This window comes from Thalassophryne amazonica, chromosome 11, assembly GCF_902500255.1.
Source record: "Thalassophryne amazonica chromosome 11, fThaAma1.1, whole genome shotgun sequence".
Classification (NCBI taxonomy): domain Eukaryota; kingdom Metazoa; phylum Chordata; class Actinopteri; order Batrachoidiformes; family Batrachoididae; genus Thalassophryne; species Thalassophryne amazonica.
This window is the reverse complement of record NC_047113.1, coordinates 12,695,664-12,757,207: the sequence shown is the minus strand read 5'-3', so window position 1 is coordinate 12,757,207 and position 61,544 is coordinate 12,695,664. Positions and strand designations below refer to the sequence as shown.

Below are 61,544 nucleotides of genomic sequence, written 5' to 3'. Positions count from 1 at the left end.
TATTTGCACAAAAGCAAAAACGTTTTTGACTTTGAACATTAAATATCTTGTCTTTGTGGCGTATTCAATTGAATATAGGTTGAAGAGGATTTGCAAATCATTGTATTCTGTTTTTATTTACATTTTACACAACGTCCCAACTTCATTGGAATTGTGGTTGTATTACACGTCATAGTGTAGTAGACCAATCACGATTGCTGTACAATTTATTCTAAATTTGTATAGCAATTTTTAACTATGGAAACACGAAAATGAGAACATGATCAATTTGACAAAAGTAAATTGAACTGCCCATTTATGTCAGACGCTGCTCTCTAGGCATTCAAATATTCTATAAAAATCTATAAAACATTCTTTTTTAGCATTTCATGTTCTCCATAATCATGACATCCATTTAAAGCCCAAGTGCATAATCTTGTTCAGGAAACTGGCTGACTGTCATGGGCTTGTTGGATTCCAAGAATATGTTTTTGTCCAATCATTTTATATAAAAAATTTTGACAAAAAATGTCTGCATTGAGCGTCAAAACATTTTTTCTGTCACAAAGGTTAAAATACCTTTGGTCATTGTCCAGGATAATGAGGCAAAAATGGACAGAAAACATGCTTGAGATCAAATTTTTACATTAACTTATCTCAGTTTTCACCATACAAGTGTCACTTGTCAAGTATCTGTACATGTACTTATTATCTGTACAATATTTATTGCCACCCAGTAAAATACGTATAGTACTGCGAAATTGAATGGTATGTTCCAGCTGTCACTGAATTAAATATTTGTTGCATTGAAAGAATGTAAAAACATTCATTATTTGTTTTATATAATGGCTAAAATAGATCCTTGTCATTTGATATTTTATTAATTTATAAACAACAAAAAAGGGACTCACATTTTGGTGTTCCACTGCTGCTAAAGTCCAACACAAACTTTAAATAGGAGTCCAGATTGTGACATGGAGTCCGGTGATGCTGTGCACTTTTTACTTCCACAAAAAAAAAAAAAAAAAGACTTTGCGTAGTTCCTCAGTCCAGCGAAAAATCACGGCAGCTTTTCATTCTAACAACTCTTCATGGTGGAGTTCCTCAGTCCAGCGAAAAATCATGTCAGCTTTTCAGTTTTTCATCCGAACAGCTCTTCATGCCTCCAGACGGCTAGCTCGGCTTTTGATGTGACGCTTCTGAAGCGTCTAAAAAGTGACACGTCTCATTGACAGTCATGCTTTTTAGACCGATTCCTGACACCTCCAATGCGGCTGACGCCTCCAGTTTGAAAGGCCCATTACAGCGGAGTGGATTTGTGTGTGGTTATGTTAAAAGAATTAGCACAGTCAATTAGCTTCTTCAAATCGTTGTCCATCAGCAAAACAAACTCCGGCATATTTAGCTAAACGCTGCCCGCACTAGTGGGGAGGGTTTGCAGCGTGCAGGTACCAAATGTATGGAACCCAATTGGCACACTACATGCAATGCAACACAAATGGGATGAATAATCCATGTCGCGTGACATACAAAGCACCAATCAAATGACAAGGATCCACTCAGCCATTATATAAAATGCATTCTAATCCAATTACGTTTTTTTCCGCAAATCTGATAGGTTAATCGTGTGAGATTTCAGACCATAAAATTTCACATGGATGGTGAAAAAATATTAAACCTGTTTCACATTTGATGTATTACTCCCTGCCCTGTCCATGCGCTGCTACGCAGATGTAAATAATGGCGCTGCCAGCTGAGAGCAAGAGAAACTGTCAGAGCGACGCTGCCAAAATGGATTAATTTAAGACACCATACAAAAGTATTGATGTGGATTCTGCTCACAGAATTTCCAGTTTGGGATGAAGATGCTGTTGGTACGGTAAGATCTGACGAGCCAACCACACCCTTTGTCTGCAAAACAGTTTGACCCTCTCAGGCCCAAGGGCATTTTTTGGACAGTTTACTTCCATCCATCCATCCATCCATCCATCCATCCATTTTCTTCCGCTTTATCCGGACTCGGGTCGCGGGGGCAGCAGCTCAAGCAAAGCTGCCCAGACCTCCCGATCCACACACACCTCCCCCAGCTCCTCCAGGGGGAACCCCAAGGCGTTCCCAAGCCAGCCGAGAGATGTAATCCTTCCAGCGTGTCCTGGGTCTTCCCCGGGGCCTCCTCCCAATGGGACGTGCCCGGAACACCTCTCCAGCGAGGCGTCCAGGGGGCATCCGGAAAAGATGACTGAGCCACCTCAACTGACTCCTTTCGACGTGGAGGAGCAGCGGCTCAACTCCGAGCTCCTCCCGAGTGACCGAGCTCCTCACCCTATCTCTAAGGGAGCGCCCAGCCACCCTGCGGAGGAAACTCATCTCGGCCGCTTGTACCCGCGATCTCGTTCTTTCGGTCATGAGCCAAATCTCATGACCATAGGTGAGGATCGGAACGTAGATCGATCGGTAAATCGAGAGCCTTGCCCCCCTACTCAGCTCTCTCTTCACCACGACGGTCCGATACAGCGACCGCATCACTGCAGACGCTGCACCGATCTGTCTATCGATCTCACGCTCCATCCATCCCTCACTCGTGAACAAGACCCTGAGAAACTTAAACTCCTCCACTTGAGGCAAGGACACTCCACTGACCTGAAGAGGGCAAGCACCTTTTTCCGGTCGAGAACCATGGCCTCGGATTTGGAGGTGCTGATTTTCATCCCGGATGCCTCACACTCGGCTGCAAACCGCCCCAGTGCACGCTGAAGGTCCTGATTTGACGAAGCCAACAGAACCACATCGTCCGCAAACAGCAGAGACGAGATTCTGTGGTTCCCAAACCAGACCCCCTCTACACCCTGGCTGTGCCTAGAAATTCTGTCCATAAAAATAATGAACAGAACCAGTGACAAAGGGCAGCCCTGGCGGAGGCCAACGTGCACTGGAAACAGGTTTGACTTACTACCGCAGGGGTAGGCAACCTGTTCCAGAAAGAGCCATGAGGGTGCAGGTTTTCTTTGCAGCACTGACTCCACCAGGTGATTTCACTGATTAACTGATTCCATCTGCTCAAAGTGATATTAATCAGTAAAATCACCTGGTGGAGTCAGTGGCTGCAAAGAAAACCTGCACCCTCATGGCTCTTTCTGGAACAGGTTGCCTACCCCTGTACTACCGGCAATGCGAACCAAGCTCCTGCTGCGGTCGTACAGGGACCGGATAGCCCTTAGCAAAGGACCCCGGACCCCATACTCCCGGAGCACTCCCCACAGGGTGCCCCGAGGGACACGGTCGAACGCCTTCTCCAGATCCACAAAACACATGTGGACTGGTTGAGCAAACTCCCATGAACCCTCGAGCACCCGATGGAGTGTGTAGAGCTGGTCCAGTGTGCTGCAACCAGGACGAAAACCACACTGCTCCTCCTGAATCCGAGGTTCGACCATCGGTCGAATTCTCCTCTCCAGTACTCTGGAATAGACCTTACCGGGGAGGCTGAGGAGTGTGATCCCCCTACAGTTGGAACACACCCTCTGGTCCCCCTTCTTAAACAGAGGGACCACCACCCCAGTATGCCAGTCCAGAGGAACTGTCCCCGATCGCCACGCGATGTTGCAGAGGCGTGTCAGCCAAGACAGTCCCACAACATCCAGAGACTTAAGGTACTCAGGACGGATTTCATCCACCCCAGGAGCCTTGCCACCGAGGAGCTTTCTAACCACCTCGGTGACTTCTGCCTGGATAATGGATGAGTCCGCCTCTGGGTCCCCAGTCTCTGCCTCCTCTTCGGAAGACGTGACGATGGGAATGAGGAGATCCTCGAAGTACTCCTTCCACCGCCCAACAACATCCCCAGTCAGGGTTAAACAGCTCCCCCCCTGCACCGTAAAACAGTGCCGGGGAGAGCTGCTTCCGCCTCTTGAGGCATCGTACGGTTTGCCAGAATCTCTTCGAGGCCGACCGATAGTCCTCCTCCATAGCCTCCCCGAACTCCTCCCAGACCTGAGTTTTTGCCTCTGCGACCGCACGGGCTGCGGCATGCTTGGCCTGCCGGTACCTGTCAGCTGCCTCTGGGGTCCCACCTACCAACAAAGGTAAGTAGGACTCCTTCTTCAGCTTGACGGCATCCCTTACTTCCAGTGTCCACCACCGGGTTTGGGATTGCCCGCCGCGACAGGCACCAGAGACCTTGTGACCACAGCTACGAGCAGCCGCATCAACCAATGGAGGTGGAGAACATGGTCCACTCGGACTCCATGTCTCCAACCTCCCCCGGGATCTGGGAGAAGCTCTCCCGGAGGTGGGAGGTGAAGACCTCCCTGACAGAGGGTTCCGCCAGTCGTTCCCAGCGGACCCTCATGATATGTTTGGGCCTGCCAGGTCTGACCCGGCTTCCTCCCCTCCCAGCGGATCACAACTCACCCCAGGGGTGGTGATCGGTCGACCAGCTCTGCCCCCTCCTTTACTCGAGTGTCTTCCTGAGACACGTGGCCGAAGGTTAGATGATATGACTACAAAGTCGATCATCGACCTCCGGTTCAGGGTGTCCTGGTGCCACGTGCACTTATGGACACCCTTGTGCTCGAACATGGTGTTCGTGATGGACAAACTGTGACTAGCACAGAAGTCCAACAACTGAACACCACTCGCGTTCAGATCAGGGAGGCCATACTTCCCGATCACCCCCCTCCAGGTCTCACTGTCGCCACCCACGTGGCCGTTGAAATCCCCCAGGAGAACAATGGAGTCCCCAGTCGGAGCGCTATCTAGTACCCCTCCCAGGGACTCCAGGAAGGCCGGGTACTCTGCACTGCCGCTCGACCTGTAGGCCGAGACAACGGTGAGAAACCTGTCCCCGACCCGAAGGCGTAGGGACGCGACCCTCTCGTTCACCAGAGTGAACTCCAACACATGGCGACTGAGCTGGGGAGCAATAAGCAATGCAACACCCAGCTCTCCGTCTCTCCCCGTGGGCAACACCAGAAAAATGAAGCGTCCAGCCCCTCTCCAGGAGTTGGGTACCAGAGCCCATGCTGTGCGTGGAGGTGAGCCCGACTATCTCTTGTCGGTATCTCTCAACCTCCCGCACAAGCTCAGGCTCCTTGCCCCCCCAGTGAGGTGACATTCCACATCCCAACAGCCAGGGGCTGTGAGCATGTACCGGGCCGCCGGGCCACCCGCCCTTGACCGCCACCCAATCCTCTCTGCACCCGACCCCCATGGCCCCCTCTGCAGGTGGTGAACCCACAGGAGGGCGGGCCCACGTTGCTCCTTTGGGCTGAGCCCGGCCGGGCCTCATGGGCTAAGGCCCGACCACCAGGTGCTCGCACGCGAGCCCCAACCCCAGGCCTGGCTCCAGGGTGGGACCCCGGCTCCACCATACCGGGCGACGTCTCGGTCCTTGATCTTTCACTGGTCATGGAGGTTCTGAGCTTCCCTTAGTCTGACCTGTCATCTAGGACCTGTTTGCCTTGAGAGACCCTACAGGGAGCACAAAGCCCCCAACAACATAGCTCCTAGGATCATCCGGGTACGCAAACTCCCCCACCATGATAAGGTGGCAGCTAGAGGGGGAGGGACAGTTTACTTGCCTGGCATAAATGTTTTATTATTGCTGATAACAGTCTCCCTGCATCCCACAATCAAGTTTATGTCTCTTTTTTTCAGGACAACCTGGTCTTTTCATAATATACGAGGGCTGTGATAAAAGTATCAGACCTATTATTTTTTTCAAAAAGCATATGGATTTGAATCACGTTGTGATTACATCAGACATGCTTGAACCCTTGTGGTGCATGCGAGAGTTTTTTCACGCCTGTCGGTTACGTCATTCGCCTGGGGGCAGTCTTGAGTGAGGAGTGTCCCAACCCTCTCGTCGATTTTTTTCATTGTTTTAGGAATGGCTCAGAGACCTGTGCTTTTGTTTGATAAAAAATTTTTTCAAAAACTGTAAGGCACAACTGAGTGGACACCATTCGACGGCGATCTGCGCTCTGAGGCGTCGTCGTCTCGCTGTTTCAACCTGAAAACTTCCACATTTCAGCCTCTGTTCACCCAGTAAGTCATCAGAGAACAGAGAACTTTCGGAAGAGCTCGGGATCAGCAGTTTATTCGGACATTCCACTGTTAAAGGAGATTTTGTAATGAAAGAACGTGCGGGCAGAGTCGCATGTCGGGCCGGACCCGACCCGCGAGGGTTCGCGGACAGGAAAACACCTCCGTGTTGGAAACCTTAACGGACAAGTTGGGACATGCCCAGCTGTTAAACAATTTCTCAGATACTCACTTGCTGAAAGCCATCAAAAGCCGCCTGAATTTTACAAATGGTTTTCAACACGGAGGTGTTTTTCATGTCGCGGCGCAGACGGATTTGTTACGTCGTCACGGATCCGACTCGGCAAATTCGTCCGCACATTCTTTCATTACAAAATCTCCTTTAACAGTGGAATGTCCAGGTAAACTCCTGATGCCGGCTTCTTCTGAAACTTCTCTGTTCTCTGACGATGACCTGGGTGAACAGAGCCTTAAATTAGGATGTTTTCAGCTCGAAACAGCCAGACGGACGCCACCTCCGACCACGCTGCGCCGATCCCTTTGTGGCTGTCCTTAAAGCGAAAGAAACTCCACAATCTCTCATCAGCCGTTAAACTTTTCACCAAAAAACCAGCTGACCCTGAACCATCCCTTAGTTATGCTGCTATAGACGTAGACTGCTGGGGTGTTCCCATGATGCACTGTTTCTTTCTCTTTTTGCTCTGTATGCACCACTCTGCATTTAATCATTAGTGATCGATCTGTGCTCCCCTCCACAGCATGTCTTTTTCCTGGTTCTCTCCCTCAGCCCCAACCAGTCCCAGCAGAAGACTGCCCCTCCCTGAGCCTGGTTCTGCTGGAGGTTTCTTCCTGTTAAAAGGGAGTTTTCCTTCCCACTGTAGCCAAGTGCTTGCTCACAGGGGGTCGTTTTGACCGTTGGGGTTTTACATAATTATTGTATGGCCTTGCCTTACAATATAAAGCGCCTTGGGGCAACTGTTTGTTGTGATTTGGCGTTATAAAAAAAAAATTGATTGATTGATTGATTGAATTTCTCGAATAGTGTCCACTCGGATATCCCTCACAGGTCCTGAAAAAATTTTGATAAAGCAACGCGCGCCGTCTCCAGCGGCTTCTCAGACAAAGAGATTCCGACGGGCGGGGTGGAGCACTCCTCACTCAAGGCCTGCCCACAGGCGAATGACGTCACCGACATGCGTGAAAAAACTCACACATGCGCATGAAGGTTCAAGCATGTCTGGTGTAATCGCACGTGATTCAAATCCATATAGTTTTTTTTTTTTTTTAAATAAAACTGCCGGTTAGTTTTATCACAGACCTCGTATATGCTTTTGTTGTGTTTTATAAGTATAATAAAGGTTTACAATCACAAATAACAAGTGGAAAATAATTTTCCACATACATTTATTCAAAACGCACAGCAAACTATAATAAACACTGTTTTGACACTTTATAAAGGTAATTTGAGGTCTTGTGTGAAGACTGTACAACAAAAAAGTTCAAACAATAAACACAAATGCACATTTTGAACAATATATACAAAATGGTCTATGCGTTTATGCTCTAGTCTGAGGAGCGGCCCCTCTCCCTCACCCCATTGATATGGTAAACAGTGCTTTACGCCAGCGGGAGAGAGCCACAGAGTAATCCAGTAACATTCAAATGCAAACTAGTGGACCAGTCCTGATAGTTACACACTCTTTGTTTGAGCACGTGAGATTGTCATGCCAGGCTCTCTGTCTGCTTTCACTTTCGCTGTGCGTAATGGTGCAGGGTGCATTGGAGGAGATAGGGGGCTATTCAAATGGGCCAACTAGTAAGATATCACTGCTGAAAATGATCTTTGGTTCATCACGTGAGGTAAATCTGCCCTACGATTGGATTTTGGAAAACCAATGTGACGGTGAACCAATTCCGATTGGAGACTCACATTCCGCACGTCATCACACAGCTTTTCTGAGGAGTACAAGGTGGACAGTGGATTGAAAGTCTGCGGAGTTAACTGTTCAGCAAAAAAAAAGTAAGTTTCTATCTCATATCATTAAAAAATTATTTATAATTTAGTAAAGCTTGGTCCCAGCCATCGTATACAACGACGCCGGCCCCAGAGGGTTAATCAAACTATATAATTATGTGGATTAAGATGTGGCCTTCAGTGGTGGACACGGATCTGTGCAAACCTTGGAATTTGATTAGAATGGGAATAACCCCCGTGTGTATAATGATTTGCGGGCGTTAATACTGGATTACAGTCGCAAATAGCCGTTTTACTATAATACTCAATTTGCGACCGTAAAATCGTCAGACACAACAGGGTTATTCCCTAAATAGATTAAACAGTATATAATACTGTAGTCACATCAGAATTTTTTTTTTTACAAATCTTTTTCTAATTCTTTAATAATTTGGCTATGTACAATGTACGAGGTCTATTAGAAAAGTATCCGACCTTATTATTTTTTCAAATCCATATAGTTTTTGAAAAAATAAAAGGTCGGTTTCTTTTCTAATAGACCTCGTATAATTGAATGTTTTATGCACCATCCATATCCACCAAATTACTGAAGGTGCTTAAAGAATTAGGAAAATAGGAAAACACGGGTTGTCATCAAATGCACGTAATAAATTAATGAGCACTCCCCCAGGGTGGGGACATTGATATTCCTGATGAGGAATACATTTCCTACAAAGCCATACCAGTTTTAGGTTACCCCCACCATTGTTGCATGAAAATGAAAAATTAGGCATATTCAATACATGTCCCATGGCCTACTGGACAAATAATCATGAAGGAAGTCACTGCTGCCTGGAAAGCTCTTTGAAGTTGAAGCAAAAGAACACAACATGTAAACTTGGAACAAATCTTATATTATAATCCAGAACATGAATTCACTTACTCACTGCATAATGAAACTACATATTTAAAACTAACTGTCACTGAAAAACGCCTATTTTGGGGGTATTTTCAAGGTTTAACCCTCTGGGGTTAAACCTTCACTGTCTGTCACAGTGGGCATGCACCTAAGATGAAAATTTCAGACCCCTCCATGATTTCTAAGTTGGAGAACTTGCAAAACCGCAGGGTGTTCTTAATACTTATTTTCCTCACTGTACTTGTAGTATTATTGTGTTTTTGGCACCACATGTGGTAATTTCAATAAATCGTTGATATCAAAAATGTTGGTGTATCAGTACTTATCCATGATTGTATATGAAAGATTATTATTACTGTTATTGTTGTTGTATCTGAAGTATGGTGCAATATTAAAATATGCAACATTGCTTTTTGACACTGATGGCCACTTGGGGGCGACAACAGTATAACTTCTCTTTTCCAAACCCACGCGCACGTTGATACATTGTTTCTTATATAGTTGATGATAATCCCGCAGCTATTTTGGTTGTTAAGATGAAAGTCTTTTGTTATTAAACATGCTTATTTTGTGTCGTTTATGGTTCTTACTCCACAAGTATTAAAACAAATAACCAAAATTTATTAAAAACAAAAGAAAATTACCGTAAATATTTATTTCAATAACTATAATATTTATAATAATATTTTAACAACACAAAGCAAAAATGATGACAGACGATCATGACGTTTCCGTAGGGGGGCTGCTCATTGGTCCAGAAATATGGAATCAGATGACGTCGTAGTTCCGTGTTGTAGTGCGTGAGAAAAGGTAACTTTTGGTCATTGCTGCTGGAGGCAGACACACATACAAACGGCTGGGCGCTGACGAAGAATCCACCATCCTTTCGGTAAGCAGATTCATTCACGAGTTTAGCCTCATTACTGCCGTTTTCCATTGACAGGGTTGTGATTAGAGTAATATTTTGTTCTTGTGGTTTAAATTCTAAGTATTTTATCAGCTCTTCCTGGAGTCGTTTCCTCATTTTTCAGTGATATTTTGGCGGTATGAGCTGCGCGCGTGGTGGCGCTTTATCTGCATCGTTATCATTCATTGTTGTTGTCAAAAATAAATGATAAACAAAACACTTTTTGTTTGTAAAGACCCCCCCCCCCCATTCGGATAAATGAGTAGTTTGTTTTAATTTTTTTTTTTTAAACACTGCTCATCTTTTTATCATTTTATAATTTAAAAAGTCGTGACTACCCTCAAATGTTAATGTTTACAGATTGAAAGCGCCCATAACAAGACAAAAAGGTAACACCCGAGAATTCTGGGATTTCCTGGTATGCAATTGTACTTTTACTTAGTGCAATTAGCTATAAATAAAACCAAAATGGCTACTTTATATGCTGTTACTAGAAGCCTGGATAAACACATCACATGCAGGCTGTTTCTCTAGAATTAAAGGTTTGTAGGTGCAGTCCACGGTGTTATTGTTGGAGCCGCTGGTATTATCTGCTGATACATTCATGCCTACTGTGACCTTAACACCTAAAGCTAACCAGAACCTTCACAGGTCTGTATCAGTGCTGCAGGTACACGGTCACCTGCACTTGAGTGATATACCCGACTATATTGTTTGGGGGAAAGCGTTTGAGCCCACTCAGGTCTGGGAGCATGCACTGGCAGCATGCATCACCACATCCGCCACACTACGGAATTGTCTTAAGTCCTGGATAGAATCCAAAGACAACCTGTTCCAGCCCCATCTCTTGATGTGTCATTGATCTGCCACAGTCATTGATCTGCCACAGTCTGGTGAAATGCGGGCTTTTCCTGTTGCTGGTGTCCTCAGTGCTGAGGCACCTGCTTCCTATATCGTGCCCAGAGAAACACTCCAAAAATGATGCAGCTGATGTTCTCTCAGAATGCAAGTGAAACCACCTTGGTATTTTCAAGAATTTGATCCCTGCACTGGCACGCAATCTTGATTGCCAATCTGTAAACTTGCTGTAAACTGTGCGGTTGCACACCAGTGCGCAAAGAAAATTATGAAATGTTCAAAACAGGTTACGATGAGTTTACCCATTGCGTGACACTGCAGGGATCAAATTTGTGCAAGTGTCAAGGTGGTTTTTCAAGAGTACCATCTAATGACACACATGGCAGTGCAGAGCCAAAATTTATGTAAGTGTCAAGGTTGCTTGATACTGTTCTTCATGTGTCTTTGAAAGTAGGCATTTGTTTGGCACAAAGTCATTCCTTTGGTATCAAAGGAGTCTCCGATAAGGCCTTGTACAGACATCCAGTCACCACCTGAAGTCACTGGTTAGCATCTAAGTCACACAGCCGTACAGTAAGGCAGGAAGCATCAACACCCAAAACACTTGGACTGTCATTCTCCTGCAAGGTCCTGTACCATAGTCAAACTTCAGAAGCACGTGTGGCTCTGCAGTAACTTGGGTGTTGCTAACTTTTAATGTCTTAGAATAGATCTACCTGTTGTTTCCCACTGCATCATGTTTGTCTGCTTTTTGGTATAGGCGTTTGTGTAGTTTCTCATATTTGTCAGAATAATTGTACAACATGCTCTGCTGAAAACCTCACGCTATCCTGATAAAATCAGACTATTCCTGTCCTGCTGTTACTTCACGCAATGCATGGTCGCTGCTGCTGTTTTATGTTTGGTCGTCGGTAAATCTGGTTGATGCATTACCAAGTGGAAGTGACGTACCACTGTCTTAATCCATATGGGGTTTTTTTCTACAATATCAAGCTTTGCTTTTAAATTAAAGTCTGTCATATCAGGAAAAAAACTCATGTCCTGGCATAAAATGTGAATAAATTTTATCTTGTGGGTGGGTGGGTAGCTTAAATGTGAATGGAAGGCCACTAGTTTAATCTCCAAACAGAGAGAATGAGTTGATAGGGGAAGGTTGGTTGTTTTTTGTTTTTTAAAGTGGCATTTGCCCCACCGGTATTGCATTTACTGATGTACCCTTGAGCAAGAACCTTAATCCTTACCTGCTCCAGTGGTAGGTGAGGATTATCACATCAGCAGTTGGTCTGTGCTGCTTCTAGGTGTGAATGTATGCAAACAGGGTGTTCCTGTTGTAACCTCCCTGTATAAATACTGTATGGGTTTCATAGTGATTAAAAAAAAAACAATTAAAAGAAAATGCATCATCACAATTTAGTCCAGGTAACTTCCCTCCCCACTACCCGCTTCATTATATGAAAGTTGTTCTGTGTTGTCATTTAAAACTTGTAGTATTTTCTGCAAACTAAAATGTAAAATTCTACAGACACCTGACCTCTGCCTCACATTTGTGTTTGATTTCTGGAATACGTCTGGAAAAATTTCTTCATGATACAGATGTGTATGACGTAGAATCAGGCTACAGTTCATTTTTCAGTGAATCAGAACAGTGACTCACTCACTTGTGTACGGTGTGTCTGTGCGTAACTCAGGGGTCTGTTGTATCTCAGACAGCTCATCTTGACAAATCCTATAAGAAGAAACTGCTTTCCTATCACACTTTTTCAGTTTTCTGTTTCTGCTAATCAACACTGAACTAGGTCCAACATGACAGCTGTAAGCTTTATTTATTTATAACAATATGAAGTTGCCTTCCTTTTTTCCGGTGCACAGCTGTTTTTTTTGTTTTTGTTTTTTTTAACTGCACTTGTAGAGGAATAACTCCTTTTTATGATAGTGTCATTAATTTTATCTCCAGCAGCCTCCGTACCAGCACTGCATGCTCACCAGCACGTTTGCCCTCAAGTAGCCTTTTCCCTAACCCCACCCCATGGGGTGAGCTTTAAGAGTAAGGGCATTGGTTCTCTCTAGCCAGATCCTCTTCAGTATAAATGACAGGGTTGTGATCACAGGATGTGTTTGTATGTGTGTGCGCACATGCCATTTTTGTCTCATGTCAATCAAAATTGTAATTAAAGTTTTGGATGGGCCTCAGATGATTTTCAGCATCCTTAATTTTGGGAATAGCTGGTTTTAAGCAAGTCGAGGGATCAACAAGGATATTTTCAAATCACTGAAAATTAGAGGTGGGCGGATCGATCCTAATATCGATACCAACGCTGGTATTGATATTGAACGCTGCACTGTGTCACACAACACGGAGCAGCGCACCCTTGTATTGTGGTTTGTCAGCCCTCTACCTCAGGAGATTTTAAGTTGTGTTGAGCGATATTTTTTTCAGTATCGGTATTGGTATCTATCGGTGATACTGGGCCTGTATTTACTTGGTATTGGATCAATACCAAAATTCTCGGTATCGCCCACCTCTACTGAAAATCTCTTGGAGTTAGTTTAGAGCAATCGTTAAGGAATAGAAATTGGATGGTCAGAAGGTCGATGAAAACCGAGTGAGTATACAAGAAGAGAACGAGTGAGGGAAACTAAGATATGTGTGATGACCTTCTGTGGTGGTGACTGAGGAAACTGTGCATAGCGCAGCTTCAGTCTGTTCCTTCACCTGTCACAGCATCATGGCAAAGTGGAGGAGAAAAGGCTTTTGTTAACAGGAGGGGTGGGGGGGTTAAATCTAGGCTTGATTTTCCAAGAGTTTTCTGGTAAAATGTGGCTGAGATTTTCTTTTGGAAACAAAAATAGTCCTTGTCTGTGCCTCTCTTCCTTGAGACTGTGACTGGTGACAGAACAAACAGTTATGCACAGTCTCTCCAATCACAGCCACTGAAGCTTGTAACTCCATTATCATAGGCGACTTGGTGGCTTCCCTCACAAGTCTCTTTTGTGCACTCTCTCGTAGTGTTTGAGGTTCTGCTGCAGTACTGTTCATATGTTAATTGACTTAAATGAGCACCCAGAAAAAATATCCAGTGACCATTTAGTGTGTCAGTGTCTGCGTGTTTATGCAGTCCTTTAATTTGTGTTCTTTAGAGGTTAATGTGAGCTAAAGTACATATTGTTTTTGCATTGGTTAGCACTGTTGCCTCGCAGCGAGAAGGTCGTGGGATCAATTGCCACCTGTGGCCTTTCTGTGTGAAGTTTGCATGTTCTCCCCGTGTTTGCGTGTGCTCCGGCTTTCTCCCACATCAAAAAGACATGCAGGTTAGGCAGATTGGAAACTTTAAATTGTCCGTAGGTGTTGGTGTGAATGAGTTTGTTCGACTATATGTGGTCCTGTGACAGACTAGCGTCCTGTCCAGGGTGTACCCTGCCTCGCGCCCTGTGACTGCTGAGATAGGCTCCAGCACCCCCCCCCGCTCCCCAGATTTTGTTGTTTAGTTCCTATTTGGCCACCAGGTGGCAGCCTACAGCCAAATTGGCTTGCCACACTGCACTCAAACTTACAGAGGCCCCTTTACCCTGTTACGGGAGCAAATTCAGCAAGTTTCATGAAAATTGGAGGAAGTTACCAACTTACCATATTTGGCCTCTTTGTGAAGTGGTCCAAAAAACGGTTAAACAGAGTCAGTACCAAAACCAGTGACAAAACTCTCTTTACCACTGAAACTCGAGATGCTGAGTGAGAATATGAGCCATATTTCATCACTTTTGACTTGGGGCGCGTTGGGAAATCACTGTGCGAAAAAGTGGTAATTTCGCATTTTGGCGGCAAAACACACCCCATACTTGTGCGCCCAAAGTCAGCCGCCAAAACTTTCATCGACATCAAAGTAAGAGGTCCTAATCTATCATCACAAGCATAAAAGACCTTGGCTGCTAAGGGTGCAGGCCACACTGCCCCTGTGAAAATGTGCACAATTACAAAAAATAGCGATTTGCAGTACCACCTATGGGCTGCATCCTGAGTCAGCCAACAAAATGTTCATGTTTTTGGATTCCATACCCGATAGACTAACACAAATGAAAATAAATTTGGCTCACACAGGGTGCATGGAAATATGAGCATTTGAAAACCTTACTTTTGAGATTTTTGCCATTTTGGCTTATTTTGAACCCAAATTTCCAGGACCCCTAAAAAAACAAAACAAAAAACAAATCAATAAAAAAAAGCCAGACCTTATCAAGGATTTAAAAAATATGTTTTTGTTAGTTTCAAACATATGTCTACCCATAAAAAAATTAGGGACAAATCTGAAGGGGTTATGAATGACCACCTGCCTGACTCTTATTAAAAACTGACTCTTAAGCATGATTCCAGGATTTTATTTATTTTTTTACATTAACGGATTTGATGTCGTGCAAATGTGAAAGAGTGCAATGATTCACGTTTTCTCATGCCACAGTACATGTTGTTTGTCATGAAGTAAAGTGGGATTAGATAATTTGTTAGTACTGACTATCAGTTTTTATCAGCAGGCTATCAACTGGTTAGTTCTTCCGTGTCCATGAGATATGAAGTGTTAAGTTGCTGACTGCTTTCATTCAGGAACTGCTGTTTTGTCACGTTGCATTTTTATAAGAGGAATGTGCTTCCAGGCCAAGTGGTGTAACCATGCAACTTCCTCTTTCACCCATGTAACTATTTGAACCAACATGTCCTGTTGTTACCCATCTGTTTGTCTGACTGTCATCTGTCGTGTCCATCCTATGGACTGTGTTTTGAAAGAAGTCATTTTCTAATGATGAAAGACTTTGATACAATTCATATCACATACTTAAGTCATTGTCAATACCAGCACATCATAAAAATCTGTTCTGAGCACCACTTTGTTTGTTCTTTTCCCCTCAGCAGAACAGTATGGGTCTGCAGCCAGATTCTGTCATCCAGAACCTCCTCCTCTTTCCATTGCACCTTCTGGTGTGGCTGTACTCCCTCTTGTCCTTCTTTCCCTGGTACTTCATAACCAGCGCTGGACAGAGGAAGGCTCATGCCAAACGGATCAAGGCCCGGTCCACATCGGGCCATCCAGAGGGGCCTTATCGTTCCGTGGACCATTTTGAATCCCTGGCCACAGAGGACTTCCCTGGCAAGGACACATTGGATAAGCTTTTCAAATTCGCTGTCCAGCGGTTTGGTGATGAGCATTGTCTGGGCACCCGGGAGGTACTGAGTGAAGAGAATGAGATCCAACCAAGTGGAAAAATATTTAAAAAGGTAAGGATGTTTCTGCTTTCTTTATCTTTAACCTAAGTGGGTGAGTGAGGACTGTAATATTTAATGTCTTATTATCTCTGTTTCCTGCCAGCTGATCCTTGGGGAGTACAGCTGGCTGTCTTACAATGAGTTGGACACTGTTGTCACTAACTTTGGCAGTGGCTTAGCAGCACTCGGGCAGCAGCCAAAAAAAACTCTGGCCATCTTCTGTGAGACCAGAGCAGAGTGGATGATTACTGCCCAGACCTGCTTCAGGCACAATTTTCCATGTGAGCATTGCGTATTATGTATTTTAATGTGTGTGTGTGTGTGTGTGTGTGTGTGTGTGTGTGTGTGTGTGTGTGTGTGTGTGTGTGTGTGTGTGTGTGTGACTAAAGTGAAGCACAGTACTGGCTGCTACATTTGACTTCCTATCCATCAATTATTTTTGCACTCGCTGTAGTGGTGACATTCTACGCCACACTGGGAGAGGAAGCCATTGCTTTTGGATTGAATGAGACTGCGGTTACTCATGTCATCACCAGTGTGGAACTGCTGGAAACCAAGCTGAAAGTGAGTCCTGTGCCACATACAGAGAACTGTTCAGCTCTTGTCTGTTTATGCAAGTACACCTCAAAGTCATAAGATGTACAGGAAATGCGATGTTTTATGTTAGTCCGTAGGTATGAATCAATCAATCAATTTTTTTATATAGCGCCAAATCACAACAAACAGTTGCCCCAAGGCGCTTTATATTGTAAGGCAAGGCCATACAATAATTATGTAAAACCCCAACGGTCAAAACGACCCCCTGTGAGCAAACACTTGGCTACAGTGGGAAGGAAAAACTCCCTTTTAACAGGAAGAAACCTCCAGCAGAACCAGGCTCAGGGAGGGGCAGTCTTCTGCTGGACTGGTTGGGGCTGAGGGAGAGAACCAGGAAAAAGACATGCTGTGGAGGGGAGCAGAGATCGATCACTAATGATTAAATGCAGAGTGGTGCATACAGAGCAAAAAGAGAAAGAAAACAGTGCATCATGGGAACCCCCCAGCAGTCTACGTCTATAGCAGCATAACTAAGGGATGGTTCAGGGTCACCTGATCCAGCCCTAACTATAAGCTTTAGCAAAAAGGAAAGTTTTAAGCCTAATCTTAAAAGTAGAGAGGGTGTCTGTCTCCCTGATCTGAATTGGGAGCTGGTTCCACAGGAGAGGAGCCTGAAAGCTGAAGGCTCTGCCTCCCATTCTACTCTTACAAACCCTAGGAACTACAAGTAAGCCTGCAGTCTGAGAGCGAAGCGCTCTATTGGGGTGATATGGTACTACGAGGTCCCTAAGATAAGATGGACCTGATTATTCAAAACCTTATAAGTAAGAAGAAGAATTTTAAATTCTATTCTAGAATTAACAGGAAGCCAATGAAGAGAGGCCAATATGAGTGAGATATGCTCTCTCCTTCTAGTCCCCGTCAGTACTCTAGCTGCAGCATTTTGAATTAACTGAAGGCTTTTTAGGGAACTTTTAGGACAACCTGATAATAATGAATTACAATAGTCCAGCCTAGAGGAAATAAATGCATGAATTAGTTTTTCAGCATCACTCTGAGACAAGACCTTTCTGATTTTAGAGATATTGCGTAAATGCAAAAAAGCAGTCCTACATATTTGTTTAATATGCGCTTTGAATGACATATCCTGATCAAAAATGACTCCAAGATTTCTCACAGTATTACTAGAGGTCAGGGTAATGCCATCCAGAGTAAGGATCTGGTTAGACACCATGTTTCTAAGATTTGTGGGGCCAAGTACAATAACTTCAGTTTTATCTGAGTTTAAAAGCAGGAAATTAGAGGTCATCCATGTCTTTATGTCTGTAAGACAATCCTGCAGTTTAGCTAATTGGTGTGTGGCCTCTGGCTTCATGGATAGATAAAGCTGGGTATCATCTGCGTAACAATGAAAATTTAAGCAATACCGTCTAATAATACTGCCTAAGGGAAGCATGTATAAAGTGAATAAAATTGGTCCTAGCACAGAACCTTGAGGAACTCCATAATTAACTTTAGTCTGTGAAGAAGATTCCCCATTTACATGAACAAATTGTAATCTATTAGACAAATATGATTCAAACAGGTATGGCGATGGGCCTGTCACCATGGGGAGGGCTCCTGTGAAGGGACTAACTCCTTAAATCAAACTTCTACTAACCTTTTTGGTGGGAAAAATACACTTGTCATATAAAAAGCAATGCTTCCATGAGGAATTGAATTTGGGATATTTGATCCCTGGTCTCTCATCGTAACTGTTATTTTACATGCACTTTCACAGAATCCAATAAGGAAGTTGTAGCATTAAGTACGCAACTCCATAGTGACATTGGCCTCCTGTTTATGCAAAATAAGGTCAGTGGCTATGGCAACTTAAAATACATTCCAGACTTTCACTTCGGCCCCCTTTACACAGGATGGCAGCAGTTGTGAGTCTGACGTGTAACTTAAAATGCACCTGATCTGCAGAGGTGACGCGAAAACACCTTTCTGTGTAACTGCTTCAGTAGCCCTTGTGCTGTGTTGTTGTGTCACATGGAGTTTAATTTAATTTTAATTTAACCTTTATTTAAAGCGGTTTGTTCCATTGAGGTCGAGATCTCTTTTGCAAGGGAGACCTGGGCGATTGTAAAGTTTCCAATTCACCTAACCTGCATGTCTTTAAATGTGGGAGGAAACCGGAGCACCCGGAGGAAACCCACACAAATACGGGGAGAACATGTAAAGGCCACAGGTGGGAGTCGATCCCATGACCTTCTTGCTGTGAGGCAACAGTGCTAACCACTAAGCCACCATGCTGCCCAAAGCGCAGGGCTGTGAAAACTTGGCGGATCCCAAGAATTCTACGGATTTCATCATGGGAGGGTTAGTGTTGTACTCTGTAATCATGATCGTCACTGAGTTTTTAAAATGCCTATTGCAAAGCGTTTTGTTTGTTTGTTTGTTTGTTTTTTTATGACATCGTGCAAGTTTTATAAGTCTGTGGATACTGATCTGTATAACGGTTACAAATCAGTATCCGTGGAACTCCGGAGTGAAATGTTTCGCTCAAAGCGTGGCTGTTACGACAGTTGTCATAAAGTGGGACTGGTTGGTTGCTACGCCGACGCGGTGTGGCTGTTAAATGTAGCATGTGGACATCAGATACTGTTAGAGCTGTCAACTTTTTAAAAGAACTTTGTGGCATGTCTGTGTCACAGAGTGACGTTGGACAGAGGGAAGATGGCGAGAAATACGGTTTGAAAAAGTTTAATAAGAACTCAAGAATCCATCGTGGAATGGAGCTGGCTTGAATTAAACACACCCAAAAGTTAAATGAAACTGGAAAAGCTTACTTGTGCCTTCAAGAAATATGGTAAGAATTTTTCTCTCTCTGGAAAATAAACATTGTGCTGTTGAAACAGATTTTCAGACAAGCTTATGTGACTCTTTTTTTTTTTTTTTTTTTTTTTTCTTTTTATTAATGTGGACTTTCTTTCATTGCGGGGAAAAAGACATTGTGGCTTTGAATGGATTTACAGGAATTTACATGTGACTTTTTACTATAAGGTATGTTATTAATAGTTTACCATGAGTTTCAAAATATTCTACAAGCTTTAGCTATGGTTTTTGAAATGCTTTAACAGTCTTTTCAGTCTTTGTGAAGGTAGTTTAACTGTTCTGAGTTAATGCATAATTTTGTTTACGATTTAAAGGAAAATCATTCCACGACCTACTTCCATGTCATATTCTGTTATTTCAACATTATCATTGACATTTCAAATGAAAGGTTGAATCTAGGATCATTTAAATAATGCACAGCTTTTGAGATTTTTTTTTTCTTCCAGGAGATGTTGAAAATGTATCATTAGATACAAAATTAATTTGGTTTCTGGGGTCCCTTGGGCCCTAGACCCCAGCTCCCCCTGCAAATTTTCCCCGGATGTCACAATTTTCATTTTACAGCCCTGAAAGTGAGTTTGTGCTCTACAGATGACACCACATTTCCAGAGGTGGAAAACTCTGGTTTCAGAAAGTAAAAGTCCAACCAAATATTTGTTCATTCTACCTAAGAAACCAGCTGATTGTAATTTGTTCTCTCCAGTAATTATCTCATCCACCTACCTGAAGATGTGAACTAACAAAAATGAGAGAAATATTAAATTAAAATTAAAAATTTAAATTTTTCACGCTTGTCAGCTTGGAGTGATCTTGTGCAAGTGCATGCATGTTTCCCTGTCTTTCACAGGCGGCATCTGCAGAAAAATATCACTGGACAAATAATGCCTTTCACTGGACTTTCTATGGCTGAAAAACAGTTGACAGCCAGGAAAAATAAAAACGGATTTTTTTTTTATTTTTTTTTAAACCATTGCAGTGACTGTTGTCCTCCTCAGAAAACTCACTTTTTTTTGCTTTCTTCACACTGTTTTCTGAGATTCAAACTCTGGATTATACAGGTCATGGAAAAAAGGACAAAACCGTGGTGAGCCCACAATGAACTTAATAAGAGTGAATTTAGCCCAAGGCCTGGTTTCACAAAGCAGTTTAATCTTGTTTAGTCAACTAAAGTCACTTGGTTAACTAATTTATTGACATTCGTCATTGCACAAAGCACTTAGTCGGCTCAAGTTTCACGTTAGCCAACTGAAGTGTTTAGTCTGGTACAGAGGAGGCTAATCTTATTTTATTTGACAAAACTTCAGTGTCTTACCTCAAAAAGGCGGCTATCATGTACCACCAATGTGAAATGGAAATTAGACGGTTAATGTTGGGTGACTAACCTTAGTCAACTAAGTAAGCTTAGTAGACTAAAAGATTAGACTGCTTTATGAAACTCATTATGAGACCGTTACAGACTACATAACTCACCAGACATTATACAACACAATGGGTGTTTGATGGCTCTTTTAGAGTGCACAAATTCCCAGACAGCTCAGATTACCAGGCTGTATCTTAAGTTTCAGTGCAAATCAAAGTATTTATATCATCAAATATTTGCACATTTGTAACACTGAAAAAACATAATTTTTACTTTAACTTAGATTATGTGTAAAAGGGTGAAAAATTATTTCAAGCTAATAATTTAATGCATGGATCAAGTAGGCAGTTGTTAGTGTAACCGTATAATTAGAAAAAAACATGAATGGGGAAAACTCATCACAACAGAACTGTAACAAGTCCTATACATAAATGCCATTTGATTGTATCTGACCAATACTGTATTCATTGCAGTGTCCTTTTTTGTTTTTTCCTCCTCCAGCATGTGCTTCCACAGATACCCAAACTGAGGCATGTCATCTGTGTGGACCAAAAGAAATTGAGCACGGAAGGATACCCAGCATGGCTGTCCCTCCACAGCATGCAGTCTATACAAGAACTGGGAGTGCTGCCTGAAAACTGTCTGTATTATTTTGCCTACCCATGGGCGTACGGTTTAAAAAAAAAAAAAAAAAAAAAAATAGGGAGGTGGGGCAGCTAAAGGTAATAATAATTTGTTTGTTTTACAGTGGGGAGGGCATTGGTGAAGCCTGAGCCGTCTGACTTGGCTGTGGTGATGTACACCAGCGGCTCCACAGGCAGACCAAAAGGAGTCATGATCATGCACAGTAACCTAATTGCAGGAATGACAGGCCAGTGTGAACGCATCCCCGGACTGGGGTGAGTTTCACTGTGTCGGGCTAATCCACAACAATCATACAGTTCACAACAGCACATTTTTTTAATTTTAATTCTATCCCAAGTTAAACTGTTTTGTTAATACGGACTTTGAGAAACAAATTAATCATAATTCACAGCAGTCCAGCAAATGTGGAATTTGATTTTATTTATTTCTTTGGGTCATTGTCCAGACATTGTGACAGCTAAAATCAAATGTGACTGTTTTGTGTCTTTAATTAAAGAAACAAATCATTGAAGACCACCAAAAAAAAAAAAATCCTGTGGTTTTAAAACTGTAAAGCAGTGGTGTCCAAAGTTTTCTAGAAAGGGCCAAGAGGATGCAGGTTTTCTTTGCAGCCACAGACAGCAGGTGATTTCACTGTTTAACATCCCTTTGAGCAGAAGGGATGAGTTCATCAGTGAAATCACCTGCAGGAGTCAGTGGCTGTGAAGAAAACCTGCACCCTCTTGGCCCTTTCTGGAACACTTTGAACACCACTGCTGTAAAGCCATCACAGACCATTTACTTATGTTTCTTTTGTAAACATGAAATATTTCAGTTTTCATTATTTCAAAATGTTTTAGGCACAATAAATACAGTGCATGTGGAAAGTATTCACAGCTCTTCACTTTTTCTACATTTTATGTTACATCCTTTTTCCAAAATGATTTTCCGATAACAGATAATTATCGAAGATAATGTTTTCATTATCGGATTATCTTTAGATAAATTTGAAAACCATCATCGGACTAATTATCTTCGGATGAATTACCATCCGATAACGTTTAGACCAATAACGTACTAAACTAAGCTGAATAGTGAAAAACATTTTCAAAACTGTTAAAGCTATTGAGACCTACCTGTTAAAAGTTTCCTAATAGGCATGTTGTTCTACCCTCTGTAAACAGAAACCACTCTGTGTGTAAGCAAAGGAGAACTGGTGACCAAAAAAAGTCATTTCCGTACTAATATAATCGCAATATCACCAAGTCATCCAGAGGCATACATGTTTAACTTATGGTTCAAATTTTAACCACTCATTTTAGACAAGTTATTTAAAATTATTGTCATGTCTGAAGTTTAGAAAGTGAAATATCAGATATATGTTTTCGTTTTAAAAAGTAATGTGCTAATTTTTACGGTTTTGTGAGCACATGCTGTGCCAGGCAGCAATGCATTATGGGTAGCATAAGGTCATCTCAGACGTTCATGACAGGACAAATGCATTTCAGACACTCTGTTCAGGGTCCACAGATAACAGCATTAAACTCTAGTGCCTAAAACTCTCGTGAATATATTCTCTGGGTTTATAGACGTTAGTGTATTTGTGTTTGTTAAATTCCACGCATCTTAAATGTAGCAGACACGGATTATCTGGAATTTTGTTTGACATTTTTTCAAGGCCGCTACTGCCATCTACTGGCCAGGAGTGTTCATGGCAGTATTAAACGTCTGGGTACATGGCTGCTCTCAAAGTGTTGGTATTGTCCATTGTCCAGGAGCTTTTTGTGTGCATATATTTGTTAACTTTGTATTCTAAAACGACGGTTAGATGTAATTCTGACTCCTTATCAGTCCACACGAACGAGGTTTTTAGTTTTTGTGGAAGTGACGACAAGAGAATAAGGCTCCTGATTGGATAGAATTTTAATCAGTACCGCCACCCAAAGGTTTGGCAGACTAATTACAACACATTTATACAGTTCAATGTGGATGGATTGTTTTTTGCCCGATATCGCAGCGTGTGTTGTGTCCTCCGACCAAAACGAGCACGCAGCCTGCTGAATGTGACGTGCAGCCAATCAGAAAGCGAGGTGATGGACGCATGGAGCGGAAAATAAAATCAAAACAGCTGTTCTGACTTACCAGAAAGTCCGGTGGTCGCGCTGTCTCCACTCCTTTAAAAAAAGACCTTTTCTTTTTGTATTGTTTTTTCCCTCTGTTTTAAATAGTCCACAGATATCTCCGTTTTACTCTGAAGTCATGTTTAATCTCGAGAGATTTTGCGAGATTTCCTGTCTGACCTGAGAATGTTGGTGTGTGAAATCTGTTCGTGTGTGGTGGTGTTCTTACCGTGTGACTGAACACCACACACTGTATGACGAAACCTGTTAGAGCTATGATTTTTTTATCTTCAGGTGTGTGGTCTCTCAGGTTTTGGAAACCTAAAGATAATTTTAAGATCCTGCCGTGTGAACCAGGCTTAAGGGCCGTTGGGCAAAGTCCTTAATCCCCTGGTTGCTCTCAGTGTGTAGTGAGTACCTTGTATGGCAGCACCCTGACATAGAGGTGAATGTGAGGTATTATTTGTAAAGCACTTTGAGCGTCTGATGCAGCTGGAAAAGCGCCATATAAATGTAGTCTATTTACCATTTAGGGTTGTTTTTTTTTACCTCCGCCAAGGAGGTTTATGTTTTCGGTCGCTTTTGTTTGTTTGTCTGTCTGTCAGCAAGATAACTCAAAAAGTGTTGAACAGATTTTGATGAAATTTTGTGGAGTGGTTGGAAATGACAAGAGGAACAAGTGATTAAATTTTAGTGGTGATCCGGATCACGATCCGGATCCAGGAATTTTTTAAAGGATTCTTCACCATTGCGGGATAGGGGGAATTTTGACATTCTAGTTTCTGACTCCACAAAAACAAGGAAGAAAGGCTTGAAAAAAATTAGGGTGTAACGTAGGCAAATGTTCTATCAAACAACAAAGTTTGGTGATGATTGGATCCGGATCTGGTGATCCAGAATATGCAAAAAAATATAGGGAAAATAGAAAATGTCAGTGTGAGGTGACAAATGAAGCTAGAGATGCACAACTAACACCAAATTGTAGCTGAATCTGTACTGATTCAGTAAGGTGTCATCAGATTTGATGTAGCTTCAAATGTTATGGAGCTAGATCCAGAAGAAAACCGCCATTACCGAAAAATCGTTTTTATACAATATCTTTTGAACTAATAAAGACATAAAAGTGATTCCAAGTTCTCGTGGTATGTTTTCATGGTCAAGGATGTCAAATATAAAGGAAAGAAAAGTGTATGTATCATAGTTTTGGTTGTAACACTGAATTATTGAATAGATCACTGTGCCAAGGAGGGAATCTCTTTAGGGTCAGTGACCCTATGGCCTTGTTTAGAGAAGTGCTTCATAAATGTTAAAAAATTCATATATTTGCAGTTTCGTTGAATAATAAATTGAATTTTGTCTTATTTGTTTTTGTCTATAAGCACATGCAATATCAATATCAGTGCTCAGATGACAGTAGCTTCTGGGAAAGATGCAAGTTACAATAAACTGTGATGCCAAGCGCTAAGAATACATGCTATCCAGTCAGAGCAGATGAAACTTTTTTTTACTACTGACCAAACATCATTGTTAGACTTTTTTAGGTTCAATGATTCCACGGCGTGTAGATGTTATGGTGTCAGTGACCCCATGGCCTTGGCGGAGGTTTGCACTCTGAGTGCTTCTCGTATTTAGTTGTTTTTTTTTGGGGGGGGGGGGGGGGGATTTTTGTAAATTTACTAACAAACAAACAAAAAACTATGAAATCACATATACATAAGTATTCACAGCTCAAAACTGAGCTCAGGTGCATTCTGTTTCCACTGATGATCCTTGAGACATTTCTACAGCTTAATTGGAGTCCACCTGGGGTAAATTGTTGATTGGACATGAACTGGAAAGGCACACATCTGTCTACATATAAGGTCCCACAGATGACAGTGTATGCCAGAACAGAAATCCAGCATGAAGTCAAGGGAATTGTATGTAGACCTCCAAGACAGGATTGTCTCGAACCACAAATCTAGGGAAGGGCACAGAAACACTTCTCCTGCTTTGAAGGTCCCAATGAGCACAGTGGCCTCCATCATCCTTAAATGGAAGAAGTTCAGATCCACAAGCACTCTTCATAGAGCTGACTGCCTGCCTAAACTGAGTGATCGGAGGAGAAGGGCCTTAGTCAGGGAGGTGAACAAGAAAGCTATGGTCAGTCTGTCAGAGCACCAGCATTCCTCTGTGGAGAGAAGAGAACCATCCAGAAGGACAACCATCTCTGCAGAAATTCACCAATTAGCTTGTATGGTAAAGTGGCCAAACAGAAGCCACTCCTTAGTAAAAGGCACATGGCAGCCTGTCTGAAGTTTGCCAAAACACACCTGAAGGACTCTCAGGCCATGTGAAGGAAAATTTTCTGGTCTGATGAGACAAAGATTGAACTCTTTGGCCTGAATGCCAGGCATCATGTTTGGAGAAAACCAGGCAACATCCCTACAGTGAAGTGTGGTGGTGTCAGCATCATGCTGTGGGGATGTTTTTCAGTGGCAGGAAGTGGGAGACTAGTCAGGATTGAGGGGAAATATTAATGCAGCAATGTACAGAGACATCCTGGATGAAAACCTGCTCCAGAGTGCTCTTGACTTCAGACTGAGGCAAAGGTTCATCTTTCAGCAGAACAATGACCCTAAGCACACAGCCAAGATATCAAAGGAGTGGTTTCAAGACAACACTGTGAATGTCCTTGAGTGGCCCAGCCAGAGCCCAGACTTCAATCTGATGTAACATCTCTGGAGAGATCTGAAAATGGCTGTGCACAGACGCTTCCCATACAACGTGATGGAGCTTGAGAGGTGCTGCAAAAAGGAATGGACAAAATTGTCCAAAGATGCTTGTGGCATCATATTCAAGAAGACCTGAGTCTGTAATTACTACCAATTGTGCATCAACAAAGAATTGAGGAAAGCGTGTGAACACTTATGTACATGTGATTTCTTAGTTTTTATTAATAATATTATTGATAAATTAGCCAAAAATCAAATTATTAAATTTTCATGTTGTCATTACGGGGTTTTGTGAATAGAATTAGAGGGAACAATTTATTGATTTTTGGAATAAGGCTGTAACATAACAAAATGTGGAAAAAGTGAAGCACTGTGAATACTTTCCAGGTGCACTGCGTGTTTTGTGTTTTGAAACAGGCTGCAGTGCCAGTCTTGTTGGATGTTAATCTGCATAGTTTTGAGATTTACATATATGACATTTGCAAATATGTGAACAATAGACCTTTGTTCCTTTTATTTTCAACTCAAATAAATGTCCATATCAGTTTTTCCATTGCAAAGTTTCAGAGAAATTTAAAGCTCATAATTATAATTGTAGCAGGAATATTTCATAGTTTAATTTAAAGGATATGTTATTTTGTTTTGTTTTTTTGTCATCATAATCCAAGTATGCACACTAAACCATGCCAGCTACAAAGAAATTAAATTTTTATTTATTTACAATTTTTTTTGTTTCTTTAATGGGTGGAGTTGGTAAAAATTCTTTCTGAACATATTTTCATTTTGCATTTAATATTTTGGAAGGAGGGGTCATTCAGATTAGGGCTGTATTGTTGCTTATGTTGAAAAGAATGTCCACAATAACAGATACAAACATTACTACTGTGTTCATTTGTGAAAATCTGTGTATAATTAGAAGGAACCACAATCCAGCACATATTGTCCTGTTGTACCATTTTGTAAATATTCACTGTTTTAAGTTTGGGGGGAAAATGTCTGTCCTCGTGTTGTTGCAGACCTAATGATACCTACATAGCCTATTTGCCTCTGGCTCATGTTCTGGAAATGACAGCAGAAATCTCTTGTGTCACATATGGCTGTCGCATTGGCTACTCATCCCCACAGACCCTGTCCGATCAGGTAATACTCAACACTACTTTGGTGTTTTTGAGTTAATATTCATTGGTATACTGTGTTTTATAATTCAGCAAAATCTAGTTGAGTGGAGTTCCCACTACACCCAGCGTTTTCCTACACCTTAATCTTGATGTAGTTTTATCCATTGATTTCCTTCAGTATACATCTTTGTTTCCTGTAGTCCACCAAGATAAAGAAAGGAAGTAAAGGAGACTGCTCTGTTCTCAGACCCACCCTGATGGCAGCTGTGCCGGTAACCCTCATCACTCTTCAATTTTTTTTATCCAGTTTTACAAACTCACTGCCATCATCAAACATGTAACTGCATTCTACATTTTCTTCTAAAAAGGAAATTATGGATCGCATCAACAAGAATGTGATGAGCAAAGTGCAGGAAATGAGTTACATCCAGAGGACGCTGTTTACGCTGGGCTACAAATATAAACTGGAACAGATCAAAAGGGGTTATGATGCACCACTCTGCAATGCGTAAGAAACCACTTAGGTCTTCTTTAATTTATTTAAAATTTAAAAAGCTCAAATCAAGCGCATCAGAACCGCCACATAAAAAGTAATTGATTGTGAGCTCCACCAGTCTTGTGTCTCTTTACATCTTCACAGGCTGTTGTTCAGGAAGGTAAAGAAACTGCTGGGAGGGCGGGTGAGAATGATGTTGTCTGGAGGTGCGCCGCTGTCCCCAGCAACTCAGAGATTTATGAACGTATGTTTTTGTTGCCCTGTGGGCCAAGGCTATGGCCTCACTGAAACCTGTGGTGCAGGCACCATCACAGAAAGTAAGACGTGATTTTTGAGGACTGCCTCTGAAAAACATTGTGCTGAAATATTAAGACCTTTTTTAACCTGCAGTTGCCGACTTCAGCACTGGCCGTGTGGGTGCTCCCCTGATTTGCTGTGAGATCAAACTGAGGGATTGGGCTGAGGGTACGTGTTATAATGTGCGCGACACAGCGAAGCCTGACAAGAATTTTATATCTTACAAGGTGGTTTTTGTCCGTCTTGCACCACTGTCTCTTCAGGTGGCTACACCAGTAATGATGAGCCTAACCCAAGAGGGGAAATTCTTATTGGTGGTCCCAATGTCACTGTGGGTTACTATAGGAACGAGGCCAACAATGAAGACTTCTTTGTGGATGAGAACGGTCAGCGGTGGTTCTGTACTGGGGATGTTGGAGAGATTTATCCTGATGGCTGTCTGCAAATAGTGGGTGTGTAGTTTTCTTTAAACATGCATACCATACTACATTGGTTCATGCCAGTCATGCGACTGTGCTTGCAGGAGGAGCATCATTCATATTTAACTTCTTAACACTGTTCTGCAGTCAGTGCAGTTGTTTTTTTGGACAACCAAACTCGTTCATTAAACGGCAGTTTTAACACTTTGTTTTTGTTCATCTCTCAGATCGTAAGAAAGACTTGGTTAAGCTGCAGGCTGGTGAATACGTGTCCCTGGGTAAAGTTGAATCTGCTTTGAAGAACTGCTCCCTCATCGACAACATCTGTGCTTATGCAAACAGGTGAGTTCTTATGGTACGCTATCGGTCAGAAATCACCAGTCGCACAGTCTTTATTTTAGTTTCATGATATAGGTTTCTGCTGACTGCAACGAAATGCTTTGTCAAAAAGTCTTACCGTGATAATGGCTAGGACAGAAATTGCCCACTATTTGCATTTCATGAACTGCTGAGGCTCAACAGCAGATTGACATGGATGAAATTGCAGCTTGTATTTCAGTAGCAGGTTAGCAATTCCTTATTTATTTTCACATGAATGAATGAATTTTTATTCGGCGCGCGCGCGCACACACATACTTAACAAAAGAATCTCTCATAATACTAAACAAAAGAAAACAAAAACTCAGTTTCCCAGTTTTGTGCAGCCGAAAGGGTGTAGGCTGAAGCAAAAGCTTATAAATGTCTCCCTGCCCCACACACCATTTGCTATATACACATATATGTACAGTCACTTGCCCAGTTCCGGATCATTGCTGTAGTATTTGCGCCGCCGTTTTTCGTAATCAGCGCGAATAAGCTAATATTTGGTACCAATGGAAAGACTGATGTTTTGTCTACAAATGACCACAAGCTCGGCCGGATCCAGCCATCTTTGTGATCAGCAGAGAAATCAAAACATCCGGTCTCCGTGGTGTGCACGCCTTTTCTGACTCACTCATTCCTGCAAGTGTGAAAGTGACGATCTCTATTAAGTAGCAAAGGTGAGTTAGCCATTCAGTGTCATTGGTTTTAGAGTGGGAAAATACTTACTTGGGTAGAAAATGTCAGTGTGTTATGTCTTGCTGTTTAATTGCTGCACACATTTATCTCTGACGCGAAAATTTGCCGGTTGTGGATCACTGAAGCAGCAGCCTTGTGTCTGTAGTTGTGAGCCATGTGGACTTTGGGGATCATCTCAACATCACGAATGGGAATGAATGTGGGGGCTTTTACTTTTTAATTTGGGAGAAATCTCACCTCCACACATTTAAACCCCTCCTTTGCTCTCCATCTCTAACAATATAATGTTTATTACCACAGATTTTATTTCATCTTCATTTATTAAGGAATGCCACCCAATTTGAGTAAACACTTCATTTTTTCCTCGTAAAAACATATAACAGTGCCTTTCGAAACTAAGTAAATTCTCATTTAATAAGTATAATTTATATCATTGTGTGTTCAAAACACATTCTCGGGCACAATGTGTATCATTCTGCATTAGAAGGGCTCCAGCCAGATGCCAGGAATGCCCCCAAAGTGACACAGAGTGTCGTGATCCAGAACCGGGCAAAGTGTTCCATTTCCGGCAAATATTTGCACCACACATAATGTGGCTTCACACTTTAAGTAGAAGGGCTACTCCATCCTGACTTCTTCAGCTAGATAACATCCAAATACCGAATACAACAATACACAATAAAGGATATTCAGTTGCATTATGGCTCCGTATAGCAGGATTTTCAAAAAAGTGATCCAGAACTGGGCAACTAACTGTACACTCATAACAACAAATGCCAAAAAAGAAAAGAAAAAAAACAAAAACAAGAAAGACAAGCAGAGACAATATAGATTAATCAGTAAACTAAAATATCTGTACACAGCAGGACAAACAGTTTAACGCACAGATAGAACAGTAACAGTCAGTTAACCTAATTTATCATACTATAATAAGTTATTATATTGTTTTTATAAAGTCTTTTCAAGGCAGCCAAAGTACCAGATAACTTAATACTTTCAGAACAGTTATTCCAGATTTTAACACCTTTTACAGAGATGCAGTGACTTTTTACAGTAGTTCGAATCTTTAAGCTGTCAGATACTAACAGGGCTTAATTTGAGGGGGAGCAAGCCGGTTCCGGAGCCAAGAGGTTCCGGAGCGCGCGTCCGAGGTTCCGGAGCACGCGCTCCGGAACCTCTGACGTTGGCTCCACCAGCTATTTATCCCTTTATCTACGGCGATGGTGCCCACGCCATATTTTCCATATGTGTATTTTTTTACCGTAACCCCGCCATAGTTTGTCCAATCCGAATGATTCAAAGGGCATTGTAAAGCTAACACCAAGGGCTTTCCAATGATATATGGTGTATTATGGTAAACTTTGCCTGTGATGTCATAACACAGAGGAAAAACACGGACGTTTCACACTAGTGCGCCGCTGATTCTCATTACCATAAGTTCTCATGTAAGCCCTCAATCTGAAAAATTTCAACACTGACAGCAAGCCAAGAACCCGTGCTCTCCAACAGTATGCTATATGTTGCATATATTACGGCAAAGTGCGTCCGGTGACTTTTGAAACGAGGGAAAAGTATGAAAAAGAGCGCAAAAGTGGCAGAAAAGTACAGAGACAGACAGCAAACATAAATGTAGTAATTTTTGAGGAAAAGGCAGGGTGTTAGTGTCATTTGTGAAAGTGTGTTTGTGTGGGTGTGCAGTTTATTTTAAGTGTGACGCACAGCATTGTTCGCAAGCCCCCCCCCCCGCCCTTCTTTTTTTTTTTCCTGCACCGGAGCCACCCATCCTCTGCGCTCCGGGACCTCCCACTTTACAAATTAAGCACTGGATACTAATGTTCCTCTCAGGTGATAACAGGACTCCCTCATTTTAAACAGTTCTGGACATGTTGAGGCAAGAGTTTATTGTTAACGTTATACATGGTCTGTATCATAATATAATCAACCAAGTCCCAAAACTTCAAAATGTGTAAGCAAGCAAATAGTGGGTTTGTTGACTCACGATAAGTTGGTTTTTTTTATTTTTCACATTTAATTTCCACTGTGACACATTCCATATTATTTTCCAAAGAAAATGACGTTTCATATCATTTCATTTGATAATTTTAACATACATAAAGTGCCACATCACCACCCTGTTTTGTTTTTTTTTTCTTCATCCTATTTGTGGCACAAAAAAAAAAAATCATATCCCTCAAGCTGGACAGAGTCAACCAGCACCTCTCTCAACCAAGTCTCAGTAATTGCAATAATAGAAAAATGTTTTAGATATTTTTAAGCTGTCCTGAATTTTTGAGAAGTTCATGAGAAGACATGTATCAAAGTTAATATGTATATGTCTCAGACATGAACGAGCAAAGCTCTTCAGCACCTCACCATGTCATTGAGGTCCTTCAGACTTTTTTTTTTTTGAGCAAATGCTTCAGGGGAGCATTGGCATGGCTAAAACTTTTCCAGTCCCTGCCTTTTTAAGCATTTTTCTTTTTTTGCCTTTGGGCCTCCACCCCCCAGACACCCCTAATTACAGCCTTCTTAACCCCCTGCCACTTTAATTTTTTTTTTTTTTACGTAGATGTAAATTAATATTCAAAGTTTTCAGCTAGCTGACAGTAGGGCTGTACAATATAGCCAAATTATCATATCTCAATATTGTCATATCAGTATGATTTACGATATGACTATGATTTCGTACAAAGTGCAGCGAGTGAAAATTAAACCTTCTTAAACAAAACCGTAAGAATACCAGAGTCATTTTGTGCTCATAAGGTTAGGACACAGTGCCTTGGTATTTCACAGATTTTAATTTGTTTATGCAATTTCAAATACAAGAAATACAAAAAAATATAAAGAATAAAAATTTATTAAATTATCTTACTAAAACTGAAAGCAAACCTCTAAAATTTGATAATGCCTGTAAACAATAATCGGTTTTACTGCCAGTTTTCTTCAGACAAGTCAGGGGATGGAAACATGACCATTTCCAAGTCACTGAATATGTCTTGGACTTTATTTACATTAATTATGAAGAAATACAAAAGTTTCTTTCACCAAAACATCAAATCTAGTCTTTCATCTCAGATGTACTTTCTGGCAAATTGTAGCTGAACTATTAGGTCTTCTTTTTAAGAAAATCCTCCCCTACACCACTTCATCAGGAAGCTGGATTTTATATTTTTAATTAATTTATATCAAGTTGTAGAGATTTGCTTTCAGTTTCAACCCGAATTAAAGAAGAAATGCCGGTTTTAACAACACGAACCACATTTCTGGCATAAAATATGGTTGTTTACGCACCAGTATAAAGTTGGTGTCATTATTAGTCCATGGTTCAAACGACGTGTTCAGTTCAAATCTGAGGCAAACATTTTTCTTCTGCTAAGGTGGATTAGAACCTTTTGTGGTACACTGCACCAACTACTGGACAGGAGGAACCTAGTAATCAATGTGACTCACTGATTTCAAAATGCAGCTCTTTTCAACCAGACATATGGTGCCGTGCCATGTCAATCATCTGTATCCAGTCAGATTTCAGGGGAGTCCAGTGCAACCCTGGCCTTTGTTCTAGTTCCACCCATGCCAGGAAATGTTCAACATTTGACATTTCCTGTTTCATTGTGGACTTAAAATTTGGCACTTCCTGTTTCAGTGCGAACTTGCCATTGAGTTCCCGTGAGATTCCATGAGATCTCGTCACTGAACTCTACACTATGTGGAATGGGCGTCACGGCTGAGCGAGCGAAGCCAAGCCGCTGCATTGTTGGCCATCTTGCTTCCCCCAAAAGGCATTATAAGCTCTTGCAATGCAACACTATTTGAATATTTTCTATCACTTTATACGCTTGTGAACACGCACAAAGCTCCCCCCCCCCCCCCCCCCCACACACACACATAATGTTCATTTGACACGACACAACACACACACACACACACACTCAAAACACCCCCCAAACGGTGCACATCAACCACAATCAAACGCACAAATACTTTTTAATGTCGTGCACACACGCAGAAAGGCACACAAGTAATTGGTCAATCAGTTAAAGTAAATATTAGACTGTATTATAGTTTTGCAGAAGTAGGAACATTGCAACAAATCACAATCACAGGTGATGTAAAGCAGTCAATCCATTCACATGTCAATGTACACTATCAAATTGAAAATTAACTATGTGACAGCTTTAGTGTCTGAAACAACAAAATACAACTAGATGTGTATGTACAGAGCGTGTACGCACTTTCATCATCAGATGGAGCAGCATCTTATTTGGATCCAATATAAAAAATAGTATAGTAATATTATTTGATAATGCTCTATAGAAGTTGACATTTTCAAAGAAGCCAGACCAAGTTAGAGGCAGAAAATTTCAAAATGTATATTACATATATATATTACTGAATACTGTATATTACTGAATCTGGCCTGTCAAGTTCATGGAAAACTCATAATAATAAAGCAAAACTGAAAATCAACGTTCGGGTTTGTTGATGTGAATGTTGAAAGATTCAAAAAATGATGGCATCTACATTTATCTACTCAAGGATCAAGCTCTACCACAACACCACCAATGTACAACCAATTCCTGAGACTTGAATGAATGAAACATTATTACTTAAATCCCAATATTGTGTTGCACTTAATTCAAATCAAATCAAACCAATTTTATTTATATAGCGCCAAATCACAACAAACAGTTGCCCCAAGGCGCTTTATATTATAAGGCAAAGCCATACAATAATTACGGAAAAAACCCAACGGTCAAAACGACCCCCTCTGCCTCCCTTTCTACTCTTATAAACCCTAGGAACTACAAGTAAGCCTGCAGTCTGAGAGCGAAGTGCTCTATTGGGGTAATATGGTACAATGAGGTCCCTAAGATAAGATGGGACCCGATTATTCAAAACCTTATAAGTAAGAAGAAGAATTTTAAATTCTATTCTAGAATTAACAGGAAGCCAATGAAGAGAGGCCAATATGGGTGAAATATGCTCTCTCCTTCTAGTCCCCGTCAGTACTCTAGCTGCAGCATTTTGAATTAACTGAAGGCTTTTCAGGGAACTTATAGGACAACCTGATAATAATGAATTACAATAGTCCAGCCTAGAGGAAATAAATGCATGAATTAGTTTTTCAGCATCACTCTGAGACAAGATCTTTCTAATTTTAGAGATATTGCGCAAATGCAAAAAAGCAGTCCTACATATTTGTTTAATATGCGCATTGAATGACATATCCTGATCAAAAATGACTCCAAGATTTCTCACAGTATTACTAGAGGTCAGGGTAATGCCATCCAGAGTAAGGATCTGGTTAGACACCATGTTTCTAAGATTTGTGGGGCCAAGTACAATAACTTCAGTTTTATCTGAGTTTAAAAGCAGGAAATTAGAGGTCATCCATGTCTTTATGTCTGTAAGACAATCCTGCAGTTTAGCTAATTGGTGTGTGTCCTCTGGCTTCATGGATAGATAAAGCTGGGTATCATCTGCGTAACAATGAAAATTTAAGCAATACCGTCTAATAATACTGCCTAAGGGAAGCATGTATAAAGTGAATAAAATTGGTCCTAGCACAGAACCTTGAGGAACTCCATAATTAACTTTAGTCTGTGAAGAAGATTCCCCATTTACATGAACAAATTGTAATCTATTAGATAAATATGATTCAAACCACCGCAGCACAGTGCCTTTAATACCTTTGGCATGCTCTCTGTAATAAAATTTTATGGTCAACAGTATCAAAAGCAGCACTGAGGTTTAACAGAACAAGCACAGAGATGAGTCCACTGTCTGAGGCCATAAGATCATTTGTAACCTTCACTAATGCTGTTTCTGTACTATGATGAATTCTAAACCCTGACTGAAACTCTTCAAATAGACCATTCCTCTGCAGATGATCAGTTAGCTGTTTTACAACTACCCTTTCAAGAATTTTTGAGAGAAAAGGAAGGTTGGAGATTGGCCTATAATTAGCTAAGATAGCTGGGTCAAGTGATGGCTTTTTAAGTAATGGTTTAATTACTGCCACCTTAAAAGCCTGTGGTACATAGCCAACTAATAAAGATTGATCATATTTAAGATCGAAGCATTAATTAATGGTAGGGCTTCCTTGAGCAGCCTGGTAGGAATGGGGTCTAAGAGACATGTTGATGGTTTGGAGGAAGTAACTAATTGACAAAGTTATGTGGAAAAAGTTACATTACGTTTATCAATTTAATTCAACATTTTATTTTTTAGAATGTAGTCGTCAGCGTCATGGCACAGTTTGATTAACAAACATGAAAGCGTATGGCTGTGACATACCTGTGAAATGTAACTCCTCTCCCATGATTTTCACGAGTATCACGATTCATGCAATTAATTGTAGCGCAAGATGGCATCTTGCGGTGCCAACAAAGCTAAATCAAATCAAACAAAGCTAAAATCGGCGAATATTAATCTAAATTGTGCGTGTGCTACGAGCGTCTTTTTTATATCGGCGTTCGAAGTTCTGGGGGATAAGATGGCGTTTTCTGTGCTTCCGCCGGCTTCACGCCTCAGCAGCAAATCAAGGTACAGTGATCAATGGGGCCCATTCCACATAGTGTAGAGTTCAGTGGATTTCGTCTGTCAATCCAGGAAGTGTTTGACATTTCCTGTTTCACTGTGGACTCAATTTGGCACTTCCTGTTTGGGACTCCCTGTACAATGAGCGAGCTCTGCTCTGCATTGCTTCGCTCGTATAAATGCTAATCATTCAACCTGTGGTAAAATGATGCAAAAAAGCACCATTTGTTAGATTTGCCATTCTCTTGAATAAGGCTGTAACATAACAAAATGTGAAAAAGGTGAAGGGTTGTGAATGCTTCCTGGCTGCACCGTATAGCACCACGGGCCAACTTATGTTGGGGTTTAGCACTGTATAAGAGAGCAATCTGTGATTTCTGATGTCCACCAATTTGGATCACCTCCAAAATTCAGTGGAGTCTTCCATGCCCCAATATCTCTGTGGTGCAACTTTGGTGAGAATCTGTGAGGTAGTTTTGATGTAATCCTTCAAAGTCTATATAAAGTGAAATCTTGATCTGGATCACCTCCAAAATTTAATGGAGTCTCCCTTAGCCTAATATCTATCTGTGGTGAAAATTTTGTCAATCTGTGCAGTAGTTTTGATGTAATCTTGCTAACAGAGAAATGATTAAATGTAGATTATATTACATCCTTGGTGGATGTGATAAACTGAATTGACAGGTGTGTAGATGGGCTCTAAAAAAAATTACAGGAAATTTGTAAACATGGACCAAATTCACAAAGAAATGAGTTCAATCTGAGTTTCTTTGGCAGTTGTAAAGTGAAAGTTCTAAACACTACAACGCAATGCCAGTGAGGCAGTCTATTTCTTCTATTCCCACCTCTGCACTTGGAAACGATGCGCTTATACTTGTAACTTTACATCTCAACACTGTTTCTTCATCAACTTTTCAGTGACCAGAACTACGTAATCAGTTTTGTGGTGCCTAACCAGAAAAAGCTGACAGAACGAGCAAAACAGAGAGGTATTGTTGGAAATTGGGAGGAGATCTGCACTCACCCTGAAATGGAAAAGGAGGTTCTGAAGGAGATAAAGAAGGTTGCTGTGAACAGTAAGACATGTTTTTTTACACAGTATTGACAGTCTTCTTCTTTCTTGACCTTATCTATATCCTTGCATATAGATGTTTTTGTCTCTGCCATCACACGAGCACCTTTCTGTCTTCTCATTCATGTAGTTAAGCTTCAGAGATTTGAAATTCCAGTGAAGGTGCATTTGAGTCCAGAGCCGTGGACCCCTGAGACGGGGCTGGTCACAGACGCATTCAAGCTCAAGAGGAAAGAGCTGAAGAACCACTACCTGCACCACATAGAGCGAATGTATGGTGGCAAATAACGTCACACTTCCCCCAGAACCACACCACAGAATCTGTAAATTATTTTCCGGGTACCATCTTTTGTAATCTGTGTACTGTAGGTGTACAAGAGAATCACCTGAACACAAAATCTGAAACTGTAGCTAGTTGTAGTTGTTGAACCATCGTGCTTTTTTTTTTTTTCGTGTGTAAAACTGTTGTAGTTTTGCCAGAGATGAGTTAACATAGCAGCTCTTACTCTTATCACAAAATGGTGACACCAAGAAGCACTCAACTGCCATTGACATGAATTTGTACACTGTTTAAGTTATTTAAAAAGAAAAAAAGTCAAAGTGAAATGTTAATATTTGGATGTCGTTGTCTTTACTGCATTGGATTGAATTTGAGAGCAAATTTACTATTTGCTCAATGTGCAGTATTTAAACTGTAATATGAAAATAGTTATCTATATTTAACAGTCCTCCAGCCCTTTTAACAAATTATTCTTAGATATAAATAATCCTGAAATAACCATCTGCACTTTGATCTGTTGTACATTTCTTGCCGTAATTGCCGACCAGCTGTGCACTGTCCAAATATTTATGGACCTACTCGTCCTCCAGATGTTTCTGCTGCACCAATATCTGTAATCAGCAAGGTGGTTTCTCTTTGAAACTGAAGTGTTGCTGTTACTTTGTCTTCAGTCTACAACACAATATAGACTGACTGTAGATAAATAGAATTTCTGCATTTGCTATAAAAATGGCTGACTGACGAGATCTGTTTACAGGAATATTTGGGAAAATGCCGATATCAGAGACATGATTTGAAAAGCATGTTACTAGTATCTGCTTGTCTCTCACTGCTACATGTTTATTTATACTTAGTTTCTGTTCAGAAAGTAAGACCAAAAATGTTCAAATAGAATTGACTCAGGAAGATGGAGTGTCTTAATATATGAAATTGCAAAAGTAGCAAGTTGTGTAGAAAGCACAGATGTCAATTTAAGGGCACATTATTTATTTAAAAAGTAAGCATGCTTAACTATGATGTTCCTGGCGTTACTAGCCATATTAATAACTGGCATACTGTGGATATTACCTCAGTTAACATGGGTTAGTGTACAGTTTGGTATCAGAAGGTTATTTTAAGCTATGGGTGTTAATTTGTAATGAGTGTTTTCTATGTATTTTGTTTCCCCCCCAAGTGTAGTACATAGATCTGCTTCAAACACCAGAAGGACACAAACAATTGAAGTCACTTTCATAGTCAGCTGCTTAGTGAAGCCATTTCATTATTGCACAGCTATGAAATATACATGCCTTGTTGAATTTGTCAAGAATAAAAACTTTTTTTGTATTCAATGTTGTATACTTTTATTACAAAAATGTATAAGTAAACAACTATTTGATGTGATTGGGAACAACCTCAGTTATTCCAGTCTTGAAAACGGAAACAGTCACTGGCAATCTTCCAAACAGGCTGGTCATTGTTGGGTGAAGCCTGAGCTGTCAATAGAAAGTTCTGATTGAAGAAACGCTGTTTGTTCCCTTCGAACTTGACTGTTCCACCAGTCACCACGAGCAGTGTAGTCTGGCCTTGGGTTGCCTGTTCTGTGAAATAATAAAAGAACGCTAATGGATGAGTAGCTCAAAAACTCATCACTTCTACACTTAACAAGGGCAAGAGTTAGCTTAACATGCTTCGCCAAACAACTTGGAACTTATTTGAGGTCTTAAGAAGGCATAATCAATGGCACTATCGTATACACAAGGCTTGAGAAGATTGGCACCCTGGTGGCCACAGTAAGAACTCAAACGTCTGATCTGCAGCTTGTCTGATATCGTCAGGTGTGCACCAAGATTCACCTTGATAGTCTTACCATGATATAGCAAAGTGTCAGAGAGTGACAGCTGCTGGCCAAAATAAGAATTAAAATCCATCCAGTATTGAACTTGTCTGAGATCTTAATGAGGTGACTTTCATCTTGATATGCAAAGTCTTTGTCAAGATATGACACCGAGCAGCCCGATATAAGAATCACGCTGCGCAGTTACTAGACCTCATAAGCCTTCAGTGACACAGGGTTAAAAGGTTACACAGCACTATGTTCACGTGGGTTAACAGAACAGACATTTTAGAACACAGTTAATCCCACATCCTGAACTAAAACCTTAAATGCCTGTCACATATGCAGGTGATGAACCCAGGTGTAGCCTCAGTGTAAAAATTTTGTGTATGACTCCCATTACAGGAGGAATAAATCCATTGCTGGGAAACTACTTCATACAAACAATTTTCTCTGCTGGAAGCTTGGACAAAAGCTTATAAAATACTTTCTCCAATGTGAAAATTTAATTGTGTGGTTTTGCAGCCATAAACATTTATTCAGGGTTTGATAGCAATGTATAATCCTTAAAATAGATTGGTAGGTATTTATCCCATTGTATTCACAATCAAAACTCATTCCTGAAAGAGCCACTTTCCATATCCACTTACTCCAATTAAGAGTCATGGGGGGACAGGAGTCCATCCCAGCAATCATAGGGCGTGAGGTGGGGAACACCATGGATAGGACACCATTCTGTCATAGGGCCACATACGAGTATAGACACAAACGTACACACCTACAGGCAATTTAGAGTTTCTGATCCACCTAACCTGTATGTCTTTGGATGTGGGAGGAAGCCGGAGCACCCAGAGGAAACCCACACAAACATGAGGAGAACATGCGAACTTCACACAGAAAGGCCACAGGTAGGGATCAATCCCATGACCTTGCTGTGAGGCAAAAGTGCTAAACACTAAACCACCATGCTTCCCTCAGGAAAAATCGCATGCATTAAATATAAATGGACATGGCATCATTGTCCTATCAGCACGTTTGTGGACGACAGGCGCCTGTTGGACAAACTCCAGGGTAACATCAGATGGACACGAGTGGAGATTAAACCAAACAAATCCCGTAGTATCTCCATCATTAAAGGCCAGCTCACCACGAGTGGTTCCATATCAATGATGAGCCGATACCAATGCTCCTGGAGAAACCCATCAAAAGTCTTGGGCGCTGGTATAACGCAGAGCTCAAAGACTCCAACCAGGTGGAACAACTCGGGCAAGATACCATCATTGGCCTGAAGCAAATAAACAGCAATGCTATCCCTGGGAAGCTGAAGCTCTGGTGTTTTCAGTTTGGGCTGCTGCCACGCCTCATGTGGCCAATTTCCATCTATGAGGTCACCCTGTCCCATGCAAACCAACTGGAGAGGTTGGTAAATACACTGGTGAGGAAGTGGCATGGACTACCTGGATGCCTCAGCAGCATAGGACAGTACCGCAATGGAGCACTCTCTCTTCCAATCTCAAGACTAGTGGAGGAGTAAAAATGCTCCAAAGCAAGGATGGAAATGACCCTCACAGAATCCCGGGATCCCTTTGTCAGAGGTACTGCTCCAACCTTAGGAAGAGGGAGGAAGTGGAGGCCAGGTGCAGCAGCGGCACAGGCAAAAATTGCACTGAGGCATCGAGATATAGTGGGCCGAGTCCAAATTGGCAGAGAGGGCTTAGGCTTGGGAGAAACAACACCCACATGGCAGAAGGCTACTCCAGTGGAACACAGGCCCCTGGTGATAGATGAGGTGTGCCACCAGGAGGAAACGGACAGGTGTGTGATGGCTGTGTCCCAGGCCAAACAAGGCAGCTGGATGAAGTGGGATAGTGTGGAGAGAAGGAAAATCACCGGGAGTGAGCTGTAGAACATGGAGTCCAATATGCTTAACTTTATCATCAGAGCCACATATGATGTCCTGCCCTCCCCAACCAAATTACATCTCTGGTTTACATCTCTGTCTCCAGTGTGCTGCCCCAGCCACTCTTAAACACATCCTGGTGGGTTGCAAGACTAGCCTTACTCAAGGCAGATACACCTGGTGCCACAACCAAGTGTTGAAGTGCTTGGCGGCTGCATTGGAGGTTAAGAGGGTAACCACCAATGCCATGCCCTTAGAAACCTCCTGGCATCTAGAATCCTTCATCCAGGAGGGGGAGAAGCAGCCAAATTGTAATTTGCAGTTGTTCAATTGGCATCCCGGTGCAAAGTAAGCATTAATTATTAAGATCCTATTGTCTTTCTTACAATTTGTACATGTTCAATAAAGCCCCTCTATCAATCAATCATAATAAGTGATCAGATCAATGCAAGAAAGCTCCCAGAAACAGTTGATTCGATTGAAAATACTAACAATGTCAGCTATGCCACACAGAGCTACAGTAAAATCAAATGCCAAAATTGCCAGTGATTAGACAATACAAAACATGCATGCCATGTCAGAAAGCTTGAGGTTTTTTTAAAGAGGAAACTTTCTGAATACAGGTCATCTCAAGGCACGCTGCGGAGAGCCCCCACGACAAGAGAGACCACTACAAATGAGCAACATTTTACAGTTACAAAGTTCAATAAACCAGACACTGATGACACAGTGACAGTTACATCATTTTCCCCCCAACCAAAAATGTTTTGCGCTGGCTACTTGGGGACAAATTATTTCACAGGGGTACATCACTGAAAAAGGGTGTGAACCACTGCCTTAACTTACCAGAAAACATTTCACTTGTGCCTGCTTTCTGTATACCAGTGTGCTGTGCACCTGCCTTAAAGGGAATGACAAGTGCAGTCTTGTAATAAAGTACCTCAAAGTGATACTTGAGTGAAAGTACAAGTATCTTACCATAAAATTACTTTGGTAAAAGTTAAAGTCTCCTTTAAAAATATTACTTGAGTAAAAGTCTTAAAGTATCTGACCTTTACTGTACTTAAGTATCAAAAGTAATTTTTTCATATAAAATGTACTTTAAGTAAAAGTAAAATCCAAAATGAGTAGAGAGTAAAATGGAGACACGAAAAGAAAGTCAGTGTGGTGTCTAGATAAACCAGGAGGGGGCCTCAACCCCTATAAAAGGCTGGATCCGCCTCTGGAGGAGCAGTTGCTGTTGGTGACGGGATGAGTGAGCAACAGGTGGATGTATATAGCTGTAAATAAAGTTGCCGTTCTTTTCTTAAATAGTCACACACACCATGTATGTATGGTGTGTATGTATGTGAAACATAACAGTCATTTATAGCTGCACAACTGTGCCAAATTTGAGGAAAAGTAAAAAAAAAAAACAATGCAAGCGTCATCACCACCAACCACTGCAAAGTAACCAAACGCAGCACTCTCGAATCCAAAATGTGGTGCCGCTTTTACGCACCGCATCTCCGCGGAAACGAAATAGCCACGCTGAAGTTTTCCCGTTAAATGAGTGTTAACTCCAGCGGGAGCCGATCCATGTATGTGTGTATGCGTCGGCGTGTGCGTGTTTGGAGTCCAAAGCGCAGATGGCCCCCTTTTCACCCTCCAGTCACCTTTTCCTCAGCGGGGGCCCATCATCTTTTATTCTAATTATTATTATTATTGTTGTTGTTGTTATTACTATTTTGTCTTTAAACTTGTTTTATGTCAAACACGGGTGAAAGGCGGATTCCTCCGCTGCGGCTGAAGAGGACGTTTCTTCCCGGTACGGCGCACCACTGCTTTCACCTCTGCAAACAGGCATTGCCCAATCAAATTTCTTCTACTTTTATATTGTAGTAACGAAGATGGTTCAGAGAAATGTATCGGAGTAAAAGTATATGTTTTGTTGAGGAAATGTGGTGTAGTAAAAGTGAAAGTCGCCAGAAATGTATATAACGAAGTAAAGTACAGATACGTCAAAATTCTACTTAAGTACAGTAAAGAAGTGTTTCTACTTCGTTACATTACAACACTGCACAAGTGATGTTGATTTATTTCATGTTATACCCACAACAAACCCATGAGTAATTACACAACTTCATTTGACACTTCTGTGTCCTACGCTCTAGCTTGCGCTCAAATTTCACATGGCGTTGACCAGAGGTCTCAAACTGATTCCAAAAAGGGCCAAGAGGGTACAGGTTTTCTTTGCAACCACCCACTCCACCAAGTGGTTTATATGTGGCTGTAAGTCAAGTTGTTCCAAAGTCTCCATCGGAAACATCTACAAACTGCAGATGCAAGCCTGAAGCCAGCATATAGGACACTCTCCATTTCTTAACCATGCTCTGAGATTCTGTCCATGAATATTATCAACAGAATCAATGATAAGAAACTACCCTGATGGAGTTTCACACACAGTAAGAACATGTAGTGTCCTTCACTATCACATTTCATTTCTATACCTGATCAATAACAAGCATTAACAAATTTGAATTGAGAGATGATACCACTGACCATGAACTGACTGACAATCCAGTGTCTGAACTTGAAACTCGCTAGATGGCAGCGACTCGAAAAACTCGGCCAGAGCATCCTGTCCTGAGACTGCATTACCATTCCATACCAAAGTCGCTTTATCCAGATAGAGACGAGTCAGGTTCTGTGGGGGTAAACAAAACAAAACAAAAAAAGGCTAGATAAGGTCAACAAAATAAGATGACCAGGATGAACAATAAGACTCTCTCTCTCACACACATCTTCAACCACTTATCCAAGATTGGGTCACAGGGAGTTGGAGCCTATCCTAGCAGTCATAGGGCGTGAGGCAGGGCACCCTTGGAAAGGATGCCAGTCTGTTACAGGGCCACATATAGACAAACAAACACATTCACACCCGCACACACTCCTACATAACACACCTAACCTGCATGTCTTTGGATGTGGGAGGAAGCCGGAGCACCCGGAGAGAACCCACAAATACACGGAGAGAACATGCAAACTCCACACAGGAAGGCCACAGGTGGGAATCGATCACATGACCTTCTTGCTGTGAGGCAGCAGTGCTAACCACTAAACCACCATGCTGCCCAACAAGACTATGCTTGGTAAATTATTAATATTTTGCAATATCACAACCTTTCACAATGAGCACTCACCCGCCGTTTTTTATCCATGCAGTCATAATAAATATTGACAAATTCTTCTGAATATCTGCAAGACTGGTCAGCCTGGGTCCTGAAATCCTGTAACAGTGGGATCAGTGTTGATCACAATCACACACATAACGACTAACTGAAGGTTGTTTGTTTTTCTTGTTAACAAAAATAACAGATGTACACAATTTAAGTAATATTTCAAGTAATATACTTGAGTGGTAGATTAAGTATTCAGGTATTTTACTTAAGTAAAAGTAGTAATAACACCAGTGGCGGCTGGTGAAAAACAGTCTTGGTGGGGCTGCTGTGCCAATAGATTACCTTGCCTGGTCCAGTACAGGCATTCAAGTGAACAGTCAGAAAATTACTACAATTCCACAATAATCATTTCATGTCCTTCTCAAAATCAGCAGTTTTACAGATAAAGTTAACCATTTACAGCTATATTAGGCCCCATTTCTACTTTGGAAAGGAACAGTATCAAATACAATACTCAAGTTCTTGAGCAAAGAACATTTCACCATTTGACACCAATTAGACACATAGTACACCAAACTGTACTGCATTGCCTTTATCTTCAGACAAACAGATCCTGGGGTCCACAATGACACCAACCTTAACAAAATAGAAAATATCACCAAATTTACACTCTTTCAAAATATGGAAAAATTCTTCAATTGACAAAAGAACATTATGTACATACGACAATGTTCACACCACCTTCAGAGAGAGAGAGAGAGAGAGAGAGAGAGAGAGAGAGAGAGAGAGAGAGAGAGAGAGAGAGAGAGAGAGAGAGAGAGAGAGAGAGAGAGAGAGAGAGAGAGAGAGAGAGAGAAAATTAAGGTAATATTTTGCATGAACATTACTGAGTGGAATGGAGGCAAACTAAAGAAGCTTGAAAAACTTGAATTAAATAACTTAATAACACCAAAACCTTTAAATTAAACTGGTTAAAATTAATTAACAGTGTAGAGGACAAAGCAAATGAAGTATACAAAACCACTTAATTAAATGCGTTGCTAAACTTGGGTTTGTCTTACTATAAGTGTCTTGTGTGTACTCAGTGGCTGAGTTAGAATTTCTTTAAAAAACATGCAAATTGCTATTTTAGGCTTTTGTTTTGTTTTTAAACTGAGCAAATAATTTGTTTTAGAGTGTGGAATACTCCAAAGAATATTTTACTTCTGTGAACTGATCCTCATAACGTGTAAAGTGAAATCAAAATACCAGCATGGCTGCAGCTTTGAACACTGTTACAACACTGCCTCCCCTATTATTAGTATAACTGGTCTGCTGTCCCAATAAAGATCACAGCTTTGATCGCCTAAAAAACATCACTCATTCGTTTTATCTTAAATTTTCACCCTTGTTTCCACACCAGGAGCAACATTCGGGAATAAATCCGAGCAGCTCGTCAGCTCACCTGAGCTATTAAGTAAAACTGACATTGATAATACTTTTTAAATATATATTATGACTTTTCCTCTCCACATCTAGGAGGGCAGTGCCCGAGCGCCCCCTATGGGCCAGCCGCCACTGAATAACACTGTATAAAAAGTAAGTCCCTTCAGCTGCTCCCTTGTTTGCACTCGGGGTCGCCACCAAGGTGGATCTGCATGTTTGGCACAAGTCTTATGCCGGATGTTTGGCACAAGTCTTATGCCGGATGCCCTTCCTGAGGCAACTCCACACAGGGGTTTGAACCGGGAACCTTCCACACCAAATGCAGTAACCACTTGGCAACAGTGGTGTCCTGCTGATTATACTACAACACTCAATTTGGGAAAACATCATTTTCAAAAATTTTGGAGAATTTTTGATTGATTAAATTTTCAATAGCATCAAAGTCATAAGGTGTAGTGACACAAAATTTACTGCACACAACAGTGGTGTCCTGCTGATTATACTACAACACTCACTTTGGGGAAAAGTCATTTTTAAAAAATTTGGAGAATTTTTGATTGTTTAAATTTTCAATAGCATCAAAGTCATAAGGTGTGGTGTCGCCAAATTCACTGCACACAACAGCCATGTCCTGTTGATTATACCAGAGCACTCAGTTTGGGAAAAAGTAATTTTAAAAATTTTTTTGGAGAATTTTCTATTTTATTTTCAATAGCATCAAAGTCATAAGGTGTGGTGTGGTGACGCCAAATTCACTGTACACAACAGCCATGTCCTGTTGATTATACCAGAGCACTCAGTTTGGGAAAAAGTAATTTAAAAAATTTTGGAGAATTTTTCATTCATTATATTTTCAATAGCAAAAGTCATAAGGTGTAGTGACAAAATTTACTGCACACAACAGTGGTTTCCTGCTGATTATACTACAACACTCACTTTGGGAAAAAGTCATTTTAAAAAAAATTTTGGAGAATTTTCTATTGTTTTATTTTCAATAGCATCAAAGTCATAAGATGTGGTGTCGCCAAATTCACTACACACAACTGCCGTGTCCTGTTGATTATACCAGAGCACTCAGTTTGGGAAAAAGTCATTTAAAAAAAAAATTTTTTGGGAGAATTTTTCATTGATTATATTTTCAATAGCATCAAAGTCATAAGGTGTAGTGACACACAATTATACTGCACACAAGAGTGGTGTCCTGCTGATTGTACTACAAGACTCACTTTGGGAAAAAATCATTTTAAAAAATTTTGGAGAATTTTTTTTGTCTATATTTTCAATAGCATCAAAGTCATAAGGTGTAGTGACACACAATTATACTGCACACAACAGTGGTGTCCTGCTGATTATATTACAACACTCACTTTGGGAAAAAGTCATTTAAAAAAATTTTGGAGAATTTTCTATTGTTTAAATTTTCAATAGCATCAAAGTCTTAAGGTGTGGTGTCACCAAATTCACTACACACAGCTGTGTCCTGTTGATTATACCAGAGCACTCAGTTTGGGAAAAAGTCATTTTAAAAAAATTTTGGAGAATTTTTCATTGATTATATTTTCAATAGCATCAAAGTCATAAGGTGTAGTGACACAAAATTTACTGCACACAACAGTGGTGTCCTGCTGATTATACTACAACACTCACTTTGGGAAAAAGTTATTTAAAAAAAAAAATTTGGAGAATTTTCTATTGTTTTATTTTCAATAGCATCAAACTCATAAGGTGTCGTGACACAAAATTTACTGCACACAACAGTGGTGTCCTGCTGATTATACTACAACACTCACTTTGGGAAAAAGTCATTTTCCAAAATTTTGGAAAATTTTTGATTGTTTATATTTTCAATAGCATCAAAGTCATAAGGTGTAGTGACAAAATTTACTGTACACAACAGTGGTGTCCTGCTGATTATACTACAATACTCACTTTGGGAAAAAAATCATTTTCAAAAATTTTGGAGAATTTTTGATTGTTTATATTTTCAATAGCATCAAAGTCATAAGGTGTGGTGTCACCAAATTCACTACACACAACAGCCGTGTCCTGCTGATTATACTTCAACACTCACTTTGGGGGAAAAAGTCATTTTCAAAAATTTTGGAGAATTTTTTATTGTTATATTTTCAATAGCATCAAAGTCATAAGATGTAGTGACACAAAATTTACTGCACACAACAGTGGTGTCCTGCTGATTATACTACAACACTCACTTTGGGGAAAAGTCATTTTAAAAAAAATTTGGAGAATTTTTGATTGTTTAAATTTTCAATTGCATCAAAGACATAAGGTGTGGTGTCGCCAAACTGACTACACACAACAGCCGTGTCCTGCTGTTTATACTACAACACTCACTTTGGAAAAAAGTCATTTAAAAAAAAAATTTTTGGAGAATTTTTCATTGATTATATTTTCAATAGCATCAAAGTCATAAGGTGTAGTGACACACAATTATACTGCACACAAGAGTGGTGTCCTGCTGATTGTACTACAAGACTCACTTTGGGAAAAAATCATTTTAAAAAATTTTGGAGAATTTTTTTTGTCTATATTTTCAATAGCATCAAAGTCATAAGGTGTAGTGACACAAAATTTACTGCACACAACAGTGGTCTCCTGCTGATTATACTACAACACTCACTTTTGGAAAAAGTCATTTTAAAAAAATTTGGAGAATTTTTGATTGTTTAAATTTTCAATAGCATCAAAGTCATAAGGTGTGGTGTCGCCAAATTCACTGCACACAACAGCCATGTCCTGTTGATTATACCAGAGCACTCAGTTTGGGAAAAAGTAATTTTAAAAAAATTTTTGGAGAATTTTCTATTTTATTTTCAATAGCATCAAAGTCATAAGGTGTGGTGTGGTGACGCCAAATTCACTGTACACAACAGCCATGTCCTGTTGATTATACCAGAGCACTCAGTTTGGGAAAAAGTAATTTTAAAAATTTTGGAGAATTTTTCATTCATTATATTTTCAATAGCAAAAGTCATAAGGTGTAGTGACAAAATTTACTGCACACAACAGTGGTTTCCTGCTGATTATACTACAACACTCACTTTGGGAAAAAGTCATTTTAAAAAAAATTTTGGAGAATTTTCTATTGTTTTATTTTCAATAGCATCAAAGTCATAAGATGTGGTGTCGCCAAATTCACTACACACAACTGCCGTGTCCTGTTGATTATACCAGAGCACTCAGTTTGGGAAAAAGTCATTTAAAAAAAAATTTTTTGGAGAATTTTTCATTGATTATATTTTCAATAGCATCAAAGTCATAAGGTGTAGTGACACACAATTATACTGCACACAAGAGTGGTGTCCTGCTGATTGTACTACAAGACTCACTTTGGGAAAAAATCATTTTAAAAAATTTTGGATAATTTTTTTTGTCTATATTTTCAATAGCATCAAAGTCATAAGGTGTAGTGACACACAATTATACTGCACACAACAGTGATGTCCTGCTGATTATATTACAACACTCACTTTGGGAAAAAGTCATTTAAAAAAATTTTGGAGAATTTTCTATTGTTTAAATTTTCAATAGCATCAAAGTCTTAAGGTGTGGTGTCACCAAATTCACTACACACAGCTGTGTCCTGTTGATTATACCAGAGCACTCAGTTTGGGAAAAAGTCATTTTAAAAAAATTTTGGAGAATTTTTCATTGATTATATTTTCAATAGCATCAAAGTCATAAGGTGTAGTGACACAAAATTTACTGCACACAACAGTGGTGTCCTGCTGATTATACTACAACACTCACTTTGGGAAAAAGTTATTTTAAAAAAAAATTTGGAGAATTTTCTATTGTTTTATTTTCAATAGCATCAAAGTCATAAGGTGTCGTGACACAAAATTTACTGCACACAACAGTGGTGTCCTGCTGATTATACTACAACACTCACTTTGGGAAAAAGTCATTTTCCAAAATTTTGGAAAATTTTTGATTGTTTATATTTTCAATAGCATCAAAGTCATAAGGTGTAGTGACAAAATTTACTGTACACAACAGTGGTGTCCTGCTGATTATACTACAATACTCACTTTGGGAAAAAAATCATTTTCAAAAATTTTGGAGAATTTTTGATTGTTTATATTTTCAATAGCATCAAAGTCATAAGGTGTGGTGTCACCAAATTCACTACACACAACAGCCGTGTCCTGCTGATTATACTTCAACACTCACTTTGGGGGAAAAAGTCATTTTCAAAAATTTTGGAGAATTTTTTATTGTTATATTTTCAATAGCATCAAAGTCATAAGATGTAGTGACACAAAATTTACTGCACACAACAGTGGTGTCCTGCTGATTATACTACAACACTCACTTTGGGGAAAAGTAATTTTAAAAAAAAATTGGAGAATTTTTGATTGTTTAAATTTTCAATTGCATCAAAGACATAAGGTGTGGTGTCGCCAAACTGACTACACACAACAGCCGTGTCCTGCTGTTTATACTACAACACTCACTTTGGAAAAAAGTCATTTAAAAAAAAAATTTTGGAGAATTTTTTTTGTCTATATTTTCAATAGCATCAAAGTCATAAGGTGTAGTGACACAAAATTTACTGCACACAACAGTGGTCTCCTGCTGATTATACTACAACACTCACTTTTGGAAAAAGTCATTTTAAAAAAATTTGGAGAATTTTTGATTGTTTAAATTTTCAATAGCATCAAAGTCATAAGGTGTGGTGTCGCCAAATTCACTGCACACAACAGTGGTGTCCTGCTGATTATACTACAGCACTCACTTTTGAAATATAGTAATAATTTATGACAATTAATGAACTAAATAAAAGAGACCCCTGCTGTTCAAACTGAGCACTGCTACTAAAAGGTGATGACACAGAAATGATGTTTCCTTTTTGGTAGGTATAAAGACTTCCTCAGCATTGAGTGAAAGCCAAAATCTCCAAGCCAAGTGTTGTAGTGTAAACAGCATGATATGGAGTATATGTGCTGATGTTTACATCACCCTACAGCTTATAAAAAGTGCTGTAGTATAACTAGCAGGACACCGCTGATGTGGTGGACACCTCCCCCATCTCAACACAACCTCCTTCACAAATCACTGTGGACCAGGTCAGAGAACAGCCAAGGAAACTTCATCCCATGAAAGCGGCAGGCCCACGCAAGGTGTGTCCCCGACTACTGAAGACCTACGCAACTGAACTGGGAGAACCGCTATGACATATCTTCTCCCTAGCCTGCAGTGAGGGAGAGTGCCCACCCTCAGTTAGACTTCATGCATCCTTCCAGTTCTTTAGAAGAACCAGCCCAGCCAGCTGAATGACTTCCGACCAGTGGCACTCACTCCACACCTGATGAAGTTGGAACCGTTCTTCCTCGACTCCCTCAAACCCCAGGTGCAACACACCCATGACTGTCTGCAGGTTGCATATAGTGCAGCTGTTGGTGTGGAGGATGCCATCCTCTACCTGCTACAAGTCCACTCACACCTGGATAATGGGAAATGGCACAGTGAGGATTCGCTTCCTGGACTTCTCGAGTTCCTTCAACACCATCCAGCCCGTTGTGCTCCAGGACAAACTGAACAGGATGTGAGTGGACCCCTGCCTGGTCACTTGGATCTCCAGCTACCTCACAGACAGACAGTATGTCAGGCTGAGGGACACCATATCTGACGTTGTAATTGACAGCACCAGCACACCCCAGGGCACGGTGCTGGCCCTTCTTCTCTTCACCCTGTAGACCTTAGACTTCTGCTACAACTCTGAGCTGTGTCACATTCAGAATTTCATATATGACAAAACCATTGTTGGATGCATCAGGGATGACAGAGAGGAGTAGTACAAGAGCCTAGTGAAGGACTTTGCTGCCTGGTGCGACAGAAACCATCTACAGCTCAAAACGTGAAAGAAAAAGGAGCTGGTCATTGACTTTTGGTAGTCCAGACCAAATCCACAACCAGTTCTGATCCAGGGAGCTGAGGTGGAGGCTGTGGATTCCTAGAAGTACCTCAGGCTGTGGCTGGACAGCAAACTGGACTGGACAAACCACACCAACCACCTGTACAGGAAGGGACAGAGCAAGCTGGACTTTCTGAAGAGGCTGCAGCCGTTTAACAGGAAACTCCTGTGGATGTTCTACCAGTCCATAGTAGCCACCATCCTCTTTTAAACTTTGGTGTGCTCAGGGAGTGCAGCATATCCAAAGAGGACACATCCAGGCTGGACAAACTGACCAGGTGGACTGACTCTGTGGTTGGCATGAAGCTAGGCTCTCTGGTGATGCTGGCAGAGAAGAGAACACTGGACAAACTGCTGGATATTATGGAAGATGTCAGTCACTTTCTGCACACCGTCATTAGTAACCAGAGGAGCCTCTTCAGCCACAGACTGCTCCTTCTTAAGGGCAGGACCAACAGACTGAAAAACTCCTTTGTCCCTCATGCAATCAGACTGGAGAACTCCTCACTGGTGGAGGAGGAGTAACAGGAAGACCGATGATGGGAAGGAGAGAAACAGTAGGAGCCAGTAAACCAGTATTGATCCGTATGTCTGGTATTTATATTTACTCGTACAAACTGTTTTTTTTTTTACTTTCACTTTTGATACTTTGTGTGCTTCTTACCCTGTGTGATGCTATACAATGCTGCTGGAACCTCGGTTTACCTGAGGGAGTTTTCCTAAGAGATCACAAAAAGTTCTATCTAATCTAAGCAGATGTTTGCAGGAAATTTTGTGTCATTACACCATCTAACACTGACACAATTGTAAATTTAAACAACAAATCTCTCAAATTTTAAACAATGACATTTTTCCAAACTGAGTATTGTAGTATAACTAGCAGGACACCACTGTTGTGTGCAGTAAATTTTGTGTCACTACACTTTATGACTTTGATGCTATTGGAAATTTAAACAGTGAAAAATCCCCCAAATGTTTTAAAATTACTTTTTTCCAAACTGAGTCCTGTAGTATAATCAGCAGGACACCACTGCTGTGTGAGGTAAACTTTGTGTCACTACACCTTATGCCTTTGATGCTATTGAAAATATAAACAATCAAAAATTCTCCAAAATTTTTTTTAAAATGACTTTTTCCCCAAAGTGAGTCTTGTAGTATAATCAGCAGGACACCACTGTTGTGTGCAGTAAATTTTGTGTCACTACACCTTATGACTTTGATGCTATTGAAAATATAATCAATGAAAAATTCTCCAAATTTTTTTAAAATGACTTTTTCCCAAATTGAGTGCTCTGGTATAATCAACAGGACACGGCTGTTGTGTGCAGTGAATTTGGTGACACCACATCTTGTGACTTTGATGCTATTAAAAATTTAAAAAATAAAAAATTCTGCAGTTTTTCATAATGGCATTTTTCCAAACTGAGCTCTGTAGTATAGTCAGCAGAACCCCACTGATGTGTGCAGTGAATATGGTGATATCACTCCTTATTACAATGATTTATTTTCTGGTGTATTTTTTTCCATGTATGCACTTTGTAGACGGTCCCTAAGCTTCCGTTTCTCTGCCGCCTGCCCGTTCAGATCAGTGATATTTTTTCAGCTCAAAGGACGGCTCATATGGATAAAAATAAGGTTGTAGCTCGTTGTCTACCTTCCTGAGGTTAGAAACTAGTGGTGTTTGTCTTTCTACGACGTTTCTCTTCAGATCTATTGAGCCGTGAACTTCGAATCTGTGAATATCTTTCTAACTTTACCTAAGTTAAAACTGCAATATCTGCCACTGAGATGTACTACATTAGAAGTATGTATGAAATACTCAAGTACCTCAAATTGTACTTGGTTACAGTTCCACCACTGGTGTACAAGAAATTTAAAAATATTTCAGCTTCCAACCCACAGAATCAACATCATTAAACATCTAAAAAATAGACATTACGGTAAACTTTACGGACAAGACTAATGCGGCGTTTTAAGCGAATCCAAGATCAGAAATCATTCGTTATTAAACATTGTGCGGTTTAAAGGAGAGCAATTACGTTATTTTCGACACTAAAGCGTAGCAGAAATGATAAACGTACCAATAATGTTGCCATGATTCTTATAAACCGGAGCAATTTTAATCACAGGAGACAAAACGCGATGATAGAAACACAACCTCCAAACACAAATACTGTGGGAAATACACCACGTGACTACATTGTCGCGTCGTCGTCTTTCTTTAGGTGAACGTATTGTGCATTACCGCCCCCTGTCGGTCCGGAGCGCCTTTTATTATGGGATCAGCAGCCATAGCCATCAGCAGGGACCAAGCTCCATCTCACCTTTCTTTGCAGTTTCAACCAACGTCGTTGCACACGCTGTTCGATGAACATTTTCCACTACTTGCACCCACCTTCTGTGTTTTCTTAAGAGCTGACGTAACATGTGAATTTCTCCTCTGTGAGATCAATACAGTTTATCTTATCTTTTTCACCACAGCGCCACCTAATATCAATGACCGCAACATTCATCCATCTGTTTTCAACAGCGCGGGTTTTCTTGGCTTATTTGAAATCATACACTCAACAAAAATATAAACGCAACACTTTTGGTTTTGCTCCCATTTTGTATGAGATGAACTCAAAGATCTAAAACTTTTTCCACATACACAATATCACCATTTCCCTCAAATATTGTTCACAAACCAGTCTAAATCTGTGATACTGAGCACTTCTCCTTTGCTGAGATAATCCATCCCACCTCACAGGTGTGTAATATCAAGATGCTGATTAGACACCATGATTACTGCACAGGTGTGCCTTAGACTGCCCACAATAAAAGGCGACTCTGAAAGGTGCAGTTTTGTTTTACTGGGGGGGGGATACCAGTCAGTATCTGGTGTGACCACCATTTGCCTCATGCAGTGCAACACATCTCCTTCGCATAGAGTTGATCAGGTTGTCAATTGTGGCCTGTGGAATGTTGGTCCACTCCTCTTCAATGGCTGTGCGAAGTTGCTGGATATTGGCAGGAACTGGTACACGCTGTCATATACGCCGGTCCAGAGCATCCCAAACATGCTCAATGGGTGACATGTCAATCAATCAATCAATTTTATTTATATAGCGCCAAATCACAACAAACAGTTGCCCCAAGGCGCTTTATATTGTAAGGCAAGGCCATACAATAATTACGGAAAAACCCCAATGGTCAAAACGACCCCCTGTGAGCAAGCACTTGGTGACAGTGGGAAGGAAAAACTCCCTTTTAACAGGAAGAAACCTCCAGCAGAACCAGGCTCAGGGAGGGGCAGTCTTCTGTTGGGACTGGTTGGGGCTGAGGGAGAGAACCAGGAAAAAGACATGCTGTGGAAGACAGCAGAGATCAATCACTAATGATTAAATGCAGAGTGGTGCATACAGAGCAAAAGGAGAAAGAAACACTCAGTGCATCATGGGAACCCCCCAGCAGTCTAAGTCTATAGCAGCATAACTAAGGGATGGTCCAGGGTCACCTGATCCAGCCCTAACTATAAGCTTTAGCAAAAAGGAAAGTTTTAAGCCTAATCTTAAAAGTAGAGAGGGTGTCTGTCTCCCTGATCTGAATTGGGAGCTGGTTCCACAGGAGAGGAGCCTGAAAGCTGAAGGCTCTGCCTCCCATTCTACTCTTACAAACCCTAGGAACTACAAGTAAGCCTGCAGTCTGAGAGCGAAGCGCTCTATTGGGGTGATATGGTACTATGAGGTCCCTAAGATAAGATGGGACCTGATTATTCAAAACCTTATAAGTAAGAAGAGGAATTTTAAATTCTATTCTAGAATTAACAGGAAGCCAATGAAGAGAGGCCAATATGGGTGAGATACGCTCTCTCCTTCTAGTCCCCGTTAGTACTCTAGCTGCAGCATTTTGAATTAACTGAAGGCTTTTCAGGGAACTTTTAGGACAACCTGATAATAATGAATTACAATAGTCCAGCCTAGAGGAAATAAATGCATGAATTAGTTTTTCAGCATCACTCTGAGACAAGACCTTTCTAATTTTAGAGATATTGCGTAAATGCAAAAAAGCAGTCCTACATATTTGTTTAATATGCGGATTGAATGACATATCCTGATCAAAAATGACTCCAAGATTTCTCACAGTATTACTAGAGGTCAGGGTAATGCCATCCAGAGTAAGGATCTGGTTAGACACCATGTTTCTAAGATTTGTGGGGCCAAGTACAATAACTTCAGTTTTATCTGAGTTTAAAAGCAGGAAATTAGTGATCATCCATGTCTTTATGTCTGTAAGACAATCCTGCAGTTTAGCTAATTGGTGTGTGTCCTCTGGCTTCATGGATAGATAAAGCTGGGTATCATCTGCGTAACAATGAAAATTTAAGCAATACCGTCTAATAATACTGCCTAAGGGAAGCATGTATAAAGTGAATAAAATTGGTCCTAGCACAGAACCTTGAGGAACTCCATAATTAACTTTAGTCTGTGAAGAAGATTCCCCATTTACATGAACAAATTGTAATCTATTAGACAAATATGATTCAAACAGGTATGGCGATGGGCCTGTCACCATGGGGAGGGCTCCTGTGAAGGGACTAACTCCTTAAATCAAACTTCTACTAACCTTTTTAAAATGCTGTGTTTTGGTGGGAAAAATACACTTGTCATATAAAAAGCAATGCTTCCATGAGGAATTGAATTTGGGATATTTGATCCCTGGTCTCTCATCGTAACTGTTATTTTACATGCACTTTCACAGAATCCAATAAGGAAGTTGTAGCATTAAGTACGCAACTCCATAGTGACATTGGCCTCCTGTTTATGCAAAATAAGGTCAGTGGCTATGGCAACTTAAAATACATTCCAGACTTTCACTTCGGCCCCCTTTACACAGGATGGCAGCAGTTGTGAGTCTGACGTGTAACTTAAAATGCACCTGATCTGCAGAGGTGACGCGAAAACACCTTTCTGTGTAACTGCTTCAGTAGCCCTTGTGCTGTGTTGTTGTGTCACATGGAGTTTAATTTAATTTTAATTTAACCTTTATTTAAAGCGGTTTGTTCCATTGAGGTCGAGATCTCTTTTGCAAGGGAGACCTGGGCGATTGTAAAGTTTCCAATTCACCTAACCTGCATGTCTTTAAATGTGGGAGGAAACCGGAGCACCCGGAGGAAACCCACACAAATACGGGGAGAACATGTAAAGGCCACAGGTGGGAGTCGATCCCATGACCTTCTTGCTGTGAGGCAACAGTGCTAACCACTAAGCCACCATGCTGCCCAAAGCGCAGGGCTGTGAAAACTTGGCGGATCCCAAGAATTCTACGGATTTCATCATGGGAGGGTTAGTGTTGTACTCTGTAATCATGATCGTCACTGAGTTTTTAAAATGCCTATTGCAAAGCGTTTTGTTTGTTTGTTTGTTTGTTTTTTTATGACATCGTGCAAGTTTTATAAGTCTGTGGATACTGATCTGTATAACGGTTACAAATCAGTATCCGTGGAACTCCGGAGTGAAATGTTTCGCTCAAAGCGTGGCTGTTACGACAGTTGTCATAAAGTGGGACTGGTTGGTTGCTACGCCGACGCGGTGTGGCTGTTAAATGTAGCATGTGGACATCAGATACTGTTAGAGCTGTCAACTTTTTAAAAGAACTTTGTGGCATGTCTATGTCACAGAGTGACGTTGGACAGAGGGAAGATGGCGAGAAATACGGTTTGAAAAAGTTTAATAAGAACTCAAGAATCCATCGTGGAATGGAGCTGGCTTGAATTAAACACACCCAAAAGTTAAATGAAACTGGAAAAGCTTACTTGTGCCTTCAAGAAATATGGTAAGAATTTTTCTCTCTCTGGAAAATAAACATTGTGCTGTTGAAACAGATTTTCAGACAAGCTTATGTGACTCTTTTTTTTTTTTTCTTTTTTCTTTTTATTAATGTGGACTTTCTTTCATTGCGGGGAAAAAGACATTGTGGCTTTGAATGGATTTACAGGAATTTACATGTGACTTTTTACTATAAGGTATGTTATTAATAGTTTACCATGAGTTTCAAAATATTCTACAAGCTTTAGCTATGGTTTTTGAAATGCTTTAACAGTCTTTTCAGTCTTTGTGAAGGTAGTTTAACTGTTCTGAGTTAATGCATAATTTTGTTTACGATTTAAAGGAAAATCATTCCACGACCTACTTCCATGTCATATTCTGTTATTTCAACATTATCATTGACATTTCAAATGAAAGGTTGAATCTAGGATCATTTAAATAATGCACAGCTTTTGAGATTTTTTTTTCTTCCAGGAGATGTTGAAAATGTATCATTAGATACAAAATTAATTTGGTTTCTGGGGTCCCTTGGGCCCTAGACCCCGGCTCCCCCTGCAACTTTTCCCCGGATGTCACAATTTTCATTTTACAGCCCTGAAAGTGAGTTTGTGCTCTACAGATGACACCACATTTCCAGAGGTGGAAAACTCTGGTTTCAGAAAGTAAAAGTCCAACCAAATATTTGTTCATTCTACCTAAGAAACCAGCTGATTGTAATTTGTTCTCTCCAGTAATTATCTCATCCACCTACCTGAAGATGTGAACTAACAAAAATGAGAGAAATATTAAATTAAAATTAAAAATTTAAATTTTTCACGCTTGTCAGCTTGGAGTGATCTTGTGCGAGTGCATGCATGTTTCCCTGTCTTTCACGGGCGGCATCTGCAGAAAAACATCACTGGACAAATAATGCCTTTCACTGGACTTTCTATGGCTGAAAAACAGTTGACAGCCAGGAAAAATAAAAACGGATTTTTATTTATTTTTTTTTAAACCATTGCAGTGACTGTTGTCCTCCTCAGAAAACTCACTTTTTTTTGCTTTCTTCACACTGTTTTCTGAGATTCAAACTCTGGATTATACAGGTCATGGAAAAAAGGACAAAACCGTGGTGAGCCCACAATGAACTTAATAAGAGTGAATTTAGCCCAAGGCCTGGTTTCACAAAGCAGTTTAATCTTGTTTAGTCAACTAAAGTCACTTGGTTAACTAATTTATTGACATTCGTCATTGCACAAAGCACTTAGAAGCACTTAGAAGATTCCCCATTTACATGAACAAATTGTAATCTATTAGATAAATATGATTCAAACCACCGCAGCGCAGTGCCTTTAATACCTTTGTCATGCTCTAATCTCTGTAATAAAATTTTATGGTCAACAGTATCAAAAGCAGCACTGAGGTTTAACAGAACAAGCACAGAGATGAGTCCACTGTCTGAGGCCATAAGATCATTTGTAACCTTCACTAATGCTGTTTCTGTACTATGATGAATTCTAAACCCTGACTGAAACTCTTCAAATAGACCATTCCTCTGCAGATGATCAGTTAGCTGTTTTACAACTACCCTTTCAAGAATGTTTGAGAGAAAAGGAAGGTTGGAAATTGGCCTATAATTAGCTAAGATAGCTGGGTCAAGTGATGGCTTTTTAAGTAATGGTTTAATTACTGCCACCTTAAAAGCCTGTGGTACATAGCCAACTAATAAAGATTGATCATATTTAAGATCGAAGCATTAATTAATGGTAGGGCTTCCTTGAGCAGCCTGGTAGGAATGGGGTCTAATACTAGTTAAAGTTAAAGGAATACTCGGCTCAATAGAGATCTGACTCTTTGTCAGCCTGGCTACAGTGCTGAAAAGTAACCTGGGGTTGTTCTTATTTTCTTCAATTAGTGATGAGTAGTAAGATGTCCTAGCTTTACGGAGGGCTTTTTTATAGAGCAACAGACTCTTTTTCCAGGCTAAGTGAAGATCTTCTAAATTAGTGAGACGCCATTTCCTCTCCAACGTACGGGTTATCTGCTTTAAGCTGCGAGTTTGTGAGTTATACCACAGAGTCAGGCACGTCTGATTTAAAGCTCTCTTTTTCAGAGGAGCTACAGCATCCAAAGTTGGCTTCAATGAGGATGTTAAACTATTGACGAGATACTCTATCTCACAGAGTTTAGGTAGCTACTCGGCACTGTGTTGGTATATGGCATTAGAGAACATAAAGAAGGAATCATATCCTTAAACCTAGTTACAGTGCTTTCTGAAAGACTTCTAGTATAATGAAACTTATTCCCCACTGCTGGGTAGTCCATCAGAGTAAATGTAAATGTTATTAAGAAATGATCAGACAGAAGGGAGTTTTCAGGGAATACTGTTAAGTCTTCTATTTCCATACCATAAGTCAGAACAAGATCTAAGATATGATTAAAGTGGTGGGTGGACTCATTTACATTTTGAACAAAGCCAATTGAGTCTAATAATAGATTAAATGCAGTGTTGAGGCTGTCATTCTCAGCATCTGTGTGGATGTTAAAATCGCCCACTATAATTATTTTAACTGAGCTAAGCACTAAGTCAGACAAAAGGTCTGAAAATTCACAGAGAAACTCACAGTAACGACCAGGTGGACGATGGATAATAACAAATAAAACTGGTTTTTGGGACTTCCAATTTGGATGGACAAGACTAAGAGTCAAGCTTTCAAATGAATTAAAGCTCTGTCTGGGTTTTTGATTAATTAATAAGCTGGAATGGAAGATTGCTGCTAATCCTCCGCCTCTGCCCGTGCTACGAGCATTCTGGCAGTTAGTGTGACTCGGGGGTGTTGACTCATTTAAACTAACATATTCATCCTGCTGTAACCAGGTTTCTGTAAGGCAGAATAAATCAATATGTTGATCAATTATTATATTTACTAACAGGGACTTAGAAAAGAGAGACCTAATGTTTAATAGACCACATTTAACTGTTTTAGTCTGTGGTGCAGTTGAAGGTGCTATATTATTTTTTCTTTTTGAATTTTTATGCTTAAATAGATTTTTGCTGGTTATTGGTGGTCTGGGAGCAGGCACCGTCTCTACGGGGATGGGGTAATTGTTGTGAAAATGTAGTGACATGGACCCACAACAGGGGGCGTAAATGAACGGACAATGAAAGAGTCAAATATGAACACTTTACTGTTGTGAAAAGCACAACCAAACACAGCAGATTAAAGAATATGTACAATAGTCAATTAGCAAAGGTGACGTGTGGGCAGGCTCGAGGATAGAGGACGTCTGTCCTGAGAAGAACCGGAACCACACGATTTCCTCCGCCACCGAACCTGGAGAATACTGGAGCCGCCAAATCCCGAACACCCCAGGTGGCCACTGTCTCCGCGTGTCGGATCTGGTACTGCTGGCGAGGAGCAGAGACAATCAGATGTGGGTGTGTGAACACCCAGTAACAACAACGGTGGGAATTCCACCTCCACCTCTAACACACACTCGTGCAGTGTCTGAGTAACCACTTATCTGGATATGCAGGCTGAGAAGGTTACCTCCTAAGGTAGACGATATCTCGGTAACGAGGTGGAGATGACGTCCGGTTTTTATGGAGTGGGATGATGAAGTGTAGATGGGTGACAGCTGTCAAGAGATAATGAGTGACAGCTGTCACCCCCGGCTGTGTCCATGGCGGCAGCGCCCTCTCGTGCCTGAAGCCCGCACTTCAGGCAGGGCGCCCTCTGGTGGTGGGCCAGCAGTACCTCCTCTTCTGGCGGCCCACACAACAGGACCCCCCACTCAACGGGCGTCTCCTGGAACCCCCGGCCCATCCGACGGACGTCCAGGAGCCGGCGCATTGTCCAAGCCGGCTCCCCGTCGATGATCCGGGCAGGAGGCGGTGCCGGTCCGGGAGCACAGAGGGGTGAGGTGTGGTGGGGTTTGATTCTTGACACGTGAAAAACCGGGTGGATCTGCAGTGAAGCTGGGAGTCGGAGCTTCACTGCAGCAGGACTGAGGATTTTGAGGATTTCATATGGTCCAATGTACCTGTCCTTGAGCTTTGGAGAGTCCACCTGGAGGGGGATGTCCTTT

The 61,544-nt window shown here is 40.9% G+C and overlaps 2 protein-coding genes across 4 annotated transcripts; one reads left to right on the top strand and one right to left on the bottom strand.

Annotated features, from left to right (window-relative positions):
- The first annotated feature begins 9,695 nt into the window (after positions 1 to 9,695).
- Positions 9,696 to 37,726, top strand: acsl4a (acyl-CoA synthetase long chain family member 4a). Of its 3 annotated transcripts, XM_034181217.1 has the most exons (16): positions 9,696 to 9,783; positions 15,560 to 15,922; positions 16,014 to 16,191; positions 16,365 to 16,474; positions 21,189 to 21,327; positions 21,436 to 21,586; positions 27,162 to 27,285; positions 27,464 to 27,535; positions 27,632 to 27,771; positions 27,904 to 28,076; positions 28,150 to 28,224; positions 28,320 to 28,508; positions 28,703 to 28,817; positions 36,993 to 37,150; positions 37,277 to 37,445; positions 37,480 to 37,726. In XM_034181217.1, the coding sequence occupies exons 2-15, from the start codon at positions 15,566 to 15,568 to the stop codon at positions 37,432 to 37,434; spliced, it is 2,139 nt and encodes a 712-aa protein (XP_034037108.1). In that variant the 5' UTR covers positions 9,696 to 9,783; positions 15,560 to 15,565; the 3' UTR covers positions 37,435 to 37,445; positions 37,480 to 37,726. The 3 variants fall into 3 exon arrangements, with proteins under 3 accessions (XP_034037108.1, XP_034037106.1, XP_034037107.1); XM_034181215.1 differs by having other exon boundaries at positions 37,277 to 37,726; XM_034181216.1 differs by having other exon boundaries at positions 9,731 to 9,783; positions 15,557 to 15,922; positions 37,277 to 37,726.
- A 563-nt stretch (positions 37,727 to 38,289) lies between these two features.
- nxt2 (nuclear transport factor 2-like export factor 2) lies at positions 38,290 to 53,882 on the bottom strand. The gene is made up of 4 exons (XM_034181218.1): positions 53,751 to 53,882; positions 44,325 to 44,411; positions 43,684 to 43,828; positions 38,290 to 39,006 (listed from the first exon to the last, which is right to left on the bottom strand). The coding sequence occupies exons 1-4, from the start codon at positions 53,763 to 53,765 to the stop codon at positions 38,822 to 38,824; spliced, it is 432 nt and encodes a 143-aa protein (XP_034037109.1). The 5' UTR covers positions 53,766 to 53,882; the 3' UTR covers positions 38,290 to 38,821.
- Positions 53,883 to 61,544: the final 7,662 nt, after the last annotated feature.

What these genes read in the sequence shown, in the direction of transcription:
- acsl4a (XM_034181217.1), top strand. Translation starts at nt 15,566, where the DNA reads ATGGGTCTGCAGCCAGATTCTGTCATCCAGAACCTCCTCCTCTTTCCA. An exon ending in GTGGAAAAATATTTAAAAAG is followed by an intron (nt 15,923 to 16,013) that starts GTAAGGATGTTT and finishes GTTTCCTGCCAG; the next exon opens with CTGATCCTTGGGGAGTACAG. An exon ending in AAAGAAGGTTGCTGTGAACA is followed by an intron (nt 37,151 to 37,276) that starts GTAAGACATGTT and finishes TCATTCATGTAG; the next exon opens with TTAAGCTTCAGAGATTTGAA.
- nxt2 (XM_034181218.1), bottom strand. An exon ending in GCATGGATAAAAAACGGCGG is followed by an intron (nt 43,829 to 44,324) that starts GTGAGTGCTCAT and finishes TTACCCCCACAG; the next exon opens with AACCTGACTCGTCTCTATCT. An exon ending in GGATTGTCAGTCAGTTCATG is followed by an intron (nt 39,007 to 43,683) that starts GTCAGTGGTATC and finishes ATTATTTCACAG; the next exon opens with AACAGGCAACCCAAGGCCAG.